Genomic DNA, 66,524 nt, shown 5'->3' with positions numbered 1-66,524 from the left:
AAAGGAGATATAAGATTAAAGGAGAAGCCTTCTCTTGACATTTCTAAGCATCAAAAAGGAAAGCTGAAGGAACACAGAAACACACTGTGCCTGCCTCACCCTCTCCCTTCACCCTTGGTCTGCCCTTAGCTTTCCAAGGAAGGTCAGAGCTGCACCATTGACATTAGCTGCCCCATTGCCTCTAAGTTCAGTGATGTTGCCATTGAAAGCAAACCAAACAAACATACACTCTCTCCAGCAAAGCTTCCAGGTGTGCCTCAGGAATGCACGGTGCCCTTATGGGACCCAACCAGGAAGTCCAAGCTGGAAGGAACGGTCACCAGGGACCATGCTAGTCCAGCTCACTGGATGGCAGTCCCTGAAGCCCTAAGAGCCTCACTATGTGCATGCCACAGACCAAATCCCCAAGCCCTGGGAGGGACAAACATCTGCCAAACGCTTGTTATACGCTAAGGGCTTTCCCATATCCAACTCCATTTGCAGAGCAATCTTGCTGGATGGACATTGTTATCCTCATTTCTAAACACAATAACTGGGAGATTGATTCACTGTGACAGAAATCGGATTTAAAGTTGGGGTTTTCCCCGTACCACACTCCACAGCCCAAGCTCTTTCTAAACTGCCATCCTGTTTCCTGTCAGCCCCTCCCCGATTAGATCCGATTCTACAGCATCTCAGGTGATCCCAGGCTTCCCAGGCTCACCCCCTGTGGCCAGCCATTTTGCCCACCTCCCAGCAGACCCTGTAAGACAAGGCGGCCGGGGTTCCTACTGAGACTCCTGCCTTTGCTGGGACCTCAGCTTTTCCTCAAAGCCTCACCTGCCTGGCCCGCCCCATTGTAGTAATGACTTCTTTGAGATGGGAGGGACTTTGGCATCATGCCCTGTGAATTTCTAGCCCAAGCTCCTTGTTTCATAGGTGAGAAGATCAACTCTAAAGCAGGCAAAATGACGTGGGCAAGACAGCCAAGTACACTATCAGCAGAGCTGCCCTGAAGCCCGGTCCCCACACCTGAGCATGGTGCAATGGGCCTGGTGCCCTTGAAATTGCAGAGCTACTCCCAAAGTTGCCTCTATGATATCATTAACCTCCTAGAGTTTTCCTGGTGACGCGGTGTCAAAAGGACAGCTTCCTGAAACACCGGCTACCATCTGGGGTGTGAAAACATTTGTGTGCTCATGCAAGCCTCATATGAGATGTCATGCATTCTTTGGTGGCAGCCTGAGCTCATCCAGGGCACAAAGCGAGTCACTGTCCTGTGTCATGAAATGCAGAGAAAGCTGTTTCATTTAAGAGGATTAGGTACAGAGAGCATCATGCAGTCAAAATCAGGCTTATTGTCACCAATACTTTCTGAAAACAAACTTTGTCCGCTGATCTTTATATTGTGCGGCAACAAAAACACAGACATCAAAAACTAAGAGAAAAATGCTAAAGAATTACATTTGTAGACAAACGTTTTTGAATGCTTATCATCTGTGTGAGGAACAAGTCAAAGCTGGTTGAATCGTGGCTTTCCCTCGGCTTGCAAAAACACGAAGTGACTTCAGCTAAAGTGCTTTAGTCTTTCTAACTCACCGCTACACTGATCATAAGAATGCTTGGCAGGAGTTCGATACCAGCCTGACTAACACATTGAAACCCCATCTCTACTAAAAATACAAAAATTAGCCGGGTGTAGTGGCGGGCGCCTGTAATCCCAGCTACTCGGGAGGCTGAGGCTGAGGCAGGAGAATCGCTTGAACCCAGGAGGCGGAGGTTGCAGTGAGCCGAGATCACTCTTGCTCTCCAGCCTGGAGGACAGAGGACAGAACAAGACTTGTCTCAAAAAAAAAAAAAAAAAGAATGAATGCTTGCTCCCTGCATTTCAGGAAGGAAATTTGAGATAGCAGTTGAGACAGGCTGAGCAGCACATAAAACCTTTCCAAAGCACAATACTGGTTTTTATTCTTCTGGTTCAAAATGGTACTTCTGCATACTTTAAAATCCCAGTAAACCAAGACAGCTAAGCTAAGTCCTGGGAGTTATGCATCAATCTCCCTTTGGGATAAAGAAGCAATATTTTTTAAAGTGCCACAGAGGAGATGGTGTACTCACAGCCAGCCCTTTCTTCTTGATTGAGCAACTATAAGTTCCATCTCAGGCCTAGAATTCTATTAAAACATCCTTCATTTTCAAAAACCATGAAGTGAAAATATTTAATGTGGAAGAAGCTGCTTCATGAGCTACTAACAAGTTTTTACAGGACTTGCATGTTACAAGTTGGTCCCCATCCGATGTGGGAGCCTCCAGCTCCAAAACTGCAGTTTTCTAGGTTAAAAGGCAGACGTCTGGCCAAAATAAATATGCGAATGAGTGGGCTCAGCACTCTCTTTAACTCTGACCTCTTCCTTTAATGGGACTTGAGAATGGAGCTTCGCCACTAGGATTTCCTGTTTCGTTCCTTTCATCTCTATCTCTCTCACGTTCCATTCCTTGCATTTATATTGCAGTGTTGTTCTCCCATGGAGTTTAGTTTGTACATCTTTCACAGGGCCCATGGAGTTGGAGAGGGTAAATTATTTTAATCTCCAAGCAGATTACACAGCTCACATTGTCCTATTATTTATAAACAAATACAAAGACAGTTCTGAGACGTCTACCACCAGGACAGGTGGAAAGGCACATTTTTAAGCAGTTTATACAGTAAAGCTTTTTTACATGTATTTATAAAATTTCTTTTGAAAAATTAATTGGGTTGTTCAATGGGTGGGGAGGAGATGAAGAGGGAAAATTGCTATCCAATCTGTCTTGATACTTTTTAATTAAGAAAAACAACTTCTGCTCTCCTCCTTTAACAGAACTTTTAAATCCTGCTCAACTGGTGTCTTTTCTCCCCCAACAACAACTTGAAAATCTCCAACTGCTGTCTTGCCAAAATGGCTTAAAATGTGTTTTCCCATGGATGATCTCAGAAAAAGAAAAGAAAAGATAGGAAAGAAAACGGAAATGTGTTGATATTTATTGTTCCCTAGAAGCAGAGGACGTTTGTAGTGTTGCTTTTCTCCTTCCTGGGATCTCAGGCTCTTTACCTACCAAATGATCTGGAAGGGTTTTGATCAGGCAGAGAGATTAATGGCACTGATTTGCCAGCACAAATTAATACATTCCTTAATGAACCAGAGCACTGCATTAGGCCTGCCCCTCTCACAGGCATTTGCACTCTCTCCATCAAGCGGCCTGCCTCTCAGACAAATGCCTTTTGCCGTCTTGGGAGCCTGGACAGCTTTCATGTTCCACCTGGGATCAGCTCTCTGAAACCAGGTCACTCTTGGAAGCCACAGGGTATCTTGTAAACAGTGCGGCCAGCCACTTGTGGCCTGATATAGAACAGAAGCACAATTCCAGGGAACTCCTGAGGAATTTCTCCTGCTCTGGAGGAGGCTGCCTGACCATGTGACCCTCTGGAAAGAGAACAAAAGGACGCTCCCTTCTGAAGACAGCGGAAATGTCTTTCTTTGAAAGGCGTTCTTCAGGTGCTGCCCCCATCCGTGGGCCTGCTGGCTGTGAACACTGCCCAAAGCACAGCCTGGCCTGCGACTGGCTAGATGGGGTGCTACAGCTGCACCTCTCACTGTACTGGGAAGGAGTCCGGGGGGTGGGGGTGTAAAAGGAACCACTTTCCTCTCTATAAATTTAGCAGTTCTAGAAGAACACACATAGAGAACAAAAGAGTAAGGCTATATCCCTGCTTTCTTAATAAGAAAGTAAAGGCTACGTGCTTGTACTTATTATTATTATTATTATTATTATTATTATTATTATCATTATTATTTAAAGACAGGGCCTCTGCTCTGTCGCTGGAGTGCAGTGGCATGAGCACAACTCACTGTAGCCTCCAACTTCTGGGCTCAAGTGATCCTCCTGCCTTGGCCTCCCATAGCTGGGACTACAGGCGCACCTGGCTCCACTGCACCTGGCTAATTACTGTTTGCATTTATTAGTGAATGCGCATAATTTATGTGGGCAAGAACTCTGTGGCCTCTTCAGTGAAAGCATGTGTGGAAATGTCTGTGTGAATCTTGGACTAAATCGGCTGACCCTGCACCCAGTTAATTGCTCCTATTGGGGTAAGGAAGCCTTAGAAGTGTTCAGCGCCCATTGATTTTCAAAGACATTATGATCCTAGCACCACATTAATCCTTAGAGTTATCTGATGAACTCACACCAACCAGAAGAAGAAGCTGAAGGTATAGGCTATTGTTTTGGGTTTGAAATGATTTTTCTCTTTTCTTTTTCTTTTATAATTTTTAAACTTTGAGATGGGTTCCTCATCTGCACAATAACACAAAGCAAAAGGACGTGATCTGATTAACATAAAGATTTTTCTCATGAAGCAAACCAGACTGAGTGACACAAACTGCTTCGCCTTTTAAGTAATTCATGGCAAATATAAGTAAATTCTGTAGATATTATATATAATGTTTAAGAGAAAAAGATGATTTTGCTCCTTCTATAAAAAAGAAAATAAAAAGAGTCTTGGCTGGCATAGCCACCAGTGAAGGGCCAGAGGACAGGGTACATGGATGGCACATGGTGTGCCCGGGGCCAGTGGCTGCACAGGTGGCCGCGGTACAGCTCCTGTGTGCCTGGTCACCCACAGAGCCAGAGTCCAGAGAGGGAGTGTCCTCTGTCCTCCTGCCTCGGGAATCCACGTGTGCCATTCCACTCGTGCAACAGAGCTACATTCTGATGTGCTAAATATTTTTCTCTGTTCTGGGTGTGCTACTGTGACTAGGACAAAAAAAAAAAAAAGTTTCTGCTCTCATGGGCCTTGCCATCTTAGGGGGACGACAGAAGTAGACAAACAAGGAATATCAGATAGAAATATCACAAAGTGGATTAAACAGAGAGAGAATGATGGGGGAGCTCCTTTAAATGAGCTTGTTGGGGAAGGCCTCCCCAAGGTGGGGACATCCCAGCTGAGATCAGGGTGAGCTAAAGGCTCCATGACCTGTTCATTCACCTGTCAGAATCCTGCTTGTCTCTTAAAACCTAGCCCAAGTGACACATCCTCAAGAAGTCCTTACTTACAAAGCTGAGCCCCCTCCTCCATGCCCTCTAGTCCTCTCACTATGGATTTTATTACATTAGACTGAAGTGTCTGTAGCTTTGCCTCCGCACTTGAGAGCAGGAGCCCCGCCTCACTCACCTTGGCCACAGTATGGCACAGTACCTTGCACCTAGTGGGCAGTCAGAAGAAAATTGCCCCAGTAAGAGGATGACCATGTGAATGCATCCACATTGTGGGATGGCCACAGGCAGTTAAAGAAAAGAAACTTTGGATCATTTTCTACTTTCCCAACATTATTTCCTACTTCTACGCCCCAAGTGACAGCCCCCATGGCTAGCTCAGGCTGCTGTTAAAGATGCATATGTAGTCTGAGGTTTAAGGCCCATGCAAGGTGGCCCCTTTAATGTCCTTTTGGTTTGTAGATTTCCATTCCTCATTTCAACTTTAGGCCCCAAAATACCTCATTGGATCAGCATTGCCTTGACACTTCTTTCTCTCACAGCCTCCATTTCTGTGCCAAGCTAGGAGTTGTGCCATGAAGAGCTGAGAGCTCTGCTGTGTTGCCCATCCCTCCAAGGCCTTGACGTGGTGTGCCCAACCAGGAACCACATGGGGCAAAGAGACATATGGGAACAAAAACCCCAAAGCAGCTGGGACCAAAAAGAGCTGCAAACCAGGCCAGATGCCTAGATTTTGGTTGTTCCAAAAGTCTCTTCTGAGAAATAGAAACATTACGATGGTGACTTGCATGGTCTCAGATCCTTTGTTCAGGAGCCCTAGAGGCACTTGGAAAAGTAAGAACAAGGCAGCACTGAGGGACATTCTTTCAATGGAGACCACACAGGATTGCAGGAGAAGATTCTTTCTCAAGAGAATCTCATAACCAAAAATTTCAAAACACACAAAGAAGTATTTACTAAGCATGAGTTAGCAAACACAATAAACCCTAGGAGTAATAGAACAATGTGCTCAAGGAAGTTATAAAAAAAAAATTATAAAATAAGATAAAATAAGTACTTTTTTTTTTTGAGATGGAGTCTTGCTCTGTCGCCCAAGCTGGAGTGCAGTGGTGCAATCTTGGCTCACTGCAACCTCTGCCTCCCAGGTTCATGTGATTCTCCTGCCTCAGCCTCCCAAGTAGCTGGGAATACAGGTGCCCGCCACCACACCCGGCTAATTTTTTGTATTTTTAGTAGAGACAGGGTTTCACCATGTTAGCCAGGATGGTCTCGATCTCCTGACCCCGTGATCCACCCCCCTCAGCCTCCCAAAGTGCTGGGATTACAGGCATGAGCCACCATGCCCAGCCTAAAATAAATACTTTTAAACATTAAAAAGATAAAGAATCCCATTCTGTAGGTTGCCTGTTCACTCTGATGGTAGTTTCTTTTGCTGTGCAGAAGCTCTTTAGTTTAATTAGATCCCAACTGTCAATTTTGGCTTTTGTTGCCATTGCTTTTGGTGTTTTAGACATGAAGTCCTTGCCTATGCCTATGTCCTGAGTGGTATTGCCTAGGTTTTCTTCTAGGGTTTTTATGATTTTAGGTCTCACATTTAAGTCTTTAATCCATAATTTTTGCAAACTACCCATCTGACAAAGGGCTAATATCCAGAATCTACAAAGAACTTAAACAAATTTACAAGAAAAAAATCAACCCCATCAAAAAGTGGGCAAAGGATATGAACAGACACTTCTCAAAAGAAGACATTTATGCAGCCAGCAGACACACGAAAAAATGCTCATCATCACTGGCCATCAGAGAAATGCAAATCAAAACCACAATGAGATACCATGTCATACCAGTTAGAATGGTGATCATTAAAAAGTCAGGAAACAACAGGGGCTGGAGAGGATGTGGAGAAATAGGAACACTTTTACACTGTTGGTGGGACTGTAAACTAATTCAACCATTATGGAAGACAGTGTGGTGATTCCTCAAGGATGTAGAACTAGAAATACCATTTGACCCAGCCATCCCATTACTGGGTATACGCTCAAAGGATTATAAATCATGCTGCCATAAAGACACATGCACATGTATGTTTATTGTGGCACTATTCACAATAGCAAAGACTTGGAACCAACCCAAATGCCCATCAATGATAGACTGGATTAAGAAAATGTGGCACATATACACCATGGAATACTATGCAGCCATAAAAAAGGATGAGTTCATGTCCTTTGTAGGGACATGGATGAAGCTAGAAACCATCATTCTCAGCAAACTATCGCAAGGACAGAAAACCAAACACCACATGTTCGCACTCATAGGTGGGAATTGGAAAATGAGAACACTTGGACACAGGAAGGGGAACATCACACACTGGGGCCTGTCGTGGCGTGGGGGGAGGGGGGAGGGATAACATTAGGAGATATACCTAATGTAAATGATGAGTTAATGGGTGCAGCACACCAACATGGCACATGTATACATATGTGACAAACCTGCATGTTGTGCACATGTACCCTAGAACTTACAGTATAATAAAAAAAGATAAAGAATCCTAGCAGAAATAATAAGACACTTTAAAATTAGTGTAGATAGCTTTGAGAAAGATAAAACTTTTAGAATAAAATATAGTTATTAAAATTAAAAATTCAGGATTGGCTGGAATACCACCTTAGACATAGGTAAATAAAGAATTAGTGAACTAGAATATGTATCTGATGAAGTCACCCAGAATCTCAAGACACACAGAGAGAGAGAGACAATAACATGCAAGCAGCACTGAGACCTGAGTTGGAGAACAGTGTCCTGCACATGCCTGGGCAGACCCTGCTTACTGCTCGCACAGCTTCCATTCTGCCGCCTCTCCTCCCAGATTGCTGATTTGTTTGGGGTGACAATACTCCTAAATATATATTTATCTCGCAGCTCCTCAGAGCAAAAAAGTCAGCAAGTGACATAATTCTATCCAGTGAAATAGAAGCAGAAATTTCCAATTGGCGTTCCTGAGTGTATAGTTTAAAATGCTACCTTGTGTCCTTAGGGTTTTTTCTGTGTGGACCAAAGACAGTGCTGAGGTGGAGCAGTTACCTGGCAGATATACAAGGGACGATGAAGCAGAAAGCTAAAATGTCCTGAGCCTGCCTCCCTCCAGGCAGCTAGGTATGTGAGGAAAAAAATCACTCGTATCTAGTCAAGCCACTGTGAAATTGTGTTTTCTATCTGATGCAGCTGGATGTAATGTCTCTAACTGATAAAATGTTTAAGAGGCGTCTTGAAGGAGAGAACAAAGAGAACAGAAGTGAGATGATACTTTAAGTAGAAATCCCTGAGAAATTTTCAAATCAAACGTAAACACTTAGAAGGAAGAGTCTCACTAAGTCCCAACCAGAAAGGTTAAAAATAAGTCTGTACTTTGACACATTCAAAACATCAAGGGGAGAAAGGAAATCTTAAAGTAACCACAGAGAAAAGACATCACAGATTCAGTGCAGATTCCTCAAAAGAAAGAGACAATGCAATGAGACCCTCCAAGCCTGGAGAGGAAATTACTGTTGACCTGAATTCCCTACTTAGTCAAACTATTACTCAACAGTGAGAGCAAAATAAAGGCTTTTTCAGATAAAGAGGAGCTTATCAGTCAGAGGCCTTCACTGAAATAACTGCTAAGGATATATGTTAGGAAGATGGGAGAGGAAGCCAGAGAAAAATGTAAATGCAGGAAGCGTTAGTGAGCAGAGACACAGAGGGACGCACATGTGAATCTAAACAATTGACTTTAAAATGTACATAAAACCTATGCAGCACATAGCGAAAGCTTATGATTAAAGAGGCCATTTGGGTAACAAGCACAGAAATTGCCTCTCTGGTATCATTTTTCTAGCAAATCCTGGACTCTGTTATTCTACAAACAGACTTCCACATCTGTCTCCAGTTCTTTCTCATAGAAGCGGACTGTAGGGTCAATATTTCTGCCACAGAAAGTAGTTTAGGGACTAAAAGGTCTGCCTCCATATTTTCTGGTGCTACCTAGAAATCTTTGACAACTGTCACGATTTCAGTTTACAGACTTTAGTCAGGGAGAAAATTAATTTTAATTGTTTTATATAGAATGCTAAGTAGTTGAATCAAATCCATACCTGAAAAAACAAAACTGGTGCCACATCTAACCACTAAATATCACTGCCCCTGTGAATACTACCACTTCCGCAATCTAATCTTCCATTCTGTCAAAACTCCCCCACATATACTTACCCATTTAAATGCAAACAACACGCTATGAAAGGAACAGCCCACTGAGGCTGTTCGCCATGTGGCAAGGAACTTCATTACGGCCAAGTGTTTCCATGGCAACATTGACTTTGTCTTGGGATTGTATATAATAATCCTTGTGGTACAATTTGTTGGATTCTATTGCTTTATGCTGCAATTTGCTTTACTGCATTTTCTAAAATAAAGAAATCATTCATCCAAAATCATATAATATTCAAATTGATTTCTCTTTTTTGCCTCCTACGCCCTCCCCCCAACCCTTTTTAACAGTCTTAACACAGTCTTGCTCTTCTTACAGTTAATTTCCTCTGGTCTGAACATTTCCAAAGGAAGTGACAGAAAATCACTAGTAAGATTCCTATGGATTTTTCTGACACTTGTCAAATGCCTTTTGACCTAAAATGTAGGCCAACTCTAGCCACTTCGAGACAGAACTTGATATCATTTCCATCTCAAGTTCCATTCCCCCTCATCCCCAGATTAGAGACTTTGAATCCTTTGATTCATTAGAGACCTTGAATGCTTTGAAATATGCTGGGGGTTGACAAAATATTCTCAGGAGAAAAAAATCATTCCTTTCCTCTGTTACTCACAAACACAACATGGAAACTAGACCTAAACCCCAACGCGTTAGCCCCTCGCGGCCACATTCCATTCCCAGGCCTGGCTGATGAGGTGGTCTGGGAAGCATTCTAGCTGGGAGAGATCACATTGCTAAATGGGGACAAGAAAAGGAATGCGGTTTCCTGAAAGTTTCCAGCAAGTACATGGGAATGGAGCTCTTGAAAGAGCCCTAGAGCTGGAAGCACTTCCCTTCTGAGAAACACTTCCAATCCCCCGTGGAGCCAAGTGTAATAACAGTCCTGACATTATTATTACAAAGGGGAAAAAATCATTCATGCAGACTTGCTGCTGTAATTTGGGCATTTATAAGCCACACCCACTTTGCAACCTTAAAGCCATGTGGTTTAAACTGGAGCCCACACAAAAGAGGGGGCTGTTAGTCAAAGCCATACAGCAATTACTGTCCGTTTTCTCAGAAGGTGTTGAGGATGGCTATTTTTTAAGTGCTTTGAGAGGCTTTTAAAAAAATTGGCCTCTTTCTTTCTGCATGCAATATATATCCTCAAAGTTTTAACAAAATTTTCCCTTTTTTGACCACAAGATAGAGTTCCAGACATGGGCAAAGAACTCATGTAATAAGAGCTTGTGGTTCAGGGGAACTTAATACAATAATCGTGTGTTCAGGAAAATTTTCTGCAATTGCAGCTCATTTTTTTCCTTTAGTGAATCTGCTTTATTTAGAATGAGCTGATGGCTCCCAGAAATCAGTGTGGCCTCCCACCACGCGCATGTGTCACCAGTTACATTTGACTGACTTCTCTAGCAGGCATGAGCAGAGCACTGTTTTAGGAGACTTAGCATTACATATGGACCTTGTGGTTCCTGCGCAGTAACAGGATGACTTTTTTAATTGTGGTAAAATATACATAACATAAAATTTACCAGTTTAACTATTTGTAAGTGCACAGTTCAGTGGCATTGAGTACATTCACATTGCTGTGCAGCCATGATCACCCGCCATCTCCAGAACTTTTTCATTATCCAAATCAAAATTCTGTACCAATTAAACAATAATTCCCCATGATTCCCCCCATTTATACCCTAGCAACTGCTATGATACCTTCTGTTCCTATGAATTTGCTGATTCTGGATATTTCATATAAGTAGACTCAGACAATATTTGTCCTTCTGCATCTGGCTTATTTCACTTAGTATAATATCTCTGAGGTTCATCCATGTTGTAGCATGTACCAGAATTTCATTCTTTTTTCAGGCTGAATAATATTCCTGTATATATGTATAGTGTATTTTGTTTCTTCATTCATCCATCAGTGAAAACTTGGGTTATTTCCACCTCTTGGCTATTGTGAACACTGGTGCTATGAACATTGGTGTACAAATATCTGAGTCCCTGCTTTCTTTTGGATATATGCACAGAAATGGGATTGATGGATTATACGGCCATTCTATGTTTAACTTTTAGAGGCACCTCCATATAGTTTTCCATGGCATCTACACCATTTTACATTCCTAGCAACAATGCTGGTAATTGCAGTTCCAGTTTCTCTACATCCTTGTCAACATGTTATTTTCTGTTTTTCTGATAGTAGCAAATTTTTTATTTGCGTTTCCCTAATGGTTGGTAATATTGAGCGGCTCTTCATGTGCATATTGGCCATTTGTATACCTTCCTTAGAGAATGTCTATTCAAGTTCTTTGCCCATTTTTTTAATTGAGTTGTTTGTTTTTGTTGTTGTTGTTGAGTTGTGGGAGTTTATTCTGGATATCCATCTCTTATTAGATATATGATTTGTAAATATTTTCTTTCCACTTTGTTGATAGTTTCCTTTAATCCATGGAAGTTTTTAATTTTGATAAAATCTAATTTATCTGTTTTTCTCTTTTGTTGCCTGTGCTTTTGGTTTCAATATCCGAGAAACAGTTGCCAAATTCAATGTCATGAAGTTTTTCCCCTGTTTTCTACAAAACTGTGTTTTATAGTTTTAGCTCTTATGTTTAGAGCTTTGATCCACTTAAGTTAATTTTTGTATATGGTATAAAGGTTCAACTTCATTCTTTTGAATGTAGCTATCCCATTTTCCCAGGATCATTTGTTGAAAAGCTTGTCCTTTCCCCGTTGAATGTTCTTGACACCATTGTGACCTCATATACATCGACTATGTATATATGAGGATTCACTTCTGGGCTTTTTCTTCTGTTTCATTGGTCTACATGTCTGCCTTTATGCCAGCACTACACTGTTTTGATTACTGCAGCTTTGTAATAAGTTTTGAAATCAGGAAGTATGAGTTCTCCAACTTCGTTATTTTATTTCAAGATTGCTTTTGCTAGTCAGATTCCTTGAGACTCTATACGAATTTTAGGATTAATTTTTCTATTTCTGCAAAAAAAAAATGCCTTTAAGAACTTGATAGGGGTTGTAGAATTCACATATTTTATTCAATTTATTAACAGTAAATTAATTTAGTTGACAATATTAAGTCATTCAATTTATAAACACAGGCTGTCTTTCCATTTATTTCTGACTAATTTCTTTCAATTTTTTTTTTAGTTTTTGATCTACAATTCTTTTGCCTATTTGGTTAAGCTTATTCCTAAGCATTTTATTCATTTTGATACTACTATTATAAGTAGAATAGTTTTCTTAATTTCTTTTTCAGATTATTGTTAGCAGATAAAATCACAAGTGATTTTTGTGTGTTGGAGATGATTTTTAAAATGTGTCCAGAGGTTAGGTATCACCAGGAAATATCCCTAACAAGAAGCGGGGTTATAAAGCACTGTGAGACTCACCTTTTTGCAGCTGTCTGTCTATGTATTGGAGGCCAAAGAAGGAAAAAAGATAAACCACTTATCCCACATAAGAAGCCAATCTCTCATGGTATTTTTTTATTTAACAGTGAGTATCTATTATATATCAGGGACTGTCCAAAGGCTAGGGGTACGGAGGTGAACAAAACAAAACTTCCTGCCATCGTGGAGTTTAGAGTCCAGCGAGAATAATAAAAAATAAACAAAATAGCCAACTAAGAGGCAGAAGGTGCAGAGTGGTGATGCATGCTACTTGAGACCACACAGCAGGAAGGGGTAAGACGCGCTTTTCCACGGGATGGTCAGGGCCCGCTCCTCGAGGAAGAAACATCGGGCGAGGCCTGAAGGAGGCGCTAAGCCGCAAGAAGAGTGGGAGGAGCTCGCTGGGGCCTGCAAGGAGAGAAGCCTGGCTGGAGCTGAGTGGGCCGATGGAGTGAGGCAGCTGTGGGAGGGCCCGCGGACCATGTGCCCTCTCTGGACCCTACTCTCAGGAGCGTGTGAACTGGGGCTAGAATAGGGGATGCCCAGGAGTCCCTCTCCATATTTAGAAGCCGTGGCCCTCAGGCAGATGAGCCCCGGTTTCCTTATATTTAAATATACCTCAGAAAATACGCTGCCTGGGGGAGGATCACACAAAATAATGCCTTGGGAAACACTTTGTAAACAGCCAAGTTCTGTAACTAAGAGAGTTACAAGGTTTTGCACCTTGCGGTGCAAATTCTGTAGAAATGGAAGCAAGCCTGTGCTCCTGTTTTCTGGGTTACCTTTGACCAAATGGAGGTTTGATGGACTAAACTAAGCATTAGTGATATGAGGACAAGGATGCCTGTGAAACAATCAAGGTAAATGCTCAGGAGAGATGTGAAGGATTTCCCATTTCTAAGACTCACATGGAAAGCTGCTTTAAAGAAGAGAGTGTGGTCTTGGTGAGGTAGACATGTAGGCCAATGGAACAGAATGCAGAGTCCACAAATAGAGCCACACAATCGTGACCAAATGATTTTTGACAAAGGCGCACAGGTAGTGCAATGATGAAAGGGTAGTCACCTTCACAAATGAGGTTGAAACCACCAGATATCCAGGTGAACCTGAAATTAACCTCACAATTCATACAAAATTTGCCTCAAAATGGATCATAGATCTGCATGTAAAACATAACTATAAAACTTCTAGAAAAAAAGCATGAAGGAAAATCTTCATGAATGGAATTAGGCGAAGAGTTTTTAAATATATCACCAGAAGCATAATCTATAAAAGAAATAAAAAATTGGACTTCATCAAAATTAAGAACTCTTGCTCTGTGAAATATACTGTTAAGTGAGTAAAACAAACATCCTATAGACTGGGGAACAATATTTGCAAATTACATATCCAAAAAAGTACTTGTACCCAGAATATGTAAAGAACTCTCAAAGTGCTGCATAAGAAAACAAATACCCAATTTTTAAAAAATATGCAAAAAGCCAGGCATGGTGGCTTACACCTGTAATCCCAGCACTTTGGGAGGCCAAGGTGGCCAAATAGCAAGGTCAGGAGTTCAAGACCACCCTGGCCAACATAGTGAAACCCTGTCTCTACTAAAATGTACAAAAATTAGCCGTGTGTGGTGGTGGGCACCTGTAGTCCCAGATACTTGGGAGGCTGAGGCATGAGAATCACTTGAACCTGGGAGGCGAAAGTTGCAGTGAACTGAGACCGTGCCATTGCACTCCAGCCTGGGTGACAGAGCGAGACTCCATCTCAAAAAAATAAATAAATAAAAATAAAAACGTGCAAAAGACTTATCATTTCCTGAGAGATATACAGATGGTAAATAAGCCCGCCAAAAAGATGTTCAACATAATTCATTAGGAAAATACAAATTAAAACCTCAGTGAAGTAACACTACACACAAATTAGAATGACTAAAACAAAAACTGCTGACAATACTGAGTACAGGGGAGGATGGGGGAAAACTGGGTCTTTCATACATCGCTGGTAGAGTGTAAAAGGGCACAGCCATCCTGAAAAAGTTGGGCAGTTCTTACAAATGTAAAAATATACTCCTCAGTGTTTACAGCAGGGGTTGGAAAACTTCTTAAAGTGTCAGATGGTAAATGTTTTAGACTCAAGGTCTTTGTCACAGAAAGTCAACTCCCCTGCTGTAGAATGCAGACACACAAAGATACATGAACAAGTGGGCATGGCTATATTTCAGTAAAACTTCACAAAATAAGTGGAACTTGTTTTTGCTTTGTTTCATTTTGTTGTTTTTTATGGTTTGTGCAAACTTCAAATCGTTTTAACATTTTTAAGTGGTTATAAAAGTTCCTGCATAGTAGCCTCGATTTTGAGTTGTTTTGTGACTGAAAAGCCTATAATATGTATTATCTGACCACTAAAAAAAAAAAGATTTCCATCCCTGCTCTAGAGAAATGGAAATTTATGTTCACCAAAAATTTTGTAAATGGATATTCATAGCAGCTCTAGTAATAATCATGAAAAACAGAAAATAATATAAATGTCCTTTAACCAATGAATAAACAAACTATGACACATCTATACAATGAAATACTAGTCAGCAGCCACAAGGAACAAACCAATGATATCCTCAGTCACGTGGGTGAATCAGAAGATGCCAATATCCAAAGTTAATTCCTCCATTGTATGATATTTCAAACCATGTCTGCATGCTACTAGGCAAATAATATTTATTGTAAGTTTCAATCTATCAAGTACAATATCTCATTATTTTAAAGATGCTCTTAATCCAGTGTGGGGACAGATTTGTATAGTCTCTAATTGTAAGACTGGAACTCAAAATGAACTAGGCTCAGAATCAACTCTGGCATCCCGAATTTTGTTACCTTATACAATTAATTTATTTGAATCTTTGTTTCCTAAAATGAAAATAATAATAGCTTGAAGAAGAAGAACAAGAAGAAGGAGGAGAAGGAGAAGGAGGAGGAGGAGGAGAAGCCACCACCAATATCAAGAGGTTTCTACCTGTATGATCCTATTTACATGAATGAGCAGACTGATGGCTTTGCGGTGGCATGGGGGAGGGTGTGATCGCCCCAGGGCAGCTCAGGTCCTCCAGGTGCTGCAGCTACCTTGTGTCTTGCCTGTGATGAGACAAATATACATGTGTGTTAAGGCTCATGGGCAGTGCACACATGCAGAAGAACTTGGCTCTACTGGATGTTAACTTAAAATTCAAAATTCAAGATGTGTTTGTAACACTGTCAGCGTGTACCTCTTCAATATTCATGCATTCCAATGCCTGCCTTTGTTAAAAGCCACAGAATGCAGCAGGAAGGCAGACAGGCTGACAGACACCATTAAGAACCTTGAAGAGCTTCTGCAAAGAAAGAACCATGATGTCAAAGACGAGCTTGCATGAAGGAGTAAGACATGGGGGAAAAAGTCAAACTTTAGTATTTTTTACCCTGCTGCTAGGAAGCACCTCACTGAAAAGTTATCATGTATGGCAGTGACGATGCTAAAAGTTCAACAAGGCACCAAGGAATGACAACTCAGACTTGTCATTGTTTTTTATGAATTCTAGAAAAGGGGACTTTTAAGTGTCACCACTCAGCATCTACTTGAGTCCTGTCAACAGCAGGCATTGCACTTTAGGTGCCTGTACTCCTTAGAGATGTAGAGGAAGAACAAAGACAAAACATTACCCTTTACAATTCCACAGTCAAGCAGAAGATAAACTGAATGCCTGCAAGGGAGGACCCCACCAAGAGCAGGCCATGGGAACATCTTAAACACAGCCTGGTGGAGAGCAGTGGGTGGCTCACAGAACTGGGTTCAGCTAGAGCCTAAAGAGGTTAAACAGAAGAGCATCTGGAGAAGCAGAGTCCTGCAAAGTGTTTGAAAATGAACGAGGACAGAGACTAGTTAGTGACTGTCAGAAGGGGACAGGAAGTGAGTGGGGAAACTGGGCTTTCCAAAGTGTCACAGAACACAGCTCTGAAGGTGCAGAGGCAAGGAATGAGCATGCCATAGGAGGGGCACAGGCAGTGAGTCTGGGCCAGTGTGGGACGAGCAAGGAGAGAACAAAAGCACAAGTGGCCACACCAAGCACATGAGGAACAGTGTCCCCAGCTCACACAGCTCACCCTGGCAGCAGACAGAGATCACCACCCTCTGAACTTGCAACCCCAGGGTGAGTGGACAGTGACATCCACTCACTCTGTATATAATGACTGTACTATATCTGTATTAACTGGAGTTCTCCAGAGAAGGATAACCAATAGGAGGTATATATACATAGAGGGAGAGAGAGCAATTTATTTTAAAGACTGACCCATGCAATTATGAAAGCTGGCAAGTCCAAAATCTACAGGGTGGGCTGGCAAGCTGGAGACCCCAAGAAGGCTGATGTTGCAGCTGAAGCCTAATGGCCATTAGATTGGAGAACTAGGAAAAAGCCTACTTTGCAGTCCCATTCTGAAGCCTGTAAGTTCCTTTAGGGAAGGCTGGAAGAAAGATGGAGTGTAAGTTTTTGGCTGCATACCAGGGTCCTTGTTCAAGGAGACCCAACCTCCCCTTCATTCAGTGGGTTTGAGTCTGTAAACTGGCTCAAGTCTGGGAATTGATTGAGGGGGCATGACTCTCTTTTTATGGTTCAAGTTAGACTTTAGTTTGCTTGACCCAGAATGTAACTGCTTACACAGCTCGAGTAAGAATTTAGTAGGCTTCCTGTGTGTTTCACTTCTGAGAATACCATGATCCACCAGCCAATGCCCAGGGCTGGCATGAGTCAGGCTCTTCTGATTGCAGCTTGGATTCTGCCATCCTTTACAGGGTCCACATCCATGCAGTGACGCTACTTGGCCCCTGCCACTTAAGGATTCAATACTCCCACTGTGTGGATGTTTCCCCACTGTAGGGTGTGGCCCACAGAGAAGAGCAGTCACAGCTTGTCAAGGGTTCTGGGGCTCCCCTCTCACGTGCATTTCCCATAATTGTGGTAAAAGGTATGAGTTCTGGGCCCTCCCAGGGTGAGTGAGGACGTCTGGAAGGACGAATCCTCTCTTGCATTCCAACCTCCCCAAGGCTTTGAATCCCTTCCTCTGCATTAAGCCATGACAAGGTTAGCATCTCTAACTCATTCACTGTCGGCTTTTGGTCTGTTTCTGCCAAACAGCCCAACAGTTAGAGCCCTTTCAACTCCCCAAGCCGCTGCAAAAATTAGTTCAGAATCTCTGCTTAGTGGGCCCGTATCAATGCATTGGGCCTGATCCAACTCAGTGTTCTTTCCACCATTATCTCACACCCTTCATATCCTTAATATCCACCCAAGAACACATTCTTCCCTTCTTAGGAGAAAAAGTTCACTGACTGTGATCACAATGGGATAAACTTTTAAGGGATCCCATTTCTTAAACTTGGTAGACTACAGTCAGGGAAGGAAGGAACAGGATGGGGAATGGTCAAATGTGTTCACACTGAGAGCAGAATCATAGACATTGGAGGCTGGGAAAGGCAGAAGGTTGTGAGGGATGGGTACCATGTTCCCTGTTCAGGGGATGGTTAAAACAAAAGCCCAGACTTCACTAGGCAATATATCCATGTAACAAATCTGCACTTGTACCTGCTACATCTATAAATATTTTTTAATTATTTTATTTATTTATTTATTTATTTATTTATTTATTTTAAGATGGAGTTTCACTCTGTCCCTGGCTGGAGTGAAGTGGCACAATCTCGGCTCACTGCAGCCTCCACCTCCTGGGTTCAAGTGATTCTCCTGACTCAGCCTCCCGAGTAGCAGGGATTGTAGACACCCATCACCATGCCTCGCTAATTTTTCTATTTGTTTTTTTAGTAGAGACAGGGTTTCTCCATGTTGGCCAGGCTGGTCTCAAACTCCTGACCTCAGGTGATCCACCCGCCTCGGCCTCCCAAAGTGCTGGGATTACAGGCATGAGCCACCGCGCCTGGCCTTTAAAAAATTTAGAAAGAAATGTACTCACATTGAGCACCCACTGTGCCAGGTGCTGGTGTGTGGACCCAGTCCTGTGAGGTGGGTGCCTATCCACCTCATGTTCCAGAAGAGGACACTTGGATCACAAAGGAACTTGTCCAGTGACAGAGAAGGTGGCAATGGTGAATTCAAATCCAGGTCGGCCTGGATCCAAAGCATGTTTAAATAAGCTGTTGGGCCAAAACCTAGAACCTTCAGATGCTGATTGCTTAATAATGCCTCCTGGGTTTTCTTGTTTCCCAAAAGTTTTGCATTTTGGCACAATCTCCTTCTTGAATCTGAGTCTGGAATGTTATGGGAACAAGATGAAGAAGAATTGGCCTCCAATTTTATCTTAGGGTTCAGAATATGTTCGTCGTGTACGGTAAAGGCAACCAAAATCAACATTGTTAAATTAAATCATGACTTTTGCAGAAGTACTGATTCACATAGATACTGCACATTTTCAGAGAGAACATGTGGATTTTAGGGGAACCAGCCTGCCTCTAGTTAGGGAGAAATTCTGCTCCACACATTCTGGTTCAGAAACTCCTCGGGTATTTTGAGATGCCAGAATCTGGAAGGTCAGGTTAGCCACTGCACACAGGCCTTTCCAGAAAGCATGATGTATTATGTTTGAAAAACCAACAGAAGCTCCTAGTCACAGACTGAATGGCCAGTAAGTTTTAAAAAGACGTGGGATTAAAGTTCTATAGAAGAAATTAATTTATGGCTTTATGATTTATTAAGGTCCCTTTGGCCTTCTGACTCACATTGCCATTCAAAGAGTAGTTAGACAAGCTCATTTGGAGAAGGCACTGAGACTGAACCCCAGGTAGACTGTCAATCTTTGTCTCATTCCACACTGCATCCCCAGCCCCTGGTGTAGTACACAGTACACAGTGGGGCTGGGCAAAGATTTGTGAAGTGCACCAATATTACGTGGGAATGAGAATGTTCTTAGCACCAAAGATGTGAGATTAGGTCAAGAATACAGGATTAGTCACTGAGCTCACAAAGTGTGCATTAGTCGTTTTATTAACATTGAATAAGGGAATTTTTTTGTAAACAAAGAAGACATAGAATAAGTGGCTTATGTTAAAGATAATTATTTGTACGTCATGAAATGTCTGAACTCAGTCCCCTGAGAATAAACCATCTCGATATATTTCTTCAGCTTAGCTGAGAAAAGTTCAACAATAATAAACATGAAATGTCTGTGCTTTTTACACACCCAAAGGAAAAAGTGAGAACCACCACTCTGACTGCTTCAGCGGCAGACACATGTGCGCAGGGTAAACAAACAAAGCTTAGGAAGCCCAAGATGGAGGCATACATTCCACAGACCCGGGCTGCCCTGCATGTGGGCCCCAGGCAGTGTAGGGATTAAAGGGCAAGGGCCAAGGGGCAGGTCAATTTTTGATCTGGAGACTGAAAACTTGAGACTGGCCAGGTCAGAAAAGGCCCAGAAAGCCGACTACACCACCTACTGCCAGCTCCCCCAAACAGGTAGGCGTGTACTCAGCTGTGCTGTTGAGGAGGGGATGGCAGAGGGTGGTGTTGGCCTTCTCTCCACACTTTCCAGGACCCTCCTGCACCCCCTTGACAACCTAGGGGGCAGGTCAGCACTCACCTCACTCTGGCACTAATGTACCAGCTGGCTGCACTCTGGTGGGTTTCCCAGACTGGGTTTCTTGCAGAGAAGACAGGCTAGTGAAATTCTCTAGAAAATAAGATGCAGAACTTCCAAAGTGCTATTTAAAAGAGTAGTACAACTCGAAAACAATCAGCCAGTTACAGCAAGGACCCCAGGGGACAGATCAGGGTTTCTGGAAGAGTTGCTGGTGTGGCTGCAACCCTGCCGTGGGTAGGGTCCATCTGAGGTGGGCTGTGCAAGGCTGTGCATGGTCCACCTCAGGGACCTGGTGCTCCCAGCTGCATCTGCCCAGGGGCCTCTTTCTGCCCCTCACCTAGCCTCCACAAGAGCTCCCGGAGGCTCAGGCTGGGCAACCCCATCCCCTGTTGAAGTCCCATAATCTGTGAAGTTTGTGGTCAATAAAGAAAGTTTAGGAATAGGAAATAGAGGAGCTGTTTTAAATATAGAGACCTAAGGCTTAGTCTACGCATAAAATACAAAGGAAAAAAGGGAGCCCTGAGATACTTTATAAGGAAAGTAATTCAGGTGCAGGAAGAGAAACCCAAAGCCCAACCTTGAAATAAAGCCCATAACATGCATCCCCAAGAAAGGTGTGGGGTTCCTGGATAGGGGTGACCCAGAATAGATTTCCTGAGGAAAGCATTTGAGAGACAAACAAACAAAAAAAAGAATCCTGAAAGGAAAGTCAGTTTTGTGGCACGGGGTTGGAGCAACCAGACTCACTTTGTCAATATCTGCTACACCCAAACTTCCAGAAAGGGCAGCACCCTCAAAGAAGACAGGGTCTGAGGACACACCACACAGGTGAGTGAAGAGGTTCAGGATGTGTGAGCATTTTAAAATACACCATCTACCGAAGACTTGTGCCCACAGAAACAAATACAAAACAACTTTTTTTCCATCTTTTTAATCATCAGACCAAGAAATCTAAAAGAATCATTTTATGGGAGTCTTTGTGTTCATCAAACTGATCTGCAAAGTTTGAGGACTTGATCAAATAGAATAACGCAATGCCTTCTTAAAATATTTCTCTTATGGAGGTTGCATGAAAGATATGCTTTGTTCTGATCATGTGTAAGGCACGTGGTGTCAGCTCCACAGGGACAGGAGGAACCCACTGCCAGCCAACCTCTCAGGGACATTTCCTCTCCTCAAAGGTGGGGTCAGCCCTGTGCAGCGCAAGCCGACCCAGGAGAAACAGGAAAATTCCCAGGTCCAGTCAGCAGGGCAGTGGCACCTCGACCCCCAGCGTCCACTCCTCACAGTGGACCAACCTGACTTCCAGCCAGCCACGGTCCCTGGTCACAGCCATCCAGACCCCCACCTTAGGATGCTGTAACACCCCACACCCAACCCATGCCATGCTCCATCCAACTCTACCAAAAGAATGTTCTTCCCTGGAGATGCCTCATTGTTTTATACCTCCAAGGTTTGCATGTCGGATAGGAGACGGCGGGTCCATCTGGTGTCTCCGGGTTCTGAACCACCATGACTTTTGCTTGCAGGTGTAGCCAAGCCCGCAGCCTGTCAGAGGAGGCCTCCACCCCTAACATGTATCCCTCCACCACCCCAACCCTTTCTCTTCCCGGCCATTCTGCCTCCAACTCCCCCACCGCAAACTGTCATTAATTCTCATCTGCAAATCTCTGAAAACCTGCCACCCTGGGGGTGCAGCTGGCCCAGGAAAGGGAGCACGGAGGGCAGCAGCCCATCAATAATCATCAACAGGGAAGACCGCACAGCCAGGCGGCAGCTAATTAGGTAGGGTGGAGTAATTAAATCCACAGGCTTTGATCTGTTCTTCAAATATTTCCAAATGTTCTCTATCATTTGGTTTTAGATACCATCACACTTCTCCACAATTACGAGCTGCCTCCTGGTTGACCTTGGTCTCTCTGCTGCAGAGGGACCCACGCTGCAGCCAGGCCTGCATCCCCCAGAGGAGGTGGGTAAGAAGCCTCTCAACTGGGAACCAAGCAGTTGTATTAATGTAAGTTATAGACAAGGGCGACAGGAAAATGCAGGAAATGGCTGAACAAGCTGTTTGCCAGTCCTTTTCAATTTTGAAAATCAGATGGGCCATCACCAGAGGGGACTTACAGGGAAGCTAAAGCTAATTTGCAACAGTGTTTTGTATCTATCACCAAGGCACAGACTATCACACTTCCCATCCAGAGAAAGCGCACCTTGACATGTTGAGACACGGCATCGCCATTCAGAAGGTCTCATTTCGATGGCCTTCCTGCCCCCCAGAAAAGAGGCTGCTCTGTGTGGGAGCCTTAGGGAATGGACCCGCCAGCCATGGGAGTGTCTCTCCTCCCCATGAGGAAAGACCAGCCAGTTTTTCTGCTGAAGTAGGTGGCTGTTTTGTGATTAGCAGGAGTTTGTGAAGAGCTGGGATCCCGCTGGCTCCCAGCCTGTAGCCCCCACCTCAGCCCTGCAGGACCACCACGGGGAAGCCCCATCCCTGTGCTGCCTGCTGGTGCAGTCTCCAGGAACCAACTCGGATTCGCTGGTCAGCAGCATCGTCTCATCACCTCCTAAAAACTGGGAGCTCTGGCACAAATACCACTCTCCAGTTCTGCTACTTTACCCCTTCCTCAGAATAAAAATGACCACCTCTTCAAGGAAAATGGCTGTCTATGGGTAAACCGTCTGAATGAAACGAGAACCCTCTCCCAACACTGCCTCTGCAGACTTCCGAAACCAAGCAGGAGCCTCAATGTCTGAACGTTTCTATTACTTCATCTACGCATAAAGTGCTCACAACCATCCAAGAAGCACAATCTTTTAACACAAAACAATGGAAAGTGAGAAGGCTGTTTCATTACTTTTCCATCTTTGGCTCAGACATGGAAAGGCTATTCTGGGCTGAGTCTTACAGGAAGTACCAAAAACCTCAGGAGGGATGGAGCTGCTGCAAGATTTCCAGTCTGTTTTAACAGGCTGTTGCAGACATTTCAGACAGGTTTCTGCTAAAGACCCAAACATGTGGGTGCTTATCTGAACTGAACCCAAATCTTTGGAATTTTACACCTCACTCCTGAAAACTCTGCCGCATGCTCTGACTTGCAGCTCCCAGAGGCACTGTCTCCTGGGAGTCAGGGTCACCTTTACATACACCTGTTCTGCCCAGGGTGGTTGGGAAACATCTTTCAACTCTGTAATTCTCCAGTTCGTTCTATATGGTCTGTGCAACCACCGAGCTTTCAAAGCAAGTCCACTGGAATGCTTCATAGCTGAATGGTCATAGGAGGACTTTATAATGAATCTACTTGGAGCAACTCAGAACAGGTATCAGCTAGAAGGACAATTAAATATGTGTTCTGCCAGGAAATTCTGCCAGTTTTTACCTGTTAAAGCAATTGGGAAATAGACCTGTACCTGCTGAAAAATTTACTTGTACGTGCACGCATGATGTGGGAGGGTGAGCAGGTGTTTGCGAACCACAGTTATATTCTCAACAATGCTCTCTGTCTCCAGTTGAAAAAGAATGTTTGCTGCTCACACTTTCTTACAACGAGAAGAGGAATGTTCTGTGGAGCTCAAGAGCCCAATGGGGTGGTTAGATTTTCAGAGTGAAAGAAAGTGCTCACTATGGAGCATGAATTTCCACATCCAACATATTTTGGGATTTTCTTTAATTAAAAGCAACCAGCTTTGGATTCTTCTTCCTAACTCTTTGCTGCCAAACAGTAGGAAAGGAACTAGCCCTGACAACCAAGGCCCAGAGGACACCATCAGTCACTTCCTGGCCCTCTGTGCTGGGATTTGCCCAGAAGCAACATTTCCCCCTGTGCTTGTGTGAAAGGACCCCACTACAGGAACAAAGAGACAATAAAGTAATTCACTGAGTAACCCTGCTGAGAAATGAATCCCATTTGAAGCCAAATCTAATTGCACCGAGACACTGAATTAGTGCCTAGGTGATAATAGATAAGGAATGCTTTCATTATGCTACAATGGATGAGTAGACTCTTCAAGAGCAGCCTAGCGCCCTGATAACCCACGTGTAAATGGGGAGTTGCATCAGTGTGTTCCACAGGCTAATTTCAGATTAGAATGAAACACAGAAAAGACATGTTTTTACGACAAAGGAAAAATAATTTGACGTTTCTTTATAAGTCCTCTGGCTGTGCCCTTCTTTTCCTGGGTTATAGCTGCAGAGTGTGGGCCAGAGAGTGCTCTCCTGTTGTCTCTGCCATGCAGGAACAGCTGCTGCCGTGAAATATCTGAAGCCCAATTTGGGCAGAGCCCCGAAATCCCCAGTGTTCCACACAGGCAAAAGCTGGGAGATTCCTACTTTTGCTCCAGCTTCCCCCTTTCCATGGTCACAGCAAACGGAGCCACTGTGTTCAGGAAGTGGCGACTGGTCTATTATTGGAGTGTGGTCTGCGGTCAGGCCCACTGTGGTCAATATTGTGGTCTCCCCCTGCATTTTGTTCCACGAAGGTGCCACCTTTAATGTTGCCAACGTATTATCATCCCTTCTCCCTCCCCCAAAAGCCTTGTCCATAGCACATTCCTAACCATCAGACCACTTATAAACATAGGTCAGTGAACTTTTGCCCTTCTAGCATGGACATTCAAAAGTCCAAGGCCTACTTCTTCTTGCAGTGCCAATGCAGAGGCAACAGTGAAAAATATTGGCACTAAGCCAGCTGCAGAAGCATCTCATTTAACCTGGCAAACAACACTCAGTTACAGGAGCAAGTCACAGGAAGATGGGAGATCCAGACCCTCAGGCAGACCAAGCCCACGAAGCACCTGTGAAAGGGATGGGCAAGGTTGCCAGGGCTCACAGGCACAGCTAGGGGGCCCAGGGGATCCATGGACATGGGAAATGTCCAGCCTAGACAGCCAAATTCCACCTGCTCTACTCTGCAACTTTACTGTGCTATTGGCCACAGGTAAAGCTGTGTAACTGAGGCCCTTGTCTATCAGCCCAACTCTCTCAGCAGCTTCGATTTCAATGGAAAATGGCATGTGTGTTCAAAGAAGCCTGGGCAGGGCCCCACAGCTGAGAAATACAATCGTGAGCATGGCGACCTGGGTTTACCCATGGACAGCTGCATTCTTTCCTGGAGCTTCAGAGTCAAGCACATTGACTTGTAAAACCTTAATTAGGGTCTTAAAATGGTTACACACTGTTAAAAGGGTGAGGGGTGGGATGTGCACAGAAATCCAACGTGTCTGTTCCCTCACTGTATGTTTATCTTCACCTAACTCCCTTTTGAAAAAGCAGCACCCACCACCCGAAAGTCATCTCACCAGAGTGAGCAGGTGCCGGGCAGAGCACAAAGAGCGCCAGCTTTCTCTGTTTAAGATCCTCACCCTCTTTGGTGCCATGTTACTGCCAATGTGCAGAAATCCCCTTCCCAAGTCCCCCAAGGCATTTAGGATCATTCAAAACCATTCGAACTGCTGGCTTGCTTTCAGGTGAGCACTATAAACAAACCCATGCCCGAGTGGAAAATGCTTTCCAAGTCAGCTTTTCTAAGTCAACGCCAGTCTCCAAACCTGGACATTTCACAAGGATCTTCTCATGTTTTCCATTGTTTTGCTTCCAACATGCATCCTAAAGCCCGAGCCTTTAAGGTTTGCGTCTCTAATGGCCTCTTGCAAATGGCCTTGCTATTTTAGTTTGTCTTGAATGATTCTACAGTTTTCCATCTTTGGGGTAGGTGGATCCATTCACTGCTGGACAGCCTATCTGCAACTCAGCCAGTCACCAAGCACTTCCTGTGCTCATGGGCCTTGCTAGCTCCTGGCTGGCATTTATTTCAGGCCTTCCAGTATCCTGGGTAGTTTGCAGGCATTCCCTCCCATTCTTCATGTCCTTATGAGGTAGATGACATTTTTACCTCAGTTTTACATATGAAGAAACTGAGACTCAGAGCTGTGATGCCACTGGCACACACAACATAGCAAGGAAGCAGCAAATGTGACACCTCACCCAGGTCACCTGGCTCAGAAGCCTAAGCACGAATCCACTGACGGGCTTGGGGTACCCTGGCACACAAAATACCGACATCTCCTGCCCTCGTGGGTCCCACAAGGGAGAATTCAGAAACTAAACAAATGCAAATAACATTAAATAAGCACAGGAGGAACAGAAAGTACAGATCACTATGGAAATTGTGCAGCAGACGTACCTTGCAAATGCGCAGTTTCCTTATATGGAAACACACAGGCCCTCTCAGAGGGAGAAAGGAAAGCACACACCAAATGCATTTTCTCTCCTCTAGATCCTAATCCCTGCCCGGAACAGGTTACATTTTTCCCAGGGAGCTAAAGACATATATTAAATACCTGAAATCCTTAATTTGTTCCCATCTAAAATCTAAGAGGACCTACACACAATGCTGATGTAACTAAAAAATAAAATAAAACCTAAGAGGATCACTAACACACACAGCTCTCCCTTTTGAGAAAAATCTATGAAGTGATATCATTTGCATTTTTTCCAAGACAGTATACATTGCTCTAAATTAAAAATAAGCATTTGCCTGAGATTTAGAAAATAAAATGGAAATGAGTAAATGCTGCTTTCTGTGTCATGTGGCCATTTTTTATTAGAATTTGTTTTTCAGAGAAAACTCAGCTTTAAGCAAATGTTTTCCCTCCTATAAAGCTGGGATGGCACAAGGAGGTGTTGATGGTGAAGTAGAAAAGTAAATCAGGGAGAGGAACTGTGGCTAATTTGCTCTTTCATATTAATTTTTTAAAATGATTAGTGGAAAAGGGCATTGAAGCTACAGATCAGACTAAAATATTTTAATGCATCTGTAAACTTTTATTATCTATACTATATTGTAACAACATCAGCTAGCACATGTTGGGCATGTATTATTTGCCAGGTACTGGACTAGGTCTTTGCTATAGTTATGCCTTTCCAGGCAGATATTGTCGTAACTACTCATGAAATGTAAAAATGAATCATTGTCACAACTGGCTTGTAGGGAGTGCTGGCCCCGCACCAAGCATTGTCCTACACACTTTATGTGTCTTAGGGGACAGTTTCTGTTAACTAGTAGTGCAGCATCTAAATCCCCATCCTATTGAGGAGTGGAGGTAAGGAATGAGTCCCACTTTCCCTCAGCACACCCTCTGGTGGCTTGCATCCTACCATTCAGATGGGCCATTGACTCGTGAAGAAATGGTTTCATTTCAGAAACAGTTGGCCAGTCTCCCCTGCAGCAGCAGTGGACTACCCACGAGGGATGAGAAATGGTCAAGGTCCAGCTGCTTTGGCTCTTGCTCGTTGTTAAACCTACTTCCTCAGTCATGTGATGGATGCCTTCTCATAAGCTCATCCCTGCTTTGGAAAGCCAGTGGTCATCTACAATGTTGGTAAGCAAGAATTATAACTAAATCACAAGCATTTTCTCATTTAACCCTCACAGCCACCAAATGAGGCAGGTACTTGACTATGTCCATGTTATAGGCAAGAAATTAAGGTGCAGAGGGATTGAATGCCTGATATGGTTTGCCTCTGCGAACCCACCTAAATCTCATCTTGAATTATGCTCCCATAATTCCCATGTGTTGTGGGAGGGACCCGGTGGGAGATTGTTTGAATCATGGGGGCGGTTTCCCGCATATTGTTCTCGTGGTAGTGAACAAGTCTCACGAGATGTGACAGTTTTATCAGGAGTTTCCGCTTCTGCATCTTCCTCATTTTCTCTTGCTGCTGCCATATAGGAAGTGCCTTTCGCCTCCCGACGTGATTCTGAGGCCTCCCCAGCCATGTGGAACTGTAAGTCCAATTAAACCTCTTTTTCTTCCCAGTCTCGGGTATGTCTTTATCAGCAGTGTGACAATGGACTAATACAATGCCTTACTCAAGATTGCAGAGCTAGTGCCAGTGTTGAAACCTGAGCAATCTCACACCAAATCCAGCTCAGGGAGATTTACTAACTTATCCAAGCCATTCTGGATACAGTCATTATCTGATTCCACTATCACAGGCAGCTTTTTATTGTTGTGAAGTTCAGCTGAGACACAGAGACCCAAAAGAGCATTGAAGAGACTGCTATAATCCAGAACTATATAGCACTTTAAGGCTTATCCACTGGGCTCCTAGAACCTTTCAAATGCTCCACTCCATATCCCAGCTCTATTTCTGGACAGCAAGCCTGCCCTCCCCAAATGGAGCTTTCACCTCCTCCCTGGGCCTTGATCCCAATACACAGAGGGTCAGATGAGGTTCTGCAGACCGAAACATTATCTCACAGTGACTTCCAAGAGGCAGGTCTCTTCACCCTACTAGGGAGGAGAGGCCCCACTGCCCCTGCACCTGCAGCCAGGCAAGGGGAGGTTTCTTCTTTTTAAAATCCCTCCTTGTTTCCATAAATCTCAGGCCTCTTAACCTTCCAAGCTCTGAATAAAGGTACAGTGTTTCTTCTCCACAAACAGCATACTGTGCCCCACTTCTATCAATGCAAGGGTCACCCAGTGCCCGTTGAGAACAGCCTTCCCATTGAGAATGTTCACATTGCTTACTTTCCCTGTGGTTCTGAATCTTCTCTCCTTGTCCATTCAAAGTTCCAGTGAAGGTGCTGCATTGATAACAACTTTAGCCTCTCCAGTGTTCACAATGCAAGGCCAGGAGAGAGATTATCCACAGCCCTGGGGGAATTCTGAAGATGGTGGGAATGGGGTGGACCCCCGGGGCCACCAGTAGTCAGTGAGGAGCCCTGCAGGCAGGCAGCTCTTGACACCACATGGATACTTTCAATGGCTCGCTTCTTTAGATGAAAATGAAAGAAGGTCACGGAGTGTTTTCTTCTCTAGCTCTGAAATGGTTCATTCTGCTTTCCTGCCAGTTACCCATGGCCAAAGAAACAGCTGATGGTTTCAAATAGTACTTAATACAAAGAAGGAGGAAGAGGAAGAAGAGAGTGGTTGGGGGGCAATTCTCACTGTTGGTTTCCATTTTTATGGGGTTTACTGAGCAGCCACACTGAACATGAGGTTTGATTTGTGAGACTGAGCTAACCTAGATATTTCATGAGGGATTGACTTTAGATTCTGTTATCTTTTTGTGCCCTTTGGTACACAGCTTTTCAAATGAATCAAAAATGGATTCAAAGAAAACTAATTTTCATTTTAAATCCCTATGGTGAAACAGGTCATTTCATATGTTTTCCAAGTGTTGTTTATATTGTGTATGTCTGTATAACATCTAATACACCATGAAAACTAATTAAATGGTAAAATAATTAGAATTTATATACAATCATATAAGTACACAAACTGAAATTTTTCACTCCTTTTTATTTTTTGTCAGTTTATATTAGGTAATTGCATTAGGCAATTTAGAATTTGTCTCATCAAATGAAACTTTGAAGAGTATATTCAAGTAAAAATAACAAAGCTCTTTCTGTTTTTAGCAGACTTAATCCCAATAATAACGTTAACCCCAATAATATTTGAAGTCCTACTGAAGCGCCATGTTAAAGGCATTACAGTAGCTCTGAAGAAAAAGTAAAATACCTCCTCAAACAACTCTGGGAAGAAGCTCACCACCCGGCCACGATACCCACTTCTTGCTACAAGAAGCTTCTAGCTACACGGTTTTTCCTTCCACCCCACAGTGCAGTGGAAACAAGACCCAAGCTCTTCTCAAGGAGTAATAAGCACAGGACAAGTTTCCTGCTAAGTGGTCCTAAGTCAACAAGGCCATCTGATAAGAATTTGGGGAGAAGTGAATTTTATAGGAATAGAAGGGAAAGGACTCTTTTTCCATGTAGGCTTCTCTTGGAGTGGGGAGATTAGGAAATCTCCATGATATAAAATGATCAAAGTTTGAATCATTGTCACCCTACCGGAAAGACTCCAATTTGACCTTAGTTCTTAATCCCTTTAGTTTTAAGTGTATGTTAAAAGTATTTAAATAAAATGCAGCTGCCCCCAAACTGTGAGACTGTGACTGGGAAGGGACATGACTGTGTATTTGGAGACCTCAGGTATGTTGGGGGTTGGGGGCAGCCACCCGGATGGTTAGAAAACCCAGATGAGTCTTCTAACACTCATTTACCCAATTTAAAGAGAACATTTACCCAATTTAAACAGAACATTTTGAGAAATGTTGTGCAAATTGTTTTGCTGCCCACTTTTAGAGCCTATACTAGGACAATGTGGGTGGTGTATCGGATTATGTACACTAAACATGTGAAGTAAATAGGGTTGTGCCATTTCTAAACATCCAAATACTGAGGTACAAAGAGATGGAATGAGTATCTCATGATCCCACAGCTAATCGGTGTTAAAGTTTAAATGAAAGGGGGAAAAGGCACTAGATCTGAGAAACTTCTAGTCATAGGTCTCACATGTCATTGGTAAAGCGTGTTTGAGCGGGGAAAAATGATGATGCTTTCAGTTGGATTCTTAATGAAAACTTGTTACATTCCTTTACTTTTCTCCAGCGACAGCCCAGGCCACAGTTTGCACTTCGCATTCCCTAGGGTATCCAGTCACTGAGTGTTCCCTGCCTTCTTTCAGGACACAGATGAAATCCATCTTCTGTCTTTCATGGGAGTGGTGGGAGGACACGGAGGTGGAGGCGGAATCAAGTTTAAATACTAAGAAAATGAAAACAGATGCGTGGAGAGGCGGCGAGGCTGGTGGGAATGAGGGCCCAGAAGCCGTTCTCAGTCCTGGCTGCCTCTGCACGGCGCTCCTCCCCAAAACCCTCCTCCAGAGCCTTCGGGAGGGGCTGGCCTCCTCGGGCATTGCCAGCAGGGAACCGCCCCTCCCTCCGCGGAAAACCCTGCTGGGCAGTCCCAGCATGCCTTTTTCAGTACACTGTTCGCAATTAATTGGGAGAACCAGAGCTGGGAGAATTAGGAGAGAGACCAGTCCCTGAAACACGTGACGAGAAAAGTGCAGGGCCTTGTCTGTTTGCAGGCACGGAGAACAGGTGCCAAGGGCAGCGGCTCCTTGGCTGCCCGCGGGTCCAGGGGACGCAGACCAGGCCGGTGGCGGGTGGCCGGCCTGGGCGGGAGGCCACTGTTTGCGGAGGGCCGCTGTTTGCGGAGGGCGGGCCTGCCAGCCCCCGGTGGCCAGAGTGGACTCGGCGGCCTGGCGGGGCTCAAGCCAAGCTATCCATCACCAGCCGCCTAGCGGCTAGCAAGCAGAAGCAGGAGCCGCCCCGCCCACCTGGCTCCGCCCAGCTGCTGGCCAGAGCTGGGGCGCGGGGGCTGACGTCAGCACCCCGCCCCCGCCCGAGTCAGACACCCGGTCCGGTCCGCCTGAGACTGAAGGGCGCCGGGTGTCTGCGGGGGCGGGGGAAGCTTGGGGCTTCACTAGGGGGCCAGCTGCCTGGGGGTCTCTCTCTTCACCAGTTCTCCTGGCCCTGGAAGGAGCCATCCTCCGTATAAAATACCTTCCTGAACCGCGATGTTGTTGCCTGCAGGTTACAACCCAGGCTTTTTATAGCACTCCTCACACAACTGCCTCTGGACCTACTTTTACAAGAGGGGGTGGGGTAGTGAGAGGAGGTAACTGTTCCTTGTGACACAAGAGGCTGCCGGTCATGTTACTGGAACTGTGTGGGCTGGGCCGGATGAGCTTGCTGAGAGTCTCAACAAGGACCTAGCCAGAACCAGAAGGAGACCCAGAGAGTGTGGCGGCCCTGGCCTCGCTCACACAGTATGCACACACAGGCAGTTTTATACCTCCGGCATGTTCACGCAGATAAATAGCAACCCCAAAGAAAACCTTCATAGTGTCTGCCAATGAGCATCTCATACAATTTATAGTATGCTGTCTACAGTTAATTTAACCAACTCCGGGACCTCATGGTGGGGACACGCGGGTCACAGGCAGAGGAAAGGCCAGGTTATGTAACAGTGTTGTATAGTCCGCATCTGGCTCATCTTATGTGCTGAATGTACTGCAGGAGATGGCAGGCTTGGAAATGTCAGCCAGGGCCAAGATCCTGGCCAAAGGAGGCAAAGATGCTCCTCTTTGGCCAAAGGTAGTCCTTTGGCCAAAGGACTACCCTCACAGGGCTCTGGGGCTATGATAGGTTCTTCACTGACAAGAGAAGAAAGACCTGGGGCTCACAGAAGCCTGGGCGACCTGAGCGAAGGCAGGCAGCACAAGGCCTAGTCTTAGAGCTGAGACATGGAGGCTTGCAAGGACAGAGCAGAACACTGGGCTGTTTTATTTTTTAATCAGTGTACTGAGACTTTACAGATTCTTAAACTTCCTGAGAAGAGCATACCAGTATTTTAGGCGTCTGTCTTAAATGTACCCTATATTGTTTCTTAGAACCCCAAAGAGGCCTACAATGATGCTGTTTTGCCTTGCACTTGCCATCTGATGGCAGGTGAGTTTTCACAGCATATCACAGCCACTTGAAGGTGACATGAAGGTGATACCTGCTTCCTCTCCTACAGACCAAATACTCCTAAACACTGGCTCCACTCTCCAGACATAAAAGTATGTGTGTGGATTCAAGGAGCTTTATTTTTAGAAAACCCTTGAACACATGTACACTGAACAACAACTGAAAGGATAAAAATCTCATTTTGATTTTATCTATAGCAGAATTTCTGGTACCGTGGAGAAACAAGAAATTAGCTCTTGTGGGAATGGATTTATATGGAAAACCGAGCAAATCTGTTTTGTTGAGCGAAGCTAAATTTATACAGCTGATTTTCTTCAAACTGTGCAAAATACTCAAAGGCCCTATCTCTATTAACCAATGATCTAGAAAAGTCTTCATTTTGAGAACAAAGGAATTTCTAACTACATGGATTTCAAAACAGCCCATCTGACTTTTCTATGCTTTGATTTAGGTTCTTAACCATATACAAGTAGTAAGAAAAAAATGAAATCCCAACGAGCCAACAAGAAAGTATTGCAGAGTATTACAGTTGGGCCTCTAAGGAGGAATAACAAAATATACTAAGTATCACCAAATGATATTTACTAATAACCCTCCCAGTTGTAATTACAGTCTGTATCATGAAAGTGTGAAGGTAAAGCAAGTAGAAATGTTTTCTTTCTGCATGCCTGTTCCTTTCCTGAAACACCTCCCAACTTTGGTTTGATTCTACCAAGATTTGAGGTTGAAATTTGTCCAGATCAAAGCTAGAGATCATGATGATGGTTCTTTGGGGATGAGGTCAGATTTGATTCATAGTAACATTGCAATAACAACTACTGCCTGCAGTGACATTGGTCATTTCCAAAACACCTCCCTATATTATTTTATTATAATGACTTTTTTAATAAGTATTGTTATCCCCCACTTAACAGGTGAAGAAACAGAGGTCAGGTAAATTAAATACTTTGAGTCACACGGCTAATGAATAGCTGAACCAAATCCATCTGTGGGCCGTCTTGGTCAGTTTCTGCTGCTATAAGAAATTGCTATGGACTGGGTGGTTTAAACAACAAACACTTATTTCTCACAGTTCTGGGGGCTGGGAAGATCAAGATGGCAACAGATTTGATGTCCAGCAAAGGGTCTCTTCCTAGTTTGCAGGCAGCCATCTTTTTGTTGCATCCTCACGTGGTGGCAAGCACAGACAGGAAGCAAGCTTTCTAAAGTCTGCCTTCTGAGGGCTCTAATACCACCTGAGGGCTCCATCCTCAGGATATTGTCTAAGTCTACTTACCTCTCTAAAGACCTCACCTTCAAACACTATCCCAGTGAGAGTTAGGGCTTCAACATAGGAATCTGAAGGGGGCATCATTCAGTTCACAGCGCTCACCTCCAAATGAGCACTATGTACATCCTTGGTTTTACCGCATCACCTGGCTGTAGGCCCTGACTGACTGGATAAGAATACAAACCTAGGATCTCAAGAGAAACTGCACAACACACAGGATTCCTTCATGTACTAAGAACAACATATCATGACCTGATGAAAAAAAAGAAGAAAAAAAAATATATATATATACATCTGCTAGACAACTAGAACTTTTTGGGAACAAAAATATACATCAGATACACCCCAAATATATTTTTGTTTGAAACTTGAGTAGAGAAGGAGAATGGGGAGAACTAAATGACCAACTAATTCCTGAGCTATCCTTATGCTACCACCTGATTAAATGGCCCCATTAAAGCATTAGCTTTGTGAGCATTAAGAACCAACCTCAGAGTATGTGGCCCTAGATTCAGGTTCTGGCCCCTAGATGTACCAGCTTTGTAACCGTGGCAGTTTGCTCTAAGATCTTTGCTATGGTTTGAATGTGCCTCCCAAAAAGCATGTGTTGACAACTTAATCTCCAGTGCAACAGTGTTGGGAGGTGAGGCCTAATAGGAGGTATTAAGTCTTGAGGGATCCACCCTCATGAATGGGTTAATGCCAATTTATTAAAGACCCTGAGGTTGTGAGTTCAATCTGTTGCTCTCCCCCTCATTCTCTCTTTGCCATCCCACCATGGCTTGATGCAGCAAGAAGGCCCTCACCAGACGCTGGCACCTTGATATTGGACTTCACAGCCTCTAGAACTGAGGAAATAAAGTTATGTTCTTTATAAATTACCAAGCCTGTAGTATCCTGTTACAACAGCATAAAATAGACTAAGATAGTCTTTCAGATCTCATTTCTTCATACATAGAAATTTTTAAGAAGTGCTTATTCCAAGGGTTTTCCTATGAGATTTTAATGATTTAATGAATGTAATGGTACTTTGTGGAGGGCCAGGAAATAAGTAAATCAGCTTTTTTCACAAGCCCACCTCTATTTAAAAACAGAACACTATTTAACTAAAATGAAATGAAGTAAGTACCTTTGTCCAAAAGTCCTTGTTAGTTTATTTGAAAAGGAGCTCTATTTCAGATTATTTTTCAGTTAGCTTTTTGAGAACTGATCAGCTTACACAAAAAGTTCAGCCATTACAGGAAACCTGGGAAATGAAGGAATTCGCACGCTAAAAATAAAAAGAGTTTCAGCCAATGTTAACCTGAATAGGTATTATGTTATTTCACTTGGGTCTTTTCCTCCAACATGAGTTCAAACAAAAATAACCAAATATGTTTAAAAGCTCTTGCTGCCCAGTGACCCTGCTCTGTGAAGGCCCCACGGTTCTGGTGCTGCAGTATGGGAGGCAGAGGCATTTGCCCTGCAGGACCCTTCGTATACCTCCCCTGACTAATCAGTTATTGCCTAGGGTCAGCATCGGGTAAGAGGGGGAGGAAATGGAAAGGGGACATCTGAAGCAATTCTTCAATAGCTGAGTTGGGTGGGTTTTCCCCATTTAACAAAGGTGAAGAACAGCAGGACCCTGAGTTATGTAGGGCTTCAAGACTCCACTTCATATATGGAGATTTTCCTCTCATCCCAGGAAAGATCCCTCCCCTTAAGAAAAAGACTGTGCTCCCCAGGAGAGCAGAAGCCCAGGCCTGTCCTCAATGAAACAGCCTAGGATAGTGGCCTCCGGCCCACAAACCCCATCAGGGACTTGAGCAATAGTTGCGTGGGCAAAATAAACTGTGAAATTAAAGTTACCTGTTTCTGGCAGAAACCTGACTTATGGGGGATCTTTATAGATCTGGGAATAGTAAAAGAGAGTGGTGAAAAATCAAAAGCACCCAGAGTGATAATCCACACTGATTTAATTTACTCAAAAAGTATTTCACTCATCTCTTTCTACCCATGTAAACGCATGCCTAATCTCTAAGTGGTCTGGTATTTATGATAAAAGACACAAGAATACTCATCTACTTGAAGAAGAGCTCTTTGAAACTGGCCTGCTTATTCTGGTGTGAGATACCGCTCAGAAAATATAGGAAGATAGAGTGAACAAGCAAACAGATCTCCAGCTGGCTGTCAGCCAAAATGTTCCCTATTCCCTGGCATATGTATGTAATCTATTAGCCTGTAAATTCCTCAAGTACATGGGCCATGACTTCCATTTCCTCTATACCCCTCCCCTGCACATAGTACAATAGCCTGCATGAAATTAATAGTCAGTAAACATTGTCAGTTGTTCAATGTTTAAACCTGTTTTTACAAGCCATGTCTACCTCAAAAAAACCAAACCATATATATTATTTTAATACATAAGATCAGATATGCCACATTTATTTGGTTAATTCTCTCCTCCTACAAGCACAGTTTTTAACAGATTTTTACAGTGTAGATAGATCGCTCCACCTTCACCAAATACAGGCAGACATTAAGGTCTCCATCACTACAGGACCTGTCACCTAGAGTGAGCCTATGGCTCCCCTCTCTAGAATCTCCCCTTCAACGAGTCTCAAAAGGCTTTCCCACAACAATTATGTGCGACTAGACAGTGATTAAAATCCCTTCCATTTATGTTCCAGCCATGGAGGATCCACTGCTTTGCTTTGTTTTGCTACATCTCCTATCAGTCTCTGCTGCTTGAGTTGATAACTGCATTGTACGGAGACATTATGTAGGGAAAAGCGTTTACATCTGTATATGTACATGCGTGCACATACATGCAAGCACATACACGCACAATATATGATATCTGCCTGCCCAGGTGCAGTGGCTTACACCTGTAATTCCAGCACTTTGGGAGGCCAAGGTGGGCAGATTGCTTGAGTCCAGGAGTTTGAGACCAGCCCGGGCAACATGGCAAAACCCTGTCTCATTTCTTAAACATTTTTCAATTAAAAAAATCTATATATAGATATATCTCCACCAAAGATCAGCTGCAATTGACCAGGAAGAAAAATTCAGAAATATGTGAAGATAGATATTATTTGCAGAGAATCAGAACACTCATTTATTATACAGTCTATTATTGTCATTTTAAGTAAAAATATTACTTGTGTCTTTTAGGGGTTTTCTATTTTTTCACAACTTCCCTGCAACTCCCAGCCTTCTTTGTACTGTCATGTGACTATGTCTGGCCAATGGAATGTGGGTTAAGTGAGACACACGGTTTTTAGCACTGGCTGGCAAAGCTCCCTATGTGATCCTCCACTCCTTCTCTCTGCTCCTGTCACCTGTGCTTCTCCTGTCATTTCACAGGAGCCCAGGGAGGATGTGGAGGCCCTAGGCCACTGGCTCTCAGTTAGGGGCAATTTTGCCCCCAGGGGACACTGGCAATGTCTGGAGATATTTTGGTTGTCACAACTGGGCAGGGCGTTATTGGCAACTGGTGGGTAGAGACCAGGGATGCTGCTGACCATCTTACAGTGCAGAGGAAAGTGCCCACAACAATTATTTACCCAGCCCAAAATGTTGATAGTGTTGAGATTGAGAAACCTGGCTGTAGACAATGGCTGACATTGCAGGTGGAGAGAGGCTGGATCTCTGAGTGACTCTGTGGAGCAAGCACTGCCCATCCCTCCATCCCGCATGTCCACTCAATTGTCTCCACTGTCCTTTATCATCTCCAAGTCTAGACGCAAATTGTGAGAAATAAACCACTGCATTAAAACCCTGAGATTTTAGAGTTATTTGTTAAGACAAGTGCCTTACTCTAATAGACTAGGAAACACAAGCCATATAAAGCAAAACTTAGAGACGTACCTTGTAATAGGTCACAGGAAAATATGAGGAAAATGTTTTGTTTTGTTTTGTTTTACTTGCTTTTGATGCTATATCATAATAGTAACTGAAGTCCTGGTGCCTTCCATTAAGGAAGGAATCTTCCAGGCCCCCTTGCTGGGAAACTCTCTTGCAATGAAAAACAAACAGGTCCATCAGGGCATCTGGCACAAACTAGTGAGGAAGACTCAGCTTTTCCTACGTGCTGCACACAGCTTGCCATCTACCCACACCATTTTACGAATGGCTGACATGTACTCCAGTGATGCCGCTTAGTCTAGAGGCTTATAATGAACAACAAGCATGAAAATCTGAGGAGGACACATTTTCAAGAGGAGTGCAGAGATTGGCTTGCAGTTCCTTCTGACTCAGTTGGAAGCCTTCTATGCTTATGGTTTCATTTTTCTAACTGCTTACACCAAGCCTTCCTGGTGATTTTGTGTCCGGAATTTATTACTTCTTGTGGGTTCTTGGTCTCACTGACTTCAAGAATGAAGCCGTGGACCCTCGCAGTATGTGTTACAGCTCTTAAAGATGGTGTGTCCAGAGTTTGTTTCTTCAGATGTTCAGATGTCTCTGGAGTTGCTTCCTTCCGGTGGGTTCGTGGTCTCACTGACTTCAGGAACGAAGCTGCAGACCTTCGCAGTGAGTGTTATAGCTCTTAAAGGTGGCGCATCCAGAGTTGTTTGTTCCTCTCAGTGGGTTTGTGGTCTTGCTGACGTCAGGAATGAAGCCACAGACCCTTGCAGTGAGTGTTATAGCTCATAAAGGTAGTGCGGACCCAAAGAGTGAGCAGCAGCAAGATATATTGTAAAGAATGAAAAAACAAAGCTACCACAGCATGGAATGGGGCTAAGTGGGTTGCCCCTCCTGGCTGGAGTGGCCAGCTTTTATTCCCTTATTTGGCTGCACCCACATCCTGCTGATTGGTCCATTTTACAGAGCACTGATTGGTCCATTTTACAGAGTGCTGATTCATCCATTTACAGAATGCTGATTGGTGCATTTACAATCCTTTAGCTAGACACCGAGGGCTGATTGGTGCAATTTTACAGAGTGCTGATTGGTGCATTTACAATCCTTTAGCTAGACACGGAGAACTGATTGGTGCATTTACAATCCTTTAGCTAGACACAAAAGTTCTCCAAGTCCCCACCCCACCCAGAAGCTCAGCTGGCTTCACCTCTCAATTTTCCCTACCTTGGCCTGACTAATTTCTCACAGTGTAGTATAGCCAGAATGTTCTGTGGTAAATTAGGATTCAGGTAAAAAGCAGTAACACAATGACGAGTGCAGCTGCAGGCTGGACAGTTGACCACAAAGCCAGTCAAATGCAAAGAGCCTGGAGTTAAGCCTGGCAATGAGGTCAAGTCACTGAAGTCCTAAAGTTTACATAAGGAATCTACAGTGGACAGTAGGTCTAAAAAGTGACACCAGTTTTCAGCCTGAAGACTGGAATGGCTGAACCTCTTCGAATCTTTTTATGGCAAGAGAGATCAATGATATTTTACTACATGCAAAAGTTTTCATAATAATAATACTACCTCCGTATACAATGAGCCTTAATGAAAGAGAGATACGCACGAAAACGTGCCCCCTTTGCTGTCTTCCAATGAGCTTGCACTCCTCATTAGCTTTCAGTACCTTTGCCAGTTTCCCAGCAGAGACACACTTCGCCCCTTGTCCACTGCGGCTCATGTGGGATGAGACCCAGGGCCCTCAGCTCAGGGCAACCCCTCACAGCAGCTCCATAGTCTTCCTCCTGGCTGCATACTTGGAGTGACCACACCTTGCATAGGCCCTCTTCCTCAAGGCTTTTCCACCTCTAGGGAGCTGGCATCTGGCATCTCGGAGGTGCAGAGACTATCACAGTGTGGGGCAACCCACAGGGAAACAGAGGCTGAGAATGAGAAGCAGTGTTGTCACAGAGGGGCAATGCCACCAACAGCCACAGAGCAGAGGGCACAGTGGCATTGCGGTGCGGTGCCCTCGCTGCTTATCTCAGGAACTGAGGAGCCTATAGGCGCAGCTCTGCACGCTGCCTCCCTGGCCCTGACGGCTGCCTGGAGGAGGCGGCTCAGCCAAGCCCAGAGATAATGCTTGGGAATTGGGTGGACAAGCTGCAAAAGGAAATTCCAAGCAGACAGCAGCAGTGTGTATCAGGACACAGAAGCCAGGACCAGCGAGGTTCTCACTGCACATCCCATCACTGCCAACTCAGCGGAAGCTCTGTCCACTGTGAGCTATGTGAGCCAAGCCTCTCTGCCTTCTGGCTGACTTTCACTCATTGACCATCCTTCAGACAGGACCCCCACATCTGTTTTATCTCATTTACTAGGAAAAAATCCATTTAATTCATCTATGCAACATATATATTTATTCATTTCAAAGTATGTACATGTACTTTTATATTGTATATGCTAAATAATACAATACCGAAATATAATTTAAAATATTTAAGATAATAGAAAACACACGCAAATAGACTATCAGTACTTTCTGCCCACAGGTCAGTTTTTTCTTTCTCACCAGGCTGTAGAGTTACTCCACCAGTCAGGGGAGAGCGATTTTGTTCATCACTATGTCCCAGGACCTCGTACAGTGCCTGATACTTATCATGACTTCCACGAGTTTGAATAATTAATGAGTGAACCCTGCACACCACCAAAGGTTTACAATAGCACTGAATGCAAAAGCAGTTAATGCAGAACTTCTAACTTCTCATGAAACAGACTCAAACAGCCGTCAAATCTTGAACCATTCATATAGGTTACAACTTGCATTATTCAGAAAAATGAATGACCCTATGGGTCATCAATATAGCCAGTGGGAAGCAGTAGGATGATGCGAGAAGACAGAGCACTTGATTCCATTTTCCTGAGGATCCGGCACAAAGACAAAACCAAATTTACCTTCATGTGTTTTATTTTTTGTTCTTCACTAAAAAATAATAGATTGCATCGGAACACATGATAATAAAGGACTAAGAGAGCTATTTTACTTTCCATGTGCTGGACTGAGAGGGCACCATGCTCACCCCTAGAACAGCCATCCCCTGACCTCCTAAAGTCCCCTGGGCCAGCCCCTCCCTCAGAAGTGCACCCCTCAACCCAGTGGAAGTCAGAGGCCCGCATAGCGGAGCAAGAGTGCATCTGAGAGAGGAATCCACGCACAGAAAGTGCATTCAAGGCTACGTTTTGTTTAATCTTTGTAACTGTTCATGGAAGCCATCATAGAGAGTTTTGCTTGAGGTTAGGGCAAAGGTACAGCAAGATAAAAAGAAGCGAATGATGCTTCTCCAACATCGTGGTTTCAGATGCATCCTGGCTCTTCCCTCTCAATTTTGTTAGTCCCCACTTACCCAGTGCTGGTGGATCATCTCAGCAAATTTGAGTTTTGAGGAGAGAAAAAACAAGTTCCCCAAATGGGGTGGTTTCCACAAATTTTTATGCATTTTGACATGAAAAAGTGGCCACGTGATGAAGTCAGGTAGAGGGATGGCTCCGTGCAGAGTGTCAGAGCCTGAATCTCCAGCATCAGGGACCCCCTTTCCACAGCAGTACAGTGTGGCCTGAGACAGAGAAGGTGCTCTGTGGTGACAGCCAGAGGCAATGGCTTTATTTCAGTCTTATCCTGGGCAGGATGTGTTTGGGAGGTGTAAGACCTACTTGTTTTGATCTGTGAGTCTGTTAAGTAGAGACACACTGAATGAGTGCCACTAAACTGAATCTGATTCCCAAGACGATCAAAGAACTTTGTTGTATCAAACTCTTCTGAGTGACCAGAAACAACCCCTAGAAAGTGACAGCATTCAAAGCTTTGGCAGGCCACACAGTAAAATTTAACCCGATGAACTAATTATCCACCCTAAAAGAAAGGGCAGGGCTTCATGGGAAATGCACAATCCATAGCTTGCCGTGAAACACACTCAATAAACAGGTTTCACAATCTCCAGGAAGCCAAGTGGCAGCAGCGGTGTGGGAAAGCTGCCTCCAGCCGGGCTTGCAGGTGCGCCTGATTGAGCGAGGCTGTTGGCTTCTAGGGATGGGCCACAAGTGGCCAGCAACAAAGCGGCGCAGCAGGTTCCCAGCCGTGGAACACCCTGGGAAATTTTCTCATGCTGTTGATAGGATGGGAACCTGGCACTGCCCTCAATGCCTAATCCATTCTGCAAAACGACATTTATTAGGGTTCTTTCCTGGTTGACTCTTATGCAAAACAGCCACACACATTTAATACTGTTTATAAAAAACCGAATGTCTTCTTCTCAGAAGTGTCTGTTCACATCCTTTGCCCACTTTTTAATGGGGCTATTTGTTTGTTTCTTGTAAATTTGAGTTCCTTGTAGATTCTGGATATTGCGCATCCTGCACATGTACCCCAAAACTAAAAATTAAAATTAAAAAATGGAAAGAACACATACATAGAAGCACCCAAAAATGGATGTTCAGACCATTTCATTTTCTTGAGGACATTTTAATTTTTACTGAGAACTTCGTGCAAAGTGGCTGGGAACTTGTGCCTTCTTAAGGGTTTTTTAAGTAACTGAATCAAGTCAATTTTTTTTTTTTTTTTTTTTGAGATGAAGTTTCGCTCTTCTCACCCAGGCTGGAGTGTAGTGGTGTGATCTTGGCTCACTGTAACCTCTGACTCCCTGGTTCAAGCGATTCTCCTGCCTCAGCCTTCCCAAGACAAATTTTTTTGAAAATGGGCCTCAACCGAAGAAACTGGGGGCGGAGAAAAAGCAGGCAGCAAGCAGGACCATGCAGACACTGGCACTGTGGCAATTTCCTTTCTAGTCCCATATCATTTGCCTTTCCAAAAGGAAAATGGATAAATACTATATATATGTATGTGTCATATCAATATACTCAAAATATTTATTTATATTATTTATAATTGTATATAATGATATATTCATATAAATCATATATTATATAGTCATATACAAGAGGAAAGAAATTTAGGTTGGTTTGAGAAGTACCTCTGAAGTATTTCTCTATGACAGCTGCCTATAGGTGGGAAAAGGACCAGTAAGTGTAGAAGCAGTGAACCATTTGTCGTCACACTAAGCGCTTTCTCCCAAAGTTGTTATTTATTAATTGACTAATTAAAAAATGAAATTATCAAGCATTTAACTTACAGGTTCTACAAATATTTATTGAGCACCTGCTATGTTGCTAGAGCCATGCCAGGCCTTGGGATCACTGGGAAGGAAGCCACAGCCCATCTCTGCCCTCCCTTATGGGACCAAATCCCATCAGCAGACCCCAGGTAGAAAAGAAAGTAGCTATGTCCAAGTCCACACACAATGCTTCTGAGTACCACCCAGATTCCTCAAAATGTTGGCTTAAAAAAAGGCTTATGTGCTTTAAAAATACATACAAATAGCATATTTTTTAAGAAAGTGAATAAATTTGGATTTGAAACCAAGGTATTTATCCTTGGAACCAGACTAAAATGAAAAGACATGCAAGATTTCATGGCCACCTTTATATGTAACTTTCATTGGCACTGGCCAACTAGTCAGTTTTATTTGTAAAGTGTTTAAGTAAAGTGGTTTCAGAACAGTCGAAACAGAAAAATGTGTGATCTTTCCCACTTAGTTCATAATCAAAATCGGTTTAAATCAAAAGCTAGCAGAGCACTGCAGATCAAAGTGGTCTCCACTAATAAACATGGAAATATTAAAATTAAAGCTATTACTAATGTACAAGTTATTTTAAGCCACATTTAATATCATCCTAAGCCTTTTAGAGCAGAGCAAAATAGTTTACTTTCTTTTTAAAAAATTAATATATATATGTCTATTATGTCTGCCAACATTGCATTACAACAAAGTCATACCAAATCTTAAATTAAGTGCTTTAGAAATTATCTTTTTCAAAGAGCTGCAGTCTAGGTTTCTAAGTCTCACATTAAAAACTAAACATACTCAATTTGCCAAATCCATAAAGGAAAAAAGAAAAAAGAAACTAAACAGTTCAAATTTAAATTAAAAATATATTTTAAATATAAAAAAATTTAATATAAAATAAAGGTGTATTTCTACCATCATCAATTTTATGACATAAGCTGATAACTTTAAGAACTTATTTTTAAAACATATAGTTGTCTCTAAAATATGTATTACCAGAACACTCTTAAAGCTCTTTGTTTTATAACAAATTGAATATCTGATACAAATCTGATATATCCAGCTTTGAAATTTCTCAACCTTTTTGGTGATTGACTCAGGCTAGAAAAATGGAATTAGATAACTATTAAAAATGGATGCATGACATAGCTGCTGGCACTTCTTCCAACTCTACCCCACGTGGGTGTTGCTGCTGAAACACCCTGACACTTTGCCTGCACTCAGGGACCAATCACTCACAATACAGCATCCAAACAGTTGGCTCCAGGGTGGATGTGTACAGCGTGCTCTACACTTTCCCACGTAATGTGGGAATCCCATAGGAACGAGTCCCCAGCCTGAGATTTGTTTTATGAGTCATTCTTGTATCTCAGCTCTACCACACCCCCAAGACAGCTTGCTGTGAGCAACATGTTACTGCAACAAACAGTGAAGGCAGGCGTGACCTTCCCTGGCTGGTCGGGTCCAAGTCAAACCCAGCAACACAGGCACACCTCTAGTCCTGAGCCCAGTTTTAATTGAGGGATTCCTAAGGAGGCTGAACTTGACAGGCGGAACTGTGGAGTTCCGCCAACTTTTAGAAAAGATTCTATCATCTAATGGCAAAATGTTCCTTTACTGCAGGCCACCTGTGATGGCATCCAGAGGAGGCTGTGTGAGGCGCCCACTGGGTGCCATCTCTCAGGCACACTGGCATCGAGGCCACGATGGGCTCTGCTCTTGGCTCTCGGGCTGGACGTGTCCAGCACAGATCCCAAGAGCACCATTGTTCACAGAGAGCTCCCAGGGTGCTGTCCCCGGACTATCCGTTTACTTCAGGTTCTGAATTAGGTTTCAGGAGGGAAGAAACTAAACTGCTCAATTAACTTCTTCCATCAAAGCCATTTTCTTTCAGCTTTCTAAAAATGGTAACTAATTTGTGATTTCAAATCTCACCAGAATGATGTCCCTTCCCAATGTGACAATTAATTTTATTCATTCTATTTTGTCCTCTGTGTTTAAAATATTGATTTTCAGAATTCAGACCAAATGAGAAAGAAAAGTCATTTCAGATGACAAAGATAAACAGCAAAGCATGGCTCAAGCCCAGGCAGGGTCCTTGGCCCTCATCATCCTGCCATGTAGGCTGACGCTGCACAGTCCCAGTGCTTTATTGAGCAAGCGTGCTGGTCTCGTAACCAGCATTTATGCAGCACTAGGAATGTTCCTGGGCTGCTTTTCAAGGCGAGCCCCAAGCATGCCTTGAGGGCCTATGGGTGCATGGTTTGCAAGGAGCAAATCTCCAAGGGGCACCGAGGTAACACAGGAGGGAAGTGGGAGCAGCAGAGGAAAAATGCAGTGCCAGGAGAGAGCCTGCTTTCTTTTATGACTCCCCCATCTCTCTAACCATCCTGCAAGGAATCAATTCAAGACATGGAATTGATGAACAGTAGTTAATTTTTTTTAATTTTATTTACTTTTGCAAAGTTATCAGTTTCAGAACTTTCTTCAAATTCTACTTTATGCCATCTTCCTGCAGTGCCTCTTCTCTTTAAAATATAAATTAGGATAAATCTTCCTGTGAGAAATGACAACCTGAGAGGAATACTGACTGACCTGAGAGTGGAGCTGGGGTTCTTATGACCTGCCCAGATGTGGGCGCATCATCCACCTCTCTGGACCTGAGCTCTCCATCTATAAAGCGAGGCTTTGGATGAGACACGGAGGCTGCCAGGCTTCTCAGGACAGCTCTGTGAACCTGCCTCACCTCACCCGGGTGCTTATCAAAAGACAAACAACTGCAGAGCATTTTAGCAGACTTCATGGATCAGGATCTTGGGATGGAATCCTGGGATCTACTTTTATAACACACTTCCCTGGTGGTTTTTATGCATGCTAATGTTTGAGAACCACTGCTCCACAAACAAGAATTGAAGATTCATTTAAAATACTTCCCCCATATACCTGTGTATATTCTATTTTTCAGAACAGCTCCAGGTTTAAACCCTTCCTTATTACCCCAAACTACTATTATAATGTGCAAGTCCTAAATCAAGAATATAGCCTTTTGGTTAAAAGAATGCAATGGACTGAATGTGTCTCCACAAAATTCACTTCGTGAAATCCTAACACATCCTCCCATGTCATGACCTTAGAAGGTGGGGCCCTTGGGGAGTGATTAGGCCATGAGGATGGAGCTGTTGTGAACAGGATTAGTGCCCTTATGAAAGGGACCCCAGGGAGTTCTCTCTGTGCCACGTGAGGATACGCTGGGAAGCCCACAGTCTGCATTCCCGAAGAAAGCCTGCACCAGGGCCTGACCATGCTGGCATCCTGACCTCAGACTTCCAACCTCCTGGGAGAAATTAATTTTGCCCATAAGCTGCCCAGTCTATGGCATTCCGCTATAGCAGCCCGAACTAGGACAGAGGGGAATTAATGGTCTGAATTGACTGTAAATAATTCTACAAGGTATTAATAGATTAAAACACAACTTTCTTCCTGATGAAACCAGAAATGTAAAAAACAAAATACCTTTCATGGAACATATGAAGAGTAGTTTAAAGTTTTCACGTCAGAAAAAAAATACTTTGAACTTTAAGACAGTCTCTTTGGAACTTATTTGCTATGAAGGGGCACAATGTTCTCCTCTGATTTTCCCACTCTCCTGCCAGAGCTACTCTGTGGCTAGTGGTTGGTGACGAAGTTCGGGACTGCTCTAACATCCCCTGCCATTGAAAGAGAAATGGCAGCATCTGGGGAGTCAAATCCCAGCCAGTGCTTTGGGAGACCCAGAACTCTGCTACCATCATGCCGAGCCGCCTTCTGGGGTCTTTGGTTCTGAGCCTCAGTTTCCCTATAGAGAAAAACTTGACTGGCTGGGATTTTTTTTTGCTGTTGTTGTCCAGATAAAAAAGCCCTTTCTGATGTGACAGCTTCTATGAGTAGACAGGTTTCTAGCTAGATGGAATTATAGGAACTCTTCCTAAAATTTCCTTAAAAATAGGAACATTTCCCTTGAAAACCAAGCAAGTCCTGTGAGGAAGCTCCTCACTGGGGCTGGTTTCAGTCAACCATGGACAGGGAGGCCTGGAGACCACTCCGTCTGCAGGAGATGCTAGGGAGAAACGAATTTGCCTCCTTCCTCTTCTTATACTCAGGCAGGGCAAGGGTAAGGACCTCAGTCAGCTCCTCAGTTTGCTACTAATTAGTTCAATTTGGGGTTTTGTAGAACATATGAACACCTTTGCCATCTGTGGCAGATAGACTGTAGGACCAACAACAACCCCCACCACCTGACTGTGTGCCATGGTGCTACCTCTCTCCTTGAGGGTGGACAGGACAACCAATAGAATGTGGCAAGGTGGGGAGATGTCCTTTCAGTGGTTGCCAAATCTCTGTAGGGCTCCATCTCACAGTAGACTTGTGCCAGAGACTCTCCTTGCAGGCTTGATGAGATAAAAAACTGTTGGTGAAGCCCATGTAGCAAGGAGCTGAGGGCAGCCTCCTGCCTCCAGTCAATAGAAAACTGAAGCTTGGCCAGGTGTGGTGGTTCATGCCTGTAATCCTAGCACTTTGGGAGGTGGAGGTGGGCAGATCACCTGAGGTCAGGAGTTCGAGACCACGGTGAAACCCTGTCTCTACTAAAAATACAAAAAAAAAAAAAAATAGCAGGGTGTGGTGGTGGGTGCCTATAATTCTAGCTGCTCTGGAGGCTGAGGCAGGAGAATCACTTGAACCCAGGAGGCAGAAGTTGCAGTGAGCTGAGATCACACCATTGCACTCCAGCCTGGGTGACAGAGCGAGACTCCCTCTCAAACAAACAGACAAAAAAAAAAAAAGCAAAAAAAAAAGAAAAGAAAAGGAAACTGAAGCTCTCCTTCCTACAAACACACCTCCCCCTTGTCCTCACAGGATACATTCCAAGCCCCTGGTGGATGCCTGACACTGTGGATACTCCCAAACCTATCTATACTGCTCTGGTTTGATCTGACAACCTAGACAGCTACTGAGTGACTGACAGCACACAAGCCTACCAGCATGGAGACATGGGACAAACAGATGGTTCAAGATTTCATCATGTGACTCAGAATGGCACCCAATTTAAAACTTATAAATTGTTTATTTCTGGAATTTTTCATTTAATGTTTCTGCAGGTAATGGAAACTGCAGAAAGTGAAATAGAAGAAAAGGAAAATGACTGTACTGCAGGGGACGCAAAGCTGCCAATGGCCATGCAAGTGGCGAAGTGGATTCTTCCCCAGTCGAGCCCCCAGGTAAGACTCCATCCTTCACCAACAACTCAGTTGCAGCCCCATGAGACCCTGAGCAGAGGACCCAGTCACACCACTCTTGGCCTTTCAACCCCTAGAAACTGTGAGGTAGCAAATGTTTGTGGTTGCAAGCCACTCAGTGGGCGGTAAGCGTGTGGTAATCTAATATGCAGTGGCCAAAAAGAATATGCCATCTGCCTTTAAAGTTTATATACTGATGTTTTATTTTTTTTCATTCAATAAATTAAGTTGGCTGTGAAACGTGAAAGCACATTTGGCTCATAATACAAACAAAAGTGCATAACTTCATGAAGTTCTTTCAAATCTACCCATGTGGCAAAACACAAAAGTGTGTGAGACCTGCAAGTCTGCAGATAAAGAAGCCTGGAGCAAGTCCTATGAGGAAGAACCTTTGAAGAGGGCATGCACACTCCCAGCCAGGACAGCTGAGGAAGGCAGCACAGAGGAAGCATACATGAGCCCGAAGAGATTCGGGACATATTGTGGAAACTGATTTTTAATGGGAACTGGCTGATGCATTATCAAAATAAAGATTTTTATTTTTTCCAGTCTCTGCCTCCAGTCATACTCTGTTGCAGGTGTTGGCAAACATAGCCTGCCTCAGATGCCTGTGTTTGTAAGTAAGGTGTTATTGGAAAACAGTTGTGCCCACTCATTTACATATTGTTTATGGCTGCCATTGTGCTACAACAGCAGGGTTGAGTCATTCCAACAGAGACTGGTGGATCACGAAGCCTAAATTATTCATACCTGGCCCTTTACGGAAAATATTTGCTGATCTCTGCTCCTCTGAATCTCCCTTTCTCATCTCTTCCCAAAATGTATGACAGACTTCCTAAGCTTCTGATCTCTTCCAGCTAGTAAATCCCAGTCCCACTTAAATTTCAGTCTTAACCCCAATTTAAACCTCTTCTCTTCCCCAGTCTACAGGAGGTTTGAGCAGGTGCCTGACTCCTTGGAGTGGAGGGAGGGAGGTCCTTCTGTTGCTCTAAGAGATTTACTTCCTGTCTCTTCAAGACGTACCTTCTCCAGTTGGTTGGAGGGATTAGGAGGTTGCAGAAACAGGACAGGTTTCCTTTTATTTCTCTGGCTGTGATTGTCTCCCTCTATAATGCTGACTGGCTTCTTTGCCCTCTCTCCATCTGGCTACACCTTTTGGGGGTGCTGGTTGGGATGTAGGAAACTCTTTAGGTGCCCCCTGCACAATTCCCTGAGATGGACATTCTTGCTGAGGTTTGACCTTCTCTTCTCTTCAGCTCCCACCATCAGCTTCTCGCATGCGGCTGCCTCACCGTGCCCAGAGGGCATCCCTCTTGGACTGCAGTGTCCACCAGAGACACAAACAGAGAAAATATGAGTTCCTCCTCCACTGTCCTCCTCCAACCCATCTCCCAAATTCAGATAGCAAAGGAAAGAAAACATCAGCCAAACTTCACCTACACAGACATCAACCTGGGAAACGGAATGGCAGTCTTGGACTTCTTGCAGGATTCCCAAATCCTCACTTGTCTACTTGTTTTGGAGGAGGAGAAGGTGTTACAGGAAAAGAAGAAAGTAACTTTTCACCACAAATGCCTGCCTTTCCCTGTGACCTGTAACCCCAACAACAACCACTTTCTCCACCCTCTCTACCCCACCCACCCACCACAATCATTTCACATCATCTGAGGAGGGAAAGGTTCAGAGGAAGCAGTGGTAGGAGAGGTGGCCTGCCTGCTGTTTGTAACCCTGGTGTGACATGTCTGGCCTGTTTGGATGTTGTCTCTGCCTGGACGGTAGGAGTTAATTATGGGCATTAGCACCAGTTCAACAGCCTGGTTGTCGGGAGGAGAATGAAACCCTGTAAGCTCCAGCAAGTGTTCAATAACACAAAGATGTTGCTATAGATAGCAAGATGGGGGCACTCAGTCAAAGAGGACTGTGCCACTTAGGAGCTCAGCTCCATTAAAAACTTACATCACATTAGGACACATCTTCACAGCAGCATGGTTGACATTTTGGACCAGATTTTTCTTTGGGGAGTGGGCTGTTCTGTGCATTGTAGGATGTAAAGCAGCATCCCTGGCTTCTACTCACTAGATGCCAGTGAAACTGTCCCAAAAACTGTTGACAATTAAAAGTGTCTGTAGTCATTACCAAGCATCCCTGAGGTGTGGAGTGGGGGCATGGATGAGAAGCACTGTGATTACAGAAGTGGTCAACCAGCCAACATCTACCAGGTTTATGTTGAAAGAGAATCATTGGCTTTATTTATTTTTAATTTTTATTTATTTTTTTTTTTGAGATAGGGTCTCACTCTCACCCAGGCTGGAATGCAGTGGCATGATCATGGCTCACTGCAGCCTCAACTTCCCAGGCTCCAGTGGTCCTCCCACCTCAGTCTCTCAAGTAGCTGAAACCACAGGCGGGTGCCATGCCCAGCTAACTTTTGTATTTTTTGGTAGAGAGGGGGTTTTGCCATGTTACTCAGGCTGGTCTTGAACTGCTGAGCTCAAGTGATCCACCTGCCTCAGCCTCCCAAAGTGCTGGGATTACAGGTATAAGCCATTGTGCCCAGCCTATTTTTTTAACCTCTTATTTAAAGGATATTTTCATGCAGCCAAATTCATTCTTTTGAAAATGAAAGTTTACTCTGAAAACTATCTGGAAATTGTTACTTAACAGAATGGCTGGATATATAGATATCATAAATGATGTCACACTAACTGTGTTTCTGTGGATTCATATATCATTTCTTCTGGCAGAAATTAATCTCTGTAATTGGATTTTTGACCAAAGCCTCATCTAATCGGTCAAGGAAGGGAAGCTCTATCATGTGCAGGCCATGTGCTAACCAAAGTTACATATGTTATCATCACCCTGCACCTAAGGAATATATTAAGCATGGCTTTCTTTTCAGGATAGTGAGACAAGACTCACAGATAGTAAGTTACGTAACCCCAAGGTCACACAGCTAGTAATTAGAAATGGAATTCAAATATGTCTGTGGGCCAGGCGTGGGGGCTCAAACTTGTAATCCCAACACTTTGAGAGGCCAAGACAGGAGGATCACTTGAGTTCAGGAGTTCAAGACCAGCCTGGACAACATACAGAGATCTTGTCTCTGCTTAAAAATGGTGCATGCCTGTAGTCTTAGCTACTCAGGAGGCTGCAGTGGGAGGATCGCTTGAGCATGGGAGGGTTTCTTAATTTAAGCCCAGGAGGTAGAGGCTGCAGTGAGCCAAGACTGTGCCACTGCACAACAGCCTGGGCGATAGAGCAAGACCTTGTCTCAAAAAGCAAAACAAAATAAAACAAAACAAAAAACCCACAAGTGTGTCTGTGGACGGAACTCAAAGTCAGCCCTAACTTTCTCAGAGTCAAAAGCAATTGCCCCAGGATGGTGCCTATAGCCCTGGAGCACAAGGCCCCTCAGAGGGGGTCCTCAACCTCACCACTAACTCTGCTCTATGTCTTTGGAATTATTCCAGAAGGTTTTAGAGCTATTTTTAACTTCCAGTCATTATGGAGCTGAAGAACAACATGGGTCCTCTATAAATTGGGGACCTAGACCTAATGACCTCTGTAGACCCATTCAGCTCTGACTCTGTGTATGTGATTCTATTCAATTTTATAATTTTACAAAGACAATCGTTGTTGATGTCTTTGTTGTTGGTTTTTTTTCTTTTCTACTTTTGTTTATGTTGCTCTCTATTCTCTTCAATTCACGTTGATATGTCTTACCCTAGCTATCCTAATTCAGTCAGCCAGTTCATGGCTGATTGGCAGTTCCAGAGGATGACCTGCCTGTGTCTGTGTTCCTATATCTTCAGCTATCTGCCAGCGACTTCTGCCTCAAACAATGCAATGACTCATGCTGAGCAAGCTTGGCCCAAGACAAAGGAAGTGATCATCCTATAATTTTTAACACGTCTCATTTGTGATTACAACAATCAAGTGAAAAGACAGGACAAAAGGAAAGAGAAGAGTTTTCAAATTTGTTTATTATTGGAAAAACAAAGAAACTTTCAAATAAAATTGAAATAAAAGCTCAATGAATTAAACACATAAAAATGGATTTTGCTTCAGGTTAAACTTTTTGGGTAAGAACCTGGAGTCTCACCTGCCATTATTTGGCCCCCTATAATAAATGCACTTTGAAAACATTCTGCAGACTTCCTAGGACTTCAACAAACACCATTTAAAAGCTGTTGTCTGCTAGAAGCAACTGTGGAAAGGGGAATAAGGACCTCCAAGGCTCCACTCCAAAAATGCAACAGGAACCCTGGGGAAAAATATTCAAAGTCAACTTTTTCAGAACTCTGAAAATTAACCAAGAAATTACAACAATCCAAAAGGTATGTATTCAAGAAAAAATGAATCTCAGCAGAACAGTTTTGTGGCATTTTAACTTGCCCTATTTTAAACTCCCTTGCATTCATTTCTCAGTGCTTCGATAAGAAATTACCACATACTTTGTGGCTTAAAACAACACAAATTTATTACCTTACATTTCTGTAGGGCTCAGTGAGACATGGATCTCACTGGGCTAAAGTCAAGATGATGACAGAACTGCATTTCATTCTGAAGGATCTAAGGGAGAATGCATTCCCTTGCCTTTCGTACCTTCCATGGGCTGCCCTCATTCCTTGGCTCATGGCCTCCCCCCATCTTCAAAGCCAACAATGAGTCCTTCTCACATCATGTCACTCCAACCTTCTCTCCTGCCTTTTTCATCAACTTTTTTTATTTTTTTTTGAGATAGAGTCTTGCTCTGTTGCCAGGCTGGAGTGTGGTGGCACAATCCGGCCTCACTGCAACCTCCACTTCCTGGGTTCAAGCAATTCTCCTGCCTCAGCCTCCTGAGTAGCTGAGATTACAGGCATGTGCCATCACACCCAGATAATTTTTTTATTTTTAGTAGAGATGGGGTTTCACCATGTTGGCCAGGATGGTCTCAATCTCTTGACCTTGTGATCCACCCACTTTGGCCTTCCAAAGTGCTGGGATTAGAGGCATGACTCACCACGCCTGGCCTCATCTACTTTTACCTTTGTGATTACACTGAGCCCACTGAGCTAATCCAGGATGATCTCTTTATCTTAAATTCAGCTGATTAGCAAACTCAGTTTCATCTGCAAACATAATTCCCCTTTGTCATGTAATATAACATATTCATGGGTTCTGAGTATTAGGACATAAACATTTAGGGGGAGGGGGTGCATTATTCTGCCTATCATACCTCTGTCCCCAGCTCTGCAGTAGGATTGAAAATCACCAGTCTTGCAATCATGCTAGCTGTGAAAACCAGCAGCCTAGTAGCCACAAGAAGGGAAAGAGTGGATTTTGACTTTCCAAAGGTCACTATTTGACCTGTCTGGCAGATCCCTGGAAAACTCTGTTGTCAGGGCTTGACTTTATTTGACGTGATTTAGTACTCACTTGGTGTGAACAGTCTTATTCCCAGGACTTTGTGAAATAATCAGTGACAATTCTGTAACATCACAGTTTCCTAAGGCATTGGTACCAGTTGGGGCAAACAACAGGCTGGCCATAAACTTTAAAAGGAAGATCTGAGGAATTAGTATCCAAAACAGATTTGAAACACTTTTGCATATTGCTGGGGCTTGAGAAGGCCATGTACATATGCAGAGCTGCATGCATACTCAGGAAAAACCTGATAAAGCCATAATCTCTAAACTCTGGATAATTTACAGATACTGAGCAAGCAGGAAGTGAAGACTAAGGCAGAGTTGTAAACTCAGTATATTTAAAGTATGCCACAACATACACACATAGCCCCTTGGCAAATAATGACAGACTTACTGGTTTAAGGCATTTAAGAAAATTTCTGTCCAACTATAAGCTGGCTAGTAAGCCAACTGAGCAGACTTCAGTGGTCATATTTGACAAAGAATGCAAAATTTACAAAATCATTTTAGCAAAGTCACTAAACCCTTCAACAACAAGCCCTGGGGGAGGAGAGAGGGAAATAAAATCTGGTTTCCAGTTTTCAACAAAAAAGATGAGATGTACAAAGAAACAATAAGGTATGGCCCATACTAACTACACAGGAAAAAAATGAACCAACAGAAACTACCCCATAACTAAGCCCAGATGTTGGACTTACAAAAAAAAGTTGTTTTTTTAAATTATAGTTTAAAGGGTACATGTGCACAACATGCAGGTTTGTTACATAGGTATACATGTGCCATGTTGGTTTGCTGCACCCATCAATTCATCATTTACATTAAGTATTTCTCCTAGTGCTATCCCTCCCCCCTGCCCCCCAACCCCTGACAGGCCCCAGAGTGTGATGATCCCTGCCCTGTGTCCAAGTGTTCTCGTTGTTCAATTCCCACCTATGAGTGAGAACATGTGGTGTTTGGTTTTCTGTCCTTGTGATAGTTTGCTTAGAATGATAGTTTCCAGCTTCATCCATGTCCCTGCAAAGACATGAACTCATCCTTTTTTTATGGCTGCAAAGTATTCTATGGTGTATATGTGCCACATTTTCTTAATCCTGTCTATCATTGGTGGACATTTGGATTGGCTCCAAGTCTTTCCTATTGTGAATAGTGCTGCAATAAACATACATGTGCATGTGTCTTTATAGTAGCATGATTTATAATCCTTTGGGTATACACCCAGTAATGGGATGGCTGGGTCAAATGGTATTTCTAGTTCTAGATCCTTGAGGAATTGCCACACTGTCTTCCACAATGGTTGAACTAATTTACACTCCCACCAACAGTGTAAAAGCGTTCCTATTTCTCCACATCCTCTCCTGCATCTGTTTCCTGACTTTTTAATGATCACCATTCTAACTGGCATAAGATGGTATCTCACTGTCATTTTGATTTGCATTTCTCTGATGACCAGTGATGATGAGCATTTTTTCATGTGTCTATTGGGTGCCTAAATGTCTTCTTTTGAGAAGTGTCTCTTCATATTCTTTGCCCACTTTTTGATGGGGTTGTTTGTTTTTTTCTTGTATATTTGTTTAAGTTATTTGTAGGTTCTGGGTATTAGCCCTTTGTCAGGTGGGTAGATTGCAAAAATTTTCTCCCATTCTGTAGGTTACCTGTTCACTCTGATGGTAGTTTATTTTGTGGTGCAGAAGCTCTTTAGTTGAACTAGATCCCATTTGTCTACTTTGGCTTTTGTTGTCATTGCTTTTGGTGTTTTAGTCATGAAGTCCTTGCCTATGTCCTGAATGGTATTGCCTAGATTTTCTTCTAGGATTTTTATGGTTTTAGGTCTAACACTTAAGTCTTTAATTCATCTTGAATTAACTTTTGTATAAGGTGTAAGGAAGGGATCCAGTTTCAGTTTTCTACATATTGCTAGCCAGCTTTCCTAGCACCATTTATTAAATAGGGAATCCTTTCCCCATTTCTTGTTTTTGTCAGGTTTGTCAAAGATCAGATGGTTGTAGATGGGTGGTGTTATTTCTGAGGCCTCTGTTCTGTTCCATTGGTCTATATATCTGTTATGGTACCAGTACCATGCTGTTTTGGTTACTTTAGCCTTGTAGTATAGTTTGAAGTCATGTAGTGTGATGCCTCCAACTTTGTTCTTTTTGCTTATTGTTGTCTTGGCAATGCAGGCTCTTTTTTGGTTCCATATGAACTTTAAAGTAGTTTTTTCCAATTCTGTGAAGAAAGTCATTGGTAGATTGATGGGGATGGCATTGAATCTGTAAATTACCTTGGGCAGTATGACCATTTTCATGATATTTATTCTTCTTATCCATGAGCATGAAATGTTCTTCCATTTGTTTGTGTCCTCTTTTATTTAGTTGAGCAATGGTTTGTAGTTGTCCTTGAAGAGATCCTTCACATCCCTTGTAAGTTGTATTCCTAGGTATTTTATTCTCTTTGTAGCAATTATGAATGGGAGTTCACTCATGATTTGGCTCTCTGTTTGTCTATTATTGGTGTATAGGAATGCTTGTGATTTTTGCACATTGATTTTGTATCCTGAGACTTTGCTGAAGTTGCTTATCAGCTTAAGGAGATTTTGGGCTGAGATGATAGGGTTTTCTAAAGATACAATCATGTCATCTTCAAACAGAGTCAATTTGACTTCCTCTTTTCCCAATTGAATATCCTTTATTTCTTTATCTTGCCTGATTGCCCTGGCCAGAACTTCCAACACTATGTTGAATAGGAGTGGTGACAGAGGGCAACCTTGTCTTGTGCTGGTTTTCGAAGGAAATGCTTCCAGTTTTTGCCCATTCAGTATGATATTGGCTGTGGGTTTGTCATAAATAGCTCTTATTGTTTTGAGATACATTCCATCAGTACGTAGTATATTGAGAGTTTTTAGCATGAAGGGCTGTTGAATTTTGTCAAAGGCCTTTTCTTCATCTATTGAGATAATCATGTGGTTTTTGTTGTTGGTTCTGTTTATGTGATGGATTATGTTTATTGATTTTCATATGTTGAACCAGCCTTGCATCCCAGGGATGAAGTTGACTTGATTGTGCTGGATAAGCTTTTTGATGTGCTGCTGGATTCGGTTTGCCAGTATTATGAGGATTTTTGCATCAATGTTCATCAGGGATATTGGTCTAAAATTCTCTTTTTTTGTTGTGTCTCTGCAAGGCTTCGGTATCAGGATGATGCTGACCACATAAAATAAATCAGGGGTTTTAGAAGTTCCTTTTTGTACCTCGGGTAGAATTAGGCTGTGACTCCATCTGGTCCTGGACTTTTTTTGGTTGGTAGTCTATCAATTATTGCCTCAATTTCAGAGCCTGTTATTGGTCTATTCAGGGATTCAACTTCTTCCTAGTTTAGTCCTGGGAAGGTGTATGTGTCCAGGAATTTATCCATTTCTTCTAGATTTTCTAGTTCATTTGTGTAGAGGCATTTATAGTATTATTTGATGGTAGTTTGTATTTCTGTGGGATCGGTAGTGATATCCCCTTTATTGTTTTTTATTGTGTCTATTTGATTATTCTCTATTAGTCTTGGTAGCGGTCTATCAATTTTGTTGATCTTTAAAAAAAAAAAAAACCAGCTCCTGGATTCATTGATTTTTTTGAAGGGTTTTTTTGTGTCTCTATCTCCTTCAGTCCTACTCTGATCTTAGTTATTTCTTGCCTTCTGCTAGCTTTTGAATTGTTTGCTCTTGCTTCTCTAGCTCTTTTAATTGTGATGTTAGGGTGTCAATTTTAGACCTTTCTTGCTTTCTTTTGTGGGCATTTAGTGCTATAAATTTTCGTCTACACAATGCCTTAAATGTGTCCCAGAGATTCTGGTACATTGGTCTTTGTTCTCATTGGTTTCAAAGAAAATCTTTATTTCTGTCTTCATTTCGGTATTTACTCAGTAGTCATTCAGGAGCAGGTTGTTCAGTTTCCATGTAGTTGTGTGTTTTTGAGTGAGTTTCTTAATCCTGAGTTCTAATTTGATTGCACTGTGGTCTGAGAGACAGTTTGTTGTGATTTCTGTTCTTTTACATTTGTTGAGGAGGGCTTTACTTCCAATTATGTGGTCAATTTTAGAATAAGTGTGATGTGGTGCTGAGAAGAATGTATATTCTGTTGATTTGGGGTGGAGAGTTCTGTAGATGTCTATTAGGTCTGCTTGGTGCAGAGCTGAGTTCAAATCCTGGATATCTTTGTTAACCTTCTGTCTCACTGATCTGTCTCTTATTGACAGTGGGATGTTAAAGTCTCCCATTATTATTGTATGGAAGTCTAAGTCTTTTTGTAGGTCTCTAAGGACTTGCTTTATGAATCTGGGTGCTCCTGTATTGGGTGCATATATATTTAGGATAGTTAGCTCTTCTTGTTGAATTGATCCCTTCACTATTATGTAATGGCCTTCTTTGTCTCCTTTGATCTTTGTTGGTTTAAAGTCTATTTTATCAGAGACTAGGATTGCAATCCCTGCTTTTTTTTTTTTTTTTTTTTTTTTTTTTGCTTTCCATTTGCTTGGTAGATCTTCCTCCATCCCTTTATTTTGGGCCTATGTGTGTCTCTGCATGTGAGATGGGTCTCCTGAATACAGCACAGCAGCCTGATAGGTCTTGACTCTTAATCCAATTTGCCACTCTGTGTCTTTTAATTGAGGCACTTGGCCCATTTACATTTAAGATTAATATTGTTATGAGTGAATTTGATCCTGTCATTATGATGTTAGCTGGTTATTTTGCCAGTTAATTGATGCAGTTCCTTCATAGTATTGATGGTCTTTACAATTTGGTATGTTTTTGGAGTGGCTGGTACTAGTTGTGCCTTTCCACATTTAGTCCTTCCCTCAGGAGCTCTTGTGAGGCAGGCCTGGTGCTTACAAATCTCTCAGCATTCGCTTGTCTGTAAAGGATTTTATTTCTCCTTCACTTATGAAGCTTAATTTGGCTGGATATGAAATTCTGGGTTGAAAATTCTTTTCTTTAAGAGTGTTGAATATTGGCCCCCACTCTCTTCTGGCTTGTAGGATTTATGCCAAGAGATCTGCTGTTAGTCCAATGGGATTCCCTTTGTGGGTAACCTGACATTTCTCTCTGGCTGCCCTTAATGTTTTTTTCCTTCATTTCAACCTTGGTGAATCTGACAAGTATGTGTCTTGGAGTTGCTCTTCTCAAGAAGTATCTTTGTTGCATTCACTGTATTTCCTAAATTTGAATGTTGGCCTGCCTTGCTAGGTTGGGGAAGTTCTCCTGGATAATATCCTGAAGAGTGTTTTCCAACTTGGTTCCATTCTCCCCGTCACTTTCTGGTACACCAATCAAATGTAGATTTGGTCTTTTCCCATAGTCCCATATTTCTTGGAGGCTTTGTTCGTTTCTTTTTACTCTTTTTTCTCTAAACTTCTCTTCTCACTTTATTTCATTAATTTGATCTTTAATCACTGGTATCCTTCCACTTGGTCGAATTGGCTATTGAAGCTTGTGCATGCATCACAAAGTTCTCATGCCATGTTTTCAGCTCCATCAGGTCATTTAAGGTCTTCTCTACACTGTTTATTCTAGTTAGCCATTCATCTAACCTTTTTCAAGTATTTTAGCTTCCTTGAGATGGGTTAGAACATGCTCCTTTAGCTCAGAGAAGTTTGTTATTACCGACCTTCTGCAGCTTACTTCTGTCAACTCGTCAAAGTCATTCTCTGTCCAGCTTTGTTCTGTTGCTGGCAAGGAGCTGTGATCCTTTGGAGGAGAAGAGTCACTCTGGTTCTTAGAATTTTCAGCTTTTCTGCTCTGGTTTCTCCCATCTTTGTGGTTTTACCTACCTTTGGTCTTTGATGTTGGTGACCTACAGATGGGATTTTGGTGTGGATGTCCTTTTTGTTCATGTTGATGCTATTCCTTTCTGTTTGTTAGTTTTCCTTCTAACAGTCAGGTCCCTCAGCTGCAGGTCTTTTGGAGTTTGCTGGAGGTCCACTCCAGACACTGTTTGCCTGGGTTTCACCAGCGGAGGCTGCAGAACAGCAAATATTTCAGCCTGATCCTTCCTCTGGAAACTTCATCCCAGAGGGGTATCCACCTGTATGAGGTGTCTGTTGGCCCCTACTGTTAGGGTTAGGCTACACAGGGGTCAGGGACCCACTTGAGACAGTCTGTCTGTTCTCAGAGCTCAAATGCCATACTGGGAGAACCACTGCTCTCTTCAGAGCTGTCAGACAGGGATGTTTAATTCTGCAGAAGTTTCTGCTGGCTTTTGTTTAGCTATGCCCTGCCCACAGAGTTGGAGTCTATCGAGGCGATAGGCCTTGCTGAGCTGTGGTGGGCTCTGCCCAGTTCTAGCTTCTTGGCCGCTTTGTTTACCTACTCAAGCCTCAGCAATGGCAAACACCCCTTCCCCCCCCAGGCTGCAGCCTCGCAGGTCAATCTCAGACTGCTGCAGTAGCAGTGAGCAAAGCTCCGTGGGCATGGGACATGCCGAGTCAGGCATGGGAGAGAATCTCCTTGTCTCCTGGTTGCAGGAAAAGCACAGTATTTGGGTGGGAGTGTCCCGTTTTTCCAGTTACGGTCTGTCATGGCTTGGAAAGAGAAATCCTCCAACCCCCTGTGCTTCCTGGGTGAGGCAACACCCCACCCAGCTTCAGCTTGCCCTCCATGGGCTGCACCCACTGTCCAACCAGTCCCAGTGAGATGAAATAGATACCCCAGTCGGAAATGCAGAAATCACCCATCTTCTGCATCGATCATGCTGGGAGCTGCAGACCAGAGCTGTTCCTATCGGCCATCTTGGAAGGGAAAACTCACACACACACACACACAAAATTTAAATAGTCATTATAAATATGCTCAAAGAACTATAGAAAATCATGTATACATAATTGAAATAAAGTATGAGAATGTTGTGTCACCAAATAGGAAATGTAAAGAAAGAGACAGGAATTATGAAAAAAAATAACAGAAAGTCTGAAGTGGTAATGTATAATCACTAAAGTGAGAAATTCCCTAGAGGGACTCAAGAGAAGATTTAAGGTGATTAAAGAATCATTTACTTGAAAACAAGTCAATTGAGAGTATCCAGTCTGAATAACAAAAATAACAAAGAAAGAAGAAAAAGAACAGGACCTCAGAGACTTGTGGGATGGCATCATGTGTATCAACATATGCATAATGTGAGTCCCAGAAAGAAAGGAAAGGGGCATAAAAAGTACTGGAAGAAATAATAACTGAAAGCTTCCCAAATTTCATTAAAAATATTAATCTACACATCCAAGGAGCTCAACAAACTCTGAAAAGGATAAACTTAAAGACTTCCAAACCTGGACAAGTTACAATCGAACTGTTGAAAGCCCAAGATAAAGAGAAAATCTTGAAAGTAATAAGAAAAACAACTCATCAAATATTATGGATTGTCAACAAGATGATAAGCCGACATCTCGTCAGAACACATACAAACTAGAGGCCAATGAAAATTCAAAGTGCTGAAAGAAAGTAAATGTCAACTAAGCATTCTATATCCACCAAAACTATCCCTTATGAATGAAGGAGAAATTAAGACATTCTTAGATAAACAAAAACAGAGAGAATTTGTCACTAGCAGGCCTGCCCTGCAAGAAACACTAAAAGGAGTCCTTCAGGTTAAAATGAAAGAACATGAGACAGTAAACTAAATGCATATTAAGAAAGAAAGTGCACTAGAAAAGGCAACTACAAAGGTAAATATAAAAGTCAGTGTAATGGTATTTTTTGTTTGCAACTCTTTTCCTATCTGATTTAAAAAATAATTGTTTAAAGCAATAATTCACATATTAATTAGTCATAGTAAATAGTCATAGCAAAAAGGAAAGCAGAAGAAATGAAGCAATGTAGGAGTAATATACATGTCATTTGCTAAAAAAAAAAGTCAGGAAAGATTGTCTCCTGTTGTGATTAAATTGTAAAATAATAGCAGTGAAATGGTTGAGTTTTTTGTTTGTTTGTTTGTTTTATTGAGACAGTCTCATTCTGTTGCCCAGGCTGGAGTGCAGTGGCACAATCTCAGCTTACTGCAACTTCTGCCTCCCAGGTTCAAGTGATTCTACTGCCTCAGCTTCCCCAGTAGTAGGTGGGATTACTGGTGCCCACCACTGTACCCAGCTAATTTTTGTATTTTTACAAAATTACAACAGGGTTTCACCATGTTGGCCAGGCTGGTCTCAAACTCCTGATCTGAAGTGATGTGCCTGCCTCAGCCTCCCAAAGTGCTGAGATTACAGGCATGAGCAACCATGCCCAGCCAAGGTATTTTCTTAAATGAATATATTTAAGTGTATTAGGTAGCAATAATTTTCTTTGCAATCATTTCTACATTTATAAAAATAAATAAAGTCAAAATATCAAATATTCATTTTAAAACTGGCATAACTAAAAGAAATTGACAACTGAAAATATTGGGATAGTTCAATACTCCACTTTCAATGATGGATATAACAACTAAGCAGAATATCAACAGAAAAATAAAATACTTAATATTATAAACCAACTAGACATAACAAAAATCACTCAACAACAGCAGGATATACTTTTTTCTGAAATCCTCATGAAACTTTTTCCAGTTTAGACTACAAATTAGGCCATAAAATGACATTCAATAAATATAAAGTGATTAAAATCATATAAAATATGTTATCTCATAAAATAAAATCAGAAACCAATAACAGAAAGAAAGTTGGGAAATTCACAAATATGTGGAAATTAAATGCATACTGCTAAATAACAAGTGTAAAACAAGAAATTACATGAAAAATTAAAAAATATTTTGAGATGAATGAAACCAGAACCATAACATGTCAAAACATATGGAATTTTTATAGCTGATATGTAAATATGTAAAGGCCTACATTTAGAAAGAAATCAATATCATAATTTGCCATCTTTAGAAACTAAGGGAAAAGACAGAAAACTTCAAAGCAATCAGAAGGAAGATGAAGGAAGGAACAGCAAATTAGAGACAATCAACAAAACTAAAATTTGCTTCTTTGCAAAGAGTAATAAAACTTAGAAATCTTTAGGTGTTTGACCAAGAACAAAATAGAGAACACTCAAATGACTAAAGTCAGGAATGGTAAGAATGGACGTCCCTACCAACATTAGAGAAATAAAAAGAATTATAAAAGAATACTATGGACTACTGTATGACAACAAATTATCTAATCTAGATGAAATGGATAAATTGCTAGAAAGACACAAATTACCAAAACTGATTCAAGAAGAAATAGATAATCTGAATAGACATAGAACAAGAGACATAGAACAAGAGACTGAATTAGAAATTTTAAAATTTCTCACAAAGAAAAGCCTAGAATCAAATGGCTTCACATGAATTCTACCAATCATTTAAGGAAAATTAGTACCAATATTTCACAAAGACTTCTAAGAAATAGAAAATGAAGAAAAACTTTCCAACTAATTCTAAGACAAATATCACCCTCATTCCAAGACTGGATAACAACATCACAAAGAACAAAAACTATAGGCCAGGCATGCTGGCTCATGCCTGTAATTCCAGCACTTTGGGAGTCCAAGGCAGGTGGATCCTTGAGGCCAGGAGTTCAAGATCAGCCTGGCTAATATGGTGAAACCCCGTCTCCACTAAAAATACAAAAAACTTAGTCGGGCATGGTGGTGGGTGCCTGTGGTCCCAGCTACTGAGGAGGCTGAGGCAGAAGAATCACTTGAACCTGGGAGACGGAGGTTGCAGTGAGCTGAGATCATGCCACTGCATTCCAGCCTGGGTGACAGAGCAAGACTCTGTCTCAAAAAACAAAAAGAAAACCCTATAGACAAATATTCCATAGGAATGTAGATGCACTCCTCAACAAAATACTAGAAAATCAAATTTAAAAGCATATGAAAACGTTATACACCATTACCAAGTGGAAGTTATCCCACAAATGCAAAGTTTATTTTACACCCAAAAATACATCATATTCAAATAAAGGACAAAAACCACACCACTGGCTCAACAGATGTAGAAGCATTTGTCAAAATCTAACACATTTTTATGACAAAAATTTTTAACAAACTAGCAATACAAGGAAATTTTTTCAATCTGATAAATGGTATCTATGAAAAACTCTCAGCTGAGATCACAGTGAAAGACAATGTCTTCCCATTAAAAGTAGGAAAAGAATAAGGATGTTCACTGTCACCACTTCCATTTAACATTGTACTTGAGATTCTAGCCATAGCAATTAAGCAATAAAAAGAAATAAAAGTCAGGCTGGATGCAGTGGCTCACACCTGTAATCCCAGCACTTTGTAAAGCTGAGGCAGGTAGATCACCTCAGGTCAGGAGTTCGAGATGAGTGTGACCAACAGAAACCCTCTCTCTACTAAATACAAAAAATTAGCTGGGTGTGGTGACACATGCCTGCAATCCCAGCTACTTGGGAGGCTGAGGCAGGAGAATCACTTGATCCCAGGAGGCAGAAGTTGCAGTGAGCCAAGATTGAGCCATTGCACTCTAGTCTGGGCAGCAAGAGCAAAACTCCATCTAAAAATAATAATAAATTAAAAAGAAAGTCATCCAAATTGGAAAAGAAGTAAAACTATTTGTATTCCCAGATGACATGATCTTGTATATGGAAAATCCTGAGGAAAAGCTATGAGAATGAATAAATAAGTTTATCAAAATTTCAGGATACATAAATCAAAGTACAAAAATCAGTTGTATTTATGTATTCTTGCCATGAATAATCCAAACATAAAAATAAAAAACAATTTCACTTACAATAGTATCAAAAAGAATAAAATAAATGAGGAATAAATTTTAATGAGAAACTACAATATTTGTATGCTGAAAACTACAAAACATAGTTGAAAGAAATTGACCTAAATAAATGGAAAGGTATCTCATGCTCATGGATCAGAAGACTTAATATTGTTAAGATGCGGATATTCTCTAAATTGACCTATAAATTCACCACAATTTTTAAAAAACATCCCAACTTACTGTTTTGAAGAAAATGACATATTCATCATAAAATTTACATGTAAATGCAAGGGACTCAGAATAACCAAAACAATATTTTAAAAAGAAGAACAAAGTTAAAGGACTCACAGTTCCTTATTTTAAAACTTACTACAGGCCGGGCACAGTGGCTCATACCTGTAATCCCAGCACTTTGGGAGGCTGAGGTGGGTGGATCACGAGGTCAGGAGTTCGAGACCAGCATGACTAACATGGTGAAACCCCGTCTGTACTAAAAATACAAAAATCAGCTGGGTATGGTGGCAGGCACCTGTAATCCCAGCTACTTGGGAGGCTGAGGCAGGAGAATTGCTTGAACTTGGGAAGCGGAGGTTGCAGTGAGCCGAGATCGCACCACTGCACTCCAGCCTGGGCAGCAGAGTGACGCTCCATCTCAAAAAAATAAATAAATAAAAATAAAAATAAATAAATAAAATTTACTCCAAAACTACAATAATCATGAAGGTGTGGTATTGGCATAAGGGTAGACATACAGATGAATAAAGTAGAAAAAGAGTCCAGAGATTTACCTATACATATGGACTCAATCAATTTTTGACAAGGGTACCAAGGCAATTCAATGGGGAAGGAATAGTCTTTTCAACAAATAGTACTGAGACAACTGGATACACACATGCAAAAGAATGAACGGATCTCTAATTCATACTACATATTCAAAAATCATTTCAAATTGTATCATAGGCCTAAATGTGAGAGTTGAAACTATAAAACTCTTAGAATAAAACATAGAAGTCATCATGACCTTGGGTTAAGCAGTGTCTTCTTAGCTGTGATGCAAAAGCATGAGTGACAAAAGAAAAAAGAGATACATGAACTTCATCAGAGTTTAAAACTATTGTTCTTTAAAGGACCCCATCAACAAAGTGAAAAAACAACTTACAGAGAAGAAAAAAACATTTGCAAATAATATATGATAAGGGACTTGTATCAAGGATACATAAAGAACTCTTGCAACTATAATAACAAATTTGAGTAGCTATTTCTCTAAAGAAAATATACAGTTGGCCAATAAACACATTAAATGATACTCAACATCATTAGTCATACATAAGGAAAATGTAAATCGATATAATAATGAGATACCATTTCACATTCACTAAGATGGCTACATCAATAAGGTGGACAAGGACAACTGTTGGTGAGGATGTGGAGAAACAAAACTTCATACACTGTGTAAGTGTAAAATGAGTGTCACTGTTTTGGAAAACAACTTGACAATTCCATGAAAGCTTAAATGTAAGAGTTACCATATGACCCAGCAATTCCACTCTTTTGTATATATTCATGAGAAATTAAACATATATGTACACAAAAACTTGAACACAAAAGTTCATAACAGCATTATTTATAATGGCTAAAATGTGGAAGTAACCCAAATGTTTGGGGGTTTTCATTCCTTTTTATTGTGGAATAATAATCTTTCTGGAAGAGATGAAGCATTTCAGTTGTTAGACTAAATAAAGAAGGCCCACTCTCACCAATGTGGGCGAGCATCTCCAATGGGCTGAGTTCCTGAACATAACAACAAGGCGGGGGAAGGGGTAGGACAAGGGAAGGATGGAATAATATTCCACCATAAAAAGGAATGAAGTACTGATACATGCTACGGTATAGACGACCTTGCTATCATGTGAAATTTTTTAAAGCAAGTCACAAAAGACTACATATTGTATAATTATGTGTAAGACACATACAAAATAGGCAAATCTAATTTTTTTAGATAACCTACAGAATATAGGTTAGCAGTTTTCAAAGGGAAATAGGGAATAGAGGAGATAAGGTTTATTTGGAGGTTGATGAAAATTCTTTAAAATTAGATAGCTGTAATGCTTGCACAACTCTACGAATATACTAAAAACCACGAATTGTATATTTTGAATGGATGAATTTTATGATAAATGAATTAAATCT

At 42.5% G+C, this 66,524-nt stretch overlaps 1 long non-coding RNA gene across 1 annotated transcript; it reads left to right on the top strand.

Annotated features, from left to right (window-relative positions):
- Nucleotides 1–27,974: 27,974 nt before the first annotated feature.
- LOC129042583 (uncharacterized) lies at nucleotides 27,975–48,716 on the top strand. The gene is made up of 3 exons (XR_008504154.1): nucleotides 27,975–28,044; nucleotides 48,053–48,172; nucleotides 48,419–48,716. It is a non-coding gene; the product is annotated as an uncharacterized LOC129042583 (long non-coding RNA).
- The last annotated feature ends 17,808 nt before the right edge of the window (nucleotides 48,717–66,524 follow it).

This window comes from Pongo pygmaeus, chromosome 7 (genome assembly GCF_028885625.2).
Source record: "Pongo pygmaeus isolate AG05252 chromosome 7, NHGRI_mPonPyg2-v2.0_pri, whole genome shotgun sequence".
Taxonomy (NCBI): Eukaryota; Metazoa; Chordata; class Mammalia; order Primates; family Hominidae; genus Pongo; species Pongo pygmaeus.
Note: the sequence above shows the minus strand (reverse complement) of the source record. Positions and strands in the feature narration are given on the sequence as shown.